The sequence below is a fragment of the Pelophylax lessonae genome (genome assembly GCF_965119305.1).
Source record: "Pelophylax lessonae genome assembly, chromosome: 1".
NCBI lineage: Eukaryota > Metazoa > Chordata > Amphibia > Anura > Ranidae > Pelophylax > Pelophylax lessonae.
In genome coordinates, this window is record NC_138768.1 from 616,494,013 (window position 1) to 616,566,101 (window position 72,089).

General features: G+C 43.4%; 1 protein-coding gene across 1 annotated transcript; it reads left to right on the forward strand.

Moving 5' to 3' along the window:
* Positions 1-2,339: 2,339 nt before the first annotated feature.
* On the forward strand, positions 2,340-48,226 carry LOC309553371 (pregnancy-specific glycoprotein 22-like). The gene is made up of 3 exons (XM_082254535.1): positions 2,340-2,492; positions 9,764-10,111; positions 48,066-48,226. The coding sequence occupies exons 1-3, from the start codon at positions 2,438-2,440 to the stop codon at positions 48,209-48,211; spliced, it is 549 nt and encodes a 182-aa protein (XP_082110661.1). The 5' UTR covers positions 2,340-2,437; the 3' UTR covers positions 48,212-48,226.
* Positions 48,227-72,089: the final 23,863 nt, after the last annotated feature.

A 72,089-nucleotide genomic window follows, 5' to 3' on the forward strand; every position in this document is an offset into this window, starting at 1 on the left:
AAGGTGCCCGAAAAAACTCACAGCGAGCTGCCCCTCACCAGTGAGAAATTAAGGCACCCCTGGGCTGCCACCCCAGGGGCACTTACACTACAGGCTTTTTCAATCTCAGCCCCCGGCCAGACCGAGTGTAGCCTATCCCCACCAGCAGACATCAGAACCTGGACAGCTTAGAGAGAGCTTACCTACCACTGGGGACAGGCCTTTTGCAAGGCCAGATCAAAACCCAGGAGAAAAAGCCCTCCCCTCGCCATCCTGTTTTCCACTAAAAATAACCTTCTTGACCCCTTTACTCTTTCGCCCACAACACTTCACAGAAACTGACCTACTAAAATTCACCAACAGCTTACTAACTGCTAAAACAAATGGCCGTTTCACCATACTTGTAATATTAGACCTTTCTGCTGCCATTAATACAGTTGAACCCCTACACATGATCCGAAAATCAGGCGACAGATTGTCTGTTTTTCTTTGCACGCTAGTCGCATATCAAAAAATAGAAATTTACTAACGTTACGAAAATTCTTGTATGACAGACAGGGTCAGCCCTACCATGGGTCCTGCTTAGTCCATTTGAAAGGGGTAGCAGAGGTGGCTCTTCAATTAGGCAAATTAGGAGGTCGCCTTAGGTCTTGACGCTCAAAGGAGCCTCGTGGGCGCCTAATTTGCCTAATTGAAGAATCCCCTCTGCGCTTCGGAGATTGACCACCTTGCTCACCCACCCAGCCGTCACTTCTCCCTTCTCCAAGCTGGGTGAGGGACTGCATCTCTCAGCTGGGATTGCTGCCCGCACCGCCTGGCCACAGACAGGCTCTGGGGAGGGCAGGTGAGGGAAAGAGGCAGAGCCACAGCCACCGCAGCACCGCTACGGGAACTTAGCCGTTACCTCATCCGCCACCAAAGCAGAAAAAGTTAGCAATCCTTGCTCTAGATCAAGTATAAATAGATTTTAATTATTTAACAATATCAACATCTTCACGTTGTAATATTTTTTAACCGCTTGCCGACCGCTGCAAGTACATATACTGCGGCGGTCAGCCCCTCACAGACAGAGTGACGTATCGGTACGTCACTAGCCTGTGAGGCTCTGGGGAGCGAGCGCGCGCCGCCGCGCTCCCGCGTGGTCACGGACCCCTCCACGCGTGTGACCGGCGGACCCGATGTCCGCCGGTCACTCTGCGATCGTCGGGGGAGAGGGAGAAAGGCAGACGGCTAGTGTAAACAAGCCGCCTGTCATTCTCCCCTGTAGGACCGTTGATCATTGTTCCTACAGCTCAAGCCACAGCCAATCACAGTTAGAATCACGCCCCTAGGGACACACACAGCCCCTCCCTCTCAAATAAAGTTAACCCCTTCACTGCCAGTGTAATTTTACAGTAACAGTGCATATATAGCACTGATTACTGTAGAAATGTCACTGGTAACCCCAAAAGTGTCAAAAATGTCAGTCAAGGGTCTGATCTGTCCGCCCCAATGTCGCAGTACCGCAAAAAAATCGCAGATCGCCGCCATTACGCGTTAAAAAAAAAACAACAAAAATGACAAAAATCTTTCCCTTTGTTAGTAAACACGATAACTTTTGCGCAAACCGATCAAAATACGCTTTTTGCAATTTTTTTTACCAAACATATGTAGCATAAAACAAATTGGCTGAAAATGTTAAAAAATTTTGATTTTTACTTTTTTTTTTTAGGGAATTTCATATAAAAAAATGTGAAAAATATTGTTATTTTTGTTATTTTTTTGTGGGGAAAAAAAGGACAAATTCATTTAGGTACAAATTCATTTAGGTACAGCGTCGCACGACCACGCAATTGTCCGTTAAAATCACGCAGTGCGGAATCGCAAAATACCACCTGGTCTTTTAGCAGCCAAATCCTCCGGGGCTTAAGTGGTTAAAAGCCTTTTGAGCTAGCTATGTTCCACTGTAGGGGTATCATTTCATATGTTTAAATGATTAACCTGAAATGCAACAATAAGTGCTGAAGACATTGTTAAGTAATACATACAGTATAGAAATACATAGATCCTTCCTTAAACAACTAAGAATCCCAGCACGCCAGTGAATAACCAGCCATTTTCCAATGATGGAAGGCCACTGTAAAGTTCCCATTACCTGCTTCATAGGATGTGTGTTTCTACTGGAGGATAAAGCAATAGGTATAAATTGTTATTGTTCTCCTGTATACTTTCAGTTTCAGATGTTATGGAAAATAATTCCAGTCTGCCAAGTTTGTGAATCATGGGCTCCGTAAGTAATGATAGGCGATACAATTAATTACTAGGTATGAAGCTTCCGCCCTAAATTATTTTCTCCTGGCAAAATGTTGTATTCCCATACCATCTTCTTCCTCATTCAGTGTCTCATCTCATCTCATCTACCAGGGACACATCATCTTGTTTTCTTGTGGGGTAGAGAACACCAAACAATTCGTGTGAGATGATCTACAGTAAAGATTTTTTTAGGTGGTGTCACTGGGGATATCTTGCAGCAGGTAAGCAAACCTAATAGTAAAAAGAAAATGTAAGGGGATGGGTAAAGTCATGTACATGGGAGAGTTACTTTATTTCTATAGCAATTGTTTTTTTTTTTTTTTAATTAATTAAAAAAGTTATCTTTTAAGATCATTTTACATAATTTTCCCAGATTTTTTTCCAGGCAAAGAGCAGTTCATAATGGCATATAATACTGCCCTCCTATGATTCTATTAACATTTTTAGCATATTTTATCAGATTAGCCTAATGTTGAAACGCTTAACCCTATTTTTACTTATTACAGGTACTTACAGTATCTCACAAAAGTGAGTACACCCCTCACATTGTTGTAAAAAGTTTATTATATCTTTTCATGTGACAACACTAAAGAAATTACACTTTTCTACAATGTAAAGTAGTGAGTGTACAGCTTGTCACGACGCCCACATAGCTGCCAAGCTTCCATCAGTCAAGGCTCCCTTTCAATAGATGATGGGGTCAAGGGGCCTTCAGTGTTAATTTGCTGTCCCCTCAAAATAACTCAACACACAGCCATTAATGTCTAAACCGCTGGCAAAAACAGTGAGTACACCCCTAAGTGACAATGTCCAAATTGGGCACATTAGCCATTTTCCCTCTCCGGTATCATGTGACTTGTTAGTGTTACAAGGTCTCAGGTGTGAATGGGGAGCAGGTGTGTTACATTTGGTGTTATAGCTCTCACTCTCTCATACTGGTCACTGGATTAACATGGCACCTCATGGCAAAGAACTCTCTGAGGATCTGAAAAAAAGAATTGTTGCTCTACAAAAAGATGGCTAAGGCTATAAGAAGATTGCCAAGACCCTGAAATTGAGATGCAGCACAGTGGTCAGAACCATACAGCAGTTTAACAGGACAGATTCCATTTAGAACAGGCTTTGCCATGGTTGACCAAAGAAGTTAAGTGCACATGCTCAGCGTCATATCCAGAGGTTGTCTTTGGGAAATAGACGTAGGAGTGCTGCCAGCATTGCTGCAGAGGTTGAAGGGGTGGAGGGTCAGCCTGTCAGTGCTCAGACCATACGCCGCACACTGCATCAAATTGGTCTGCATGGCTGTCGTCCCAGAAGGAAGCCTCTTCTAAAGATGGTGCACAAGAAAGCCCACAAACAGTTTGCTGCAGACTAAGGACATAGATTACTGGAACTATGTCCTCTGGTCTGATGAGACCAAGATAAACTTACTGTATTTGGTTCAGATGGTGTCATGCGTGTGTGACGGCAACCAAGGGGGAGGAGTAGAAAGACAAGTGTTTCTTGCCTACAGTTTAGCATGGTGGTGGGAGTGTCATGGTCTGGGGCTGCATGAATGTTGCTGGCACTAGGGAGCTACATAATTAAAACAAAGGTGACCAGCGCTATGGATTAATAAGGTGAATGCAGAAACAGACGGTGTGAGCTGCCAACAACCAAACCCAACAAGCTACAGTTCATTGAGGGAACCATGAATGCCAACATGTACTGTGACATACTGAAGCAGAGCATGATCCCTCCTTTCAGAGACTGGGCTGCAGGGCAGTATTCCAACGTGATAACCCCAAACACACCTCCAAGACGACCACTGCCTTGCTAAAGAAGCTGAGGGTAAAGTTGATGGACTGGCCAAGCATGTCTCCAGACCTAAACCCTATTAAGCATCTGTTGGGCATCCTCAAACGGAAGGTGGAGGAGCACAAGGTCTCTAATATCCACCAGCTCCGTGATGTCGCCATGGAGGAGTAGAAGAGAACTCCAGTGGCAACCTGTGAATCTCTGGTGAACTCCATGCCCAAGAGGGTTAAAGCAATGCTGGAAAATATTGGTGGCCACACAAAATACTGACACTTTGTGCCCAATTTGGACATTATTACTTAGGGGTGTACTCACTTTTCTTGCCAGCAGTTTAGACATTAATGGATGTGTGTTTACACTGTTATACAAGCTGTACATTCACTACTTTACATTGTAGCAAAGTGTCATTTCTTCAGTGTTGTCACATGAAAAGATATAACAAAATATTTACAAAAATGTGAGGGGTGTACTCACTTTTGTGAGATACTGTATATAGTGCCAACAATTTTTACAGCGCTTTCTATATATATTGTACATTCACATCTGTCCCTGCCCCCAAGAGCTTACAATCTAAGGTCATTAACTCATATTCATACATACACATACTTGGGCTAATTTAAACAGGAGCCAATCAATCCACTAACATGTCTTTGAAGTGTGGAAGAAAACCCACGCAGGCACAGGGAGAACATGCAAACTCCATGCAGGTAGTGCCATGGTTGGGATTTAAACCGACGACCCTAATGCTGCCTGGTGGAAGTGCTTCCACTTAGCCACTGTGCTGCCCATTCCTAATGTGACTTTACGATTGTGACAATAGTACTAAAGTGAGACTGTTCCAAAGAGGGGTGCTTACAACTTTAGCATATTGTTTTCTGCAAATTACACCCATTTTCATTTAGTATATAAATTTGAGTTGTCACCACCATCTTAGTCTTCAGTTGCTGTTTATGCTGTGTTGCTTTATTGATCTAAAGGGTGTGCTTGTGCATGGGAAGGGTCAGGGGCAAGCAGGGCAAGCCCTGAGCGTTCCCCAGACATATACTGAATGCTGCTACAGACAGGTATGTGCACTTCTAAGTATGTGCATTTCATACCAGGTTTTGGTCTTCCTAAAGTGACAAATCTCTTGACAAAAGTCAAGTGACAAAAGAGATTGTATCTTTTCATTGACTAAAGTCAAAAACAGACGTTACAACACATTTTCCAACACAAAGCAAATAGCAAAACCTGGGACCATTGGAGCCAACATTTTCTTAGCCTAATACTGATAAAAAATTGCAGAACCCCAGTTTTGCCAAAGGCGGACTTTATTGGAATTAGCATGAGACCGGACACTTCATTCTTATAAAAGTATCAAAAAGCGTTTTATTAGTTCACATAGTAAAAGGAGTATATATTTTAAAGTGGCATTAAAGACAGAACAAAAGCTAAGAACATCTGAAAACCAACGAGGCATAGGATAAAGCCCTAGTACAGTGCTTCCCCTATACCCAGAAGGGTGCGGAAGATTCCACCAAATCCAGAGGACACATGTCCTGTACCAGAACACCTCCACTGATCACAGGTGATGTTGACACGTTTCGCTGTAAGTGGATGGCTGTACCAAAATTCCTCAGACGGATGCGGGGACCAAAGCAGTCTCACCACACCAATATACCCCGCCAAACAGGTGAGATGGAGAGAAGCAAAAAAGAGGGGCAAAAGGATGACGAGTAGGGAGGAGTGCTTCAAATCACAGACTTTTAGGTTCCAATGAGATGCATCAACAGCCTAATAATCTTACCACGTCTTTGCTTTCAGCACCTGAAACTCTCCATTGCAGCTTGTCTCTTCCCCTTCCCGCCCAATCCTTTCCTGCACCCCGGGTTTAAAAGCTTTTTAAATTCAAATTGTTTGATTTTTATTACGCTGTTGGGTATGCTAACTGATGACTTGGATATGTACTTCTACGAAAGACCCACTGCAAATGAACACTGTACTGTTGCTATATGCCTGTTGTATCTTCTTTATGTTTGATGACAACTTGTACTCTTCTTTCTTCCAACAAAACATATTTAAATAAAAAAACGAGTTTGGAAAACACGAATATACATTTAACAACTTGCCGACCGGGCCATAGCTGAATGAGAGCTACAGCGCGGTCGGCTTATTCTGGAAGGGCGTACAATGACGTCCTCCCAGAATTGCGTTCCCGCGTACCCCCTGGGGCGCGCACAAGGAGCAGTCCGTGCTCGCCGGGACTTGGCGCATCACGGATCATGGCAAAGAGCCATGCCACATCCATGCCCATCTGTGCCACATCTGTGCCCACCCATGCCACATCAGTGCTCATCCGTACCACATCAGTCTCATCCGTGCCACATCCATGCCACGTCAGTACTCATCCGTGCCACATCCATGCCATGTCAGTGCTCATCCGTGCCACATCCATGCCACGTCAGTGCTCATCTGTGCCACATCCATGCCACGTCAGTGCTTATCCGTGCCACATCCATTCCATGTCAGTTCTCATCCGTACCACATCAGTGCTAATTTGTGCCACATCCATGCCACGTCAGTGCCCATCCGTGCCACATCAGTGCTCATTCCTGCCACATCCATGCCACGTCAGTGCTCATCCATGCCACATCCGTGCCACGTCAGTGCTCATCCATGCCACATCCATGCCACATGGTGCTCCTCCGTGCCACATGAATGCCACATCCATGCCACATCAGTGCACATCAGTGCTCATCTGTGCCACATCCATGCACGTCAGTGTTCATCTATGCCACATCCATGCCATGTCAGTGCTCCTCCGTGCCACATTCATGCAACATCAGTGCTCATCCATGCCACATCAGTGCTCATCTGTGCCACATCCATGCCATGTCAGTGCTTATCCGTGCCACATCCATTCCCCATCAGTGCTCATCTGTGCCACATCCATGCCATGTCAGTGCTCATCTGTGCCACATCCATGTAACGTCGGTGCTCATCTGTGCCACATCCATGCCACGTCAGTGCTCACCTGTGCCACATCCATTCCACGTCAGTGCTCATCTGTGCCACATCCATGCCATGTTAGTGCTCATCCGTGCCACATCAGTGCTCATTCGTGCCACATCCATGCCACGTCAGTGCTTATCCGTGCCACATCCATTCCATGTCAGTGCTCATCCGTGCCACATCCATGCCACATCAGTGCTCATCTGTGCCACATCCATACCACATCAGTGCTCATCCGTGCCACATCCATGCCACGTCAGTGCTCATCCATGCCACATCAGTGCTCATTTGTGCCACATCAATGCCACGTCAGTGCTCATCCATGCCACATCTGTGCCACCTCAGTGCTCATCCATGCCACATCAGTGCTCATCCGTGCCACATCCATGCCACATTAGTGCTCTTCCGTGCCACATCAGTGCTCATCCGTACCATATCAGTGCTCATCCGTGCCACATCCATGCCACGTCAGTGCTCATCCATGCCACATCCATGCCACATCAGTGCTCATCCATGCCACATCCATGCCACATCTGTGCCACATCAGTGCTCATCCATGCCACATCAGTGCTCATCCGTGCCACATCCATGCCACATCAGTGCTCATCCATGCCACATCTGTGCCACGTCAGTGTTCATCCGTGCCACATTAGTGCTTATCCGTGCTCATTCATGCCACATCAGTGCTCTTCCGTGCCACTACAGTGCTTATCAGTGCCCTACAGTGCCTCCCAAAATTGTAATGGGAAGTCAGGAAATGATGGTGCTCCCTGCATGTTGGGCCTCTGTATTTTGCTATGCTGTGGGAAAGTGTCACACATGTGGTATCGCCATACTCAGAAGTAGTAGCAGAATGTATTTTGGGGTGTAATTTTTGCTATGTACATGCTATGTGTTAGAAATATCTTACAAATCGACAACTTTGTGTAAAAAACAAATGTGTTTTCATTTTCTTTCCACATTTCCAAAAATTTGTGGAAAAAAATGACATGTTCAGAAGGCTTATTATGCCTCCTAGATTATGTGTTGGGGTGTTTGCTTTCCAAAATGGGGTCATTTTGTGGTCATTTCCATTGTCCTGGTGCTCCAGGGACTTCAAAAGTGTGATAGGTTGTCAGGAAATTATATGTGTAATTTATGCTCCTAGAAGTCCTGACGGTGCTACATGGATGTTGGATCTCTGTATGTGTTCAGGCTGTGTGTTTTGGGGTGTAGTTGCAAGTATGCCAATAAACACACAATCAGATTATCGAACGATCTGTCGTCCGTTTTTTGTGACATGCTAGTCTCATGTGGAAAGTGAAGAGGTTACTTTCATACAAAAATTCCCGTACGTCAGAATTCAACTTCAGAAGTGATGTCATGTGTTGAATTGTTTTGTATGTGTTCTTTCATTTCTGACATGCCTAGTCTTGCTCTTACGATTTTTTTTGGACAAAAACTGTACTAATTAAACGAAAATCGGACGTTGTGTTGATGTACGATAAAAATTTTATAGCCTGCACATCCAGTTTTTGTCGTCTGAAAATCCGTAATCGGCTGTCGAAAGCACTATACTAACAATCCGAAAATCGTCAGATCATTCGTCGGACGAAATTTTCCTTCTGATTTTCGTATCCCTTTAGGGCTCTTTCACACAGGCGGGCCGTTCAGATCTGCCTGTCAGTTTTTTTGGCGGATCTTATCGGTCCCCCCATATATCCCTATGGGGCATCGGATGTCAGCGGAGACATGTCCACTGACATCCGATCCGATCTGTCAAATCTGGATGGAAACCCTATTTTCCATCCGTCCAGGGGATCGGATCGGATGGGATCTGATGAGAACGGACCGACGGTCCGTACCCATCCGATTTCCCCATAGAGATGTATGGGGAACTGACAGCTGTGTCTCCGCACACAGCGTGGAGAACAGCTGGCATCTTCCTGCTCAGCGGGGGATCGGCAGATCGATCCCCCGCTGAGATAAACGAGTGTTAAAGGGGCCTTATGGTGTCAAAAAATAAGATAGACCGTCAGTACCTCAGGTGTGATCAATTTTCAATGATTGGCACCATAGCTTGTAGACTCTACAACCTTCACAAAGACCAAAAAATGTATACTTATTTGGGTTATTTTTACTAAAGAAATGTAGCAGTATAAATTTTGGCCAACATATATGAAGACAAATTACTAAATTTGCAAAATTTTAAAACCGAAACGAAGAAAAATGCATTTTTTTTTTTTTACAAAATTTTCGGTCTTTTTTCATTTATAGCGCAAAAAAATATAAAACCCAATGATGATTAAATACCACCAAAAGAAATCTGTTTGTGTGAAAAAAGGACGAACACTTCATATGGGTACAGTGTTGCATGACTGAGTAATTGTCATTCAAAATGTGAGAGCACTGAAAGCTGAAAATTGGTCTGGTTAGGAAGGGGGTTTAAGTGCCCAGTGGGTAAGTGGTTAAAGGGTAATTTCAACAAATGACATGAATGGATCTATGTACTGTATAAAGTTCTGCTTAGTATGTTATTCCTATAAAGATACTGTAAATAAAGTATTTGAGATAAACTATCTTACACTATGGATACAGATAAATGCAGGTTGTTTTCAAACGGGTGTATGATACATTTGAGAAACACAGACCTAGATGGCGAAGTCTTATTTTCATGCTTATAATCAAAACCAATGATATGACTTACATTTTCTCTATTCTTTCCTAGCTATTATATGTGCACAAATAGATACCTGCTGCTCCCTCATCCTAATAGAACCCCCAAATCCAACTGTGGGTGAAAATGTTCTATTGAATGTCGACTATGTAGGCACAATTCTAATGATCAACTGGTACAAAGGGGATGGGACAAGCCAATTACAGTCAATTGTGACACTCAACCCTGGAAGTTATCAACCACCAACTACTGGGAAAATGTTTACAGGACGAGAGAAAGTCATGAAGAACGGATCTTTATTGATATCAGACCTCAGGACCTCAGATGCTGGAAAATTCACTGTCCAACTTTCTATTCCAGGCTCTTTTATACCCGAAACAGTTGAGCTCACTGTGAATGGTAAGCAGACTAAAGTATGAGTGTTGGCTTAGACATGCTTGTATTTTTTTTTTTGGTATTTGCGAAAATCACCTAATACATTTTAAAAAAACTTTTACTCACCATTGCTTGCAGTAGAAAAAGAAATAATGTGCACTGTGGATTGAGCCATATTCACAATTGCCCTGTGCCCAGCTTCTCTACTCGTCATACTGAGCAGCAGCATAGAACATTGTATAATAATTCACAGATGTGAACAGGCAAATACTGTTTGATATATACTGTGCCTTGAAAAAGTATTCACACCCCTCGACATTTTCCACATTTTGTCATGTTACAATCAAAAACGTAAAGGTATTTTATTGGAATTTTATGTGATAGACCCACACAGAGTGGCACATAGTTGCGAAGCAGTGGCGGCCCGTGCATAGGGGGCGCCAGGGCTCCGCCCCCCTACCCCTAAAAAAAAAGAAAAAAAAAAAAAAAGAAAAAAAAACAAAACGAACAAATAAAGTTGTTCAAAAAAAAAAATTGGGTTCGCCGGCCTGAACCCAAGGAACTGGTGGCTGGGGGGGGGGGGGGGGGGGTGGGGTTACGTCCCAGAAGAGGCGCCGATTGGCTGCCTTCTGGGGGGGTAGGGGGGTATCCTGGGCGCAAGTCTTTGCGGTTGGACACCCCCACTTTCTGATATCCTGGCTGTGATTGGTCCAGTCTACAGCCTGGACCAATCATCATCCAGGATATCGCTGACGTCGCAATGGGGGCGGTGCCGGTGCGTGCGTCAGTCACTCACCGTCACCGCCGCTCAGAGAAGAGGAGAGGCCGCCCGCCGGTTCCCGCCGCCGAGACGACGAGGGAGAAGGACCCGCCGCAGAAGAGGAAGAAGCTGAGCCGCGCCGCCGCCAGGTAAGTTTGAACGGAGCAGGCCGCCCGCCGGTTCCCGCCGCCGAGACGAGGGAGAAGGACCCGCCGCAGAAGAGGAAGAAGCTGAGCCGCCCCGCCGCCAGGTAAGTTTGAAGGGAGCACGCACGCTGGCACTCTGCAATCATTGGTGGACAATGCTGTGGCGCTCTGCAATCATTGGGGGACAATGCTGTGGCGCTCTGCAATCATTGGGGGACAAAGCTGTGGCACTCTGCAATCATTGGGGGACAAAGCTGTGGCACTCTGCAATCGTTGGGGGACAAAGCTGTGGCGCTCTGCAATCATTGGGGGACAATGCTGTGGCGCTCTGCAATCATTGGGGGACAATGCTGTGGCGCTCTGCAATCATTGGGGGACAAAGCTGTGGCGCTCTGCAATCATTGGGGGACAAAGCTGCGGCGCTCTGCAATCATTGGGGGACAATGCTGTGGCGCTCTGCAATCATTGGAGGACAATGCTGTGGCGCTCTGCAATCATTGGGGGACAATGCTGTGGCGCTCTGCAATCATTGGGGGACAAAGCTGTGGCGCTCTGCAATCATTGGGGGACAAAGCTGCGGCGCTCTGCAATCATTGGGGGACAATGCTGTGGCGCTCTGCAATCATTGGGGGACAATGCTGTGGCGCTCTGCAATCATTGGGGGACAATGCTGTGGCGCTCTGCAATCATTGGGGGACAAAGCTGTGGCGCTCTGCAATCATTGGGGGACAATGCTGTGGCACTCTGCAATCATTGGGGGACAATGCTGGCGCTCTGGGGGACAATGCTGGCACTCTGCAATCATTGGGGGACAATGCTGGCGCTCTGCAATCATTGGGGGACAATGCTGGCGCTCTGCAATCATTGGGGTACAATGCTGTGGCACTCTGCAATCATTGGGGGGCAATGCTGGCACTCTGCAATCATTGGGGGACAAAGCTGTGGCACTCTGCAATCATTGGGGGACAAAGCTGTGGCACTCTGCAATCACTGGGGGACAATGCTGTGGCGCTCTGCAATCATTGGGGGACAATGCTGTGGCGCTCTGCAATCATTGGGGGACAATGCTGTGGCGCTCTGCAATCATTGGGGACAATGCTGTGGCGCTCTGCAATCATTGGGGGACAATGCTGTGGCGCTCTGCAATCATTGGGGGACAATGCTGTGGCGCTCTGCAATCATTGGGGGACAAAGCTGTGGCGCTCTGCAATCATTGGGGGACAATGCTGTGGCGCTCTGCAATCATTGGGGGACAATGCTGTGGCACTCTGCAATCATTGGGGGACAATGCTGTGGCGCTCTGCAATCATTGGGGGACAAAGCTGTGGCGCTCTGCAATCATTGGGGGACAATGCTGGCACTCTGCAATCATTGGGGGACAATGCTGTTGCACTCTGCAATAATTGGGGGACAAAGCTGTGGCGCTCTGCAATCATTGGGGGACAATGCTGTGGCGCTCTGCAATCATTGGGGGACAATGCTGTGGCACTCTGCAATAATTGGGGGACAAAGCTGTGGCGCTCTGCAATCATTGGGGGACAATGCTGTGGCGCTCTGCAATCATTGGGGGACAATGCTGTGGCGCTCTGCAATCATTGGGGGACAATGCTGTGGCGCTCTGCAATCATTGGGGACAATGCTGTGGCGCTCTGCAGTGATTGGGGACAATGCTGTGGCGCTCTGCATTGAAAGGGGCTCGCACGCTGAACTCTGCATTGATGGGGGCACGGAACAGTTGCATTGAAGGGGGCACGCACGCTGAACTCTGCACAGTGTTTATTGCATTGAAGGGGGCACAGCACAGTTGCATTGAAGGGGGCATGCACGCTGAACTCTGCATTGTGGGGGCACAGCACAGTGTTCATTGCATTGAAGGGGGCACAGTGTTTATTGCATTGAAGGGGGCATAGCACAGTGTTTATTGCATTGAAGGGGGCACAGCACAGTGTTTATTGCATTGAAGGGGGCACAGCACAGTGTTTATTGCATTGAAGGGGGCACAGCACAGTGTTGCATTGAAGGGGGCATGCACGCTGAACTCTGCATTGTTGGGGCACAGCACAGTGTTCATTGCATTGAAGGGGGCATAGCACAGTGTTTATTGCATTGAAGGGGGCACAGCACAGTGTTTATTGCATTGAAGGGGGCACAGCACATTGTTCATTGCATTGAAGGGGGCACAGCACAGTTGCATTGAAGGGGGCATGCACGCTGAACTCTGCATTGTGGGGGCACAGCACAGTGTTTATTGCATTGAAGGGGGCATAGCACAGTGTTTATTGCATTGAAGGGGGCACAGCACAGTGTTTATTGCATTGAAGGGGGCACAGCACATTGTTCATTGCATTGAAGGGGGCACAGCACAGTTGCATTGAAGTTTGTGCTGAACTCTGCATTGTGGGGGCACAGCACAGTGTTTATTGCATTGAAGGGGGCATAGCACAGTGTTTATTGCATTGAAGGGGGCATAGCACAATGTTCATTGCATTGAAGGGGGCACGCACGCTGAACTCTGCATTGAAGGGGGCATATACACTGGTCTCTGCATTGAAAGGGGGCATATACCATCTCCTGTACCATGACATGTGACATGCCTATACCATATCTGTGCCATGCCTATACCATCACCTGTGCCATGCCTGTACCATCACCTATGCCATGCCTATACCATCACCTGTGCCATGCCTGTGCCATCACCTATGCCATGCCTATACCATCACCTGTGCCATGCCTGTACCATGACTTCAAAGTCACGCAATTTTTTACTGCGTTTTTTGACGCGAAGCAATACCTATTACCTTTTTTCTTTTTGCGCCCCCCCAAAAATTTTGAGCACCAGCCGCCACTGTTGCGAAGTGGAAGGAAGATAATGAATGGTTTTCAAAATTCTTTACAAATAAATATCTGAAAAATGTGGTGCGCATTTGTATTCAGCCCCCCTGATTCAAAACTTTGTAGAACCACCTTTTGCTGCAATTACAGCTGCAAGTCTTTTTGGGTTTATTTCTACCAGCTTTACACATCTAGAGAGTGAAATTTTGCCCATTCTTCTTTGGAAAATAGCTTAAGCTCTGTCAGATTGGATGGAGAGTTCTGTGAACAGCAATTTTCAAATCTTGACACAGATTCTCAGTTGGATTTAGGTCTGGACTTTGACTTGCCATTCCAACACATGAATATGCTTTAATCTAAACCATTCCATTGTAGCTATGGCTGTATGTTTAGGGTCGTTGTCCTGCTGGAAGGGGAACCTCTGCCCTAGTCTCAAGGTTTTTCTTCTAAGATTGCCCTGTATTTGACTCCATCTATCTTCCATCAACACTAACCAGCTTCCCTGTCCCTGCTGAAGAAAAGCAGCCCCACAACATGATGCTGCCACCATCATGTTTCACGGCGGGGATAGTGTGTTCAGCGTGGTTTGCAGTGTTAGTTTTCCGCCACATATATTGTTTTGCTTTTAGTCTGAAAAGTTCAATTTTGGCCTCATCTGACCAGAGCACCTTCTTCCACATGATTGCTGTGTCCCCCACATGGCTTCTCGCAAACTGCAAACGGTACTTCTTATGGCTTTCTTTCAACAATGGCTTTCTTCATGCCACTCTTCCATAAAGGCCAGATTTGTGGAGCTCATGAATAATATTTGTCCCGTGGACAGATTCCCCCCCTGCATGTCCTCCAGAGTTACAATGGGCCACTTGGCCGCTTCTCTGATTAATGCTCTCCTTGCCCGGCCTGTCAGTTTAGGTGGACGGCCATATCTTGGTAGGTTTGCAGTTGTGCCATACTTATTCCATTTTCGGATGATGAATTGAACATTGCTCCGTGAGATGTTCAAAGCTGGGGATATTTTTTTTATAATCTAACCCTGCTTCAAACTTCTCCACAACTTTATCCCTGACCTGTCTGGTGTGTTCCATGGCCTTCATGATGCTGTTTGTTCACTAAGGTTCTCCAACAAACCTCTGAGGGCTTCACAGAACAGCTGTATTTATACTGAGATTAAATTACACACGGATGGAGTCTATTTACTAATTAGGTGACTTCTGAAGGCAATTGGTTCCACTAGATGTTAGTTAGAGGTATCAGAGTAAAGGGGGCTGAATACAAATCCACGCCACACTTTTCAGTTATTTATTTGTATAAAATTTTGAAAACCATTTATTATTTTCCTTCCACTTCACAATTATGTACCACTTTGTGTTGGTCTATCACACAAAATCCCAATAAAATACATTTGATGTTTTTGGTTGCAACATGACAAAATGTGGAAAATTACAAGGGGTATGAGTACTTAAACCCCTAAGAATACGGTTTAAGTAAGAGTCAGCAGCTATTAGTAGTTCAATCACAATTTGTAAAGGTTTTATTTAGGCACAGAAAGTTATTAATTACACATTTAACTATAACTTCTAAAAAACAGGAAAGCACATTAGAACAGCACAGTGTGTAGGCAGCCCAACGCAAAGATTCCCAATCAACTTAAAAATATTATATTGTCAATTAACCAGTTTTGTAGCTAAAAAAGGTTGAAGACCCATAGTGAAAAATTTATGTTAACAGCTAATAATCAAAAAAAGTTTGCAGCACTCAAATAAAGTGAAGTGCAAACATATTAAAGTGCATCAATTGCATACATTGTCCCAGTGATGAATTGTGACAAACAATATGATGAATGTCCATTCAAAATTTCAAAAGTTCATAAATTTATCATGGTGCAAATGATGAATCGTGAAAGTTCACACGTGTTGCTGTGTTCACCACCGTATGAGTGAAATGCAAACTCACCAGAGCCAGATGCTGTCTACGTAATAGGACAGCAATAGGGTATTTGACAATAAGCCTTGAGATCAGAAGCGCAGATTCACATTTATTGTTTTTATATGTTAACAGCTGCCTACAAGTTAAAGTGGTTGTAAAACTCAGAAATATGAACAAAACATATCCCTCTAGGAACACTCCCGTGTCACTTTTGTCTGCTGCTTTGTTCCTCTGCTATCAGCATGAGTCCCTTCTGACAAGTTTTCCTGACACCAAGAGAAAAAAAAGGGACAGGGGAGGGACCTCCAGCTGATTACCAGCCTCAGCTTTGTTCCTGTGTGCTGTATGAAGGGGGTGTGTTCCTTCCTCCAATCAGCTGTCAGAGCTCTCCTCACCGAGCTCTGCTAAATGTAATTTCAGCTCTCTGCCCCCCTTTTTTTCTGAACTCCTAGACTAGCTTTATAATTCAGCACTTTGAAAAGATGTAGAGAAGAAATGGCTGCAGATAGACAGGTACAATTTATATTGGAGGATTTGTTTAATTTCTGTGTATCACCTGAGGTCAGTCACTTCACTGGGTATATTTAAGGGTTTACAACCACTTTAAGCTCTTTTAGCACTATTATAAAAATAGAAGTGAGAAATATCAGAGAGAAGGTGAATGTACAACCCACTGGGTTTATACATTGCTCAAAAAAATTAAAGGAACACTTTGAAAACACATCAAATCTAAATGGGGAAAAATATCATGCTGGATATTTATACTGATATGGACTGAGTAATGTGTTAGGAATGAAAGGATGCCACATCATTTGATGGAAATGAAAATTATAAACCTACAGAGGGATGATTTCAAAGACACCCCAAAAATCAAAGTGAAAAAATGATGTAGCAGGCTAGTCCTTTTTGCTGAAATTTTATTGCAGCAACTCAAAATGGTACTCAGTAGTTTGTATGGCCCACGTGCTTGTATGCATAAATGACAACATCGGGGCATGCTCCTAATGAGACGGTGGATGGTGTCCGCTGGTGTTTTCTCCCAGATCTGTACCAGAACATCACTGAGCTCTTGAACAGACTGAGGTGCAACCTGGTGATGTGGAATGGACTAAAACATAATGTCCCAGAGGTGTTGTATTGGATTTAGGTCAGACGAGCGTGGGGCCATTTAATGGTATCAATTCCTTCATCCTCCAGAAACTGACTGCATACTCTTGCCACATGAGGCCAGGCATTGTCGTGCACCAGGAGGAACCCAGGACCCACTGCAACAGCGTTGGGTCTGACAATTGATCCAAGAATTTCATCCCGATACCTAATGGCAGTCAGGGTGCCATTGTCTAACCTGTAGAGAGCTGTGTTTCCCTCCATGAATATACCCCCCCAGACGTTCACTGACCTACCACCAAACCAGTCATGCTGAAGGATGTCACAGGCAGCATAATGTTCTCCACGGCTTCTCCAGACCTTTTCATGACTGTCGCATGTGCTCAGAGTGAATCTCCTCTCATCTGCGAAAAGCACAGGGCACCAGTGGCGGACCTGCCAATTCTGGTGTTCAATGGCAAATGCCAATCAAGCTCCACTGTGCCGGGTAGTGAGCGCAGGGCTGACTAGAGGATGTCTGCCCCTCAGGCCACCCTCATGAAATCTATTTCTGATTGTTTGGTCAGAGACATTCCCACCTGTGGCCTGCTGGAGTTCATTTTGTAGGGCTCTGGCAGTGTTCATCCTGTTCCTCCTTGCACAAAGGAGCAGATATCAGTCCTGCTGATGGGTTAAGGACCTTCCACTGCCCTGTCCAGCTCTCCTAGAGTAACTGCCTGTCTCCTGGAATCTCCTCCATGCTCTTGAGACTGGAGGACACAGGAATCCTTCTGGCAATGGCACATATTGATGTGCCATCCTGGAGGAGTTGGACTGTCTGTGCAACCTCTATAGGGTCCAGGTATCACCTCATGCTACCAGTAGTGACACTGACCCTAACCAAATGCAAAACTAGTGAAAAACAGTCAGAAAAGGTGAGTAGGGGAAAAAAATGTTAGTGGCCTCCACCTCTAAAACCATTCCTGTTTTGGAGGTGGTCTCATTGTTGCCCATCTAGTGCACCTGTTGTTAATTTCATTATTTCCAAAGTAGCTGAAACTGATTAACCTCCCTGGCGGTATGATTCTGTCAGGAATTACATACCAAAAGCGGTACAATTTTTTGCATGGAAATTTGGCGTTATGTATTATAGGCCTACAATTCTTAGTAATTACTGACTTAAACCTGACCAAAACAAGACTCTAGTAGACATCCCAGATGTGATAAATTTGAAACACAAACGCATGAATTATAATCGAATCAATAATACAATTTTATTATATAATATATAATATATATAATAAAATTATATTATTGATTAGATTATAATTCATGCGTTATATATTATATATATATATGTGTGTGTGTATATATATATATATATATATATATATATATATATATATATATATGTAATTAAAATCGAATCAATAATATAATTTTATATATATATATATATATATATATATACGTGTGTATATAGGTATAGATATATATATATATATATATATACAGTGGGTACGGAAAGTATTCAGACCCCCTTCAATTTTTCACTCTTTGTTATATTGCAGCCATTTGCTAAAATCATTTAGGTTCATTCTTCTTCCTCATGAATGTACACATAGCACCCCATACTGACAGAAAAACACAGAATTGTTGACATTGTTGCAGATTTATTAAAAAAGAAAAACTGAAATATCACATGGTCCTAAGTATTCAGACCCTTTGCTGTGACACTCATATATTTAACTCCGGTGCTTTCGATTTCTTCTGATCATCCTTGAGATGGTTCTACACCTTAATTTGAGTCCAGCTGTGTTTGATTATACTGATTGGACTTGATTAGGAAAGCCACACACCTGTCTATATAAGACCTTCCAGATCACAATGCATGTCAGAGCAAATGAGAATCATGAGGTCAAAGGAACTGCCTGAAGAGCTCAGAGACAGAATTGTGGCAAGGCACAGATCTGGCCAAGGTTACAAAAAGATTTCTGCTGCACTTAAGGTTCCTAAGAGCACAGTGGCCTTCATAATCCTCAAATGGAAGACGTTTGGGACGACCAGCACCCTTCCTAGAGCTGGCCGTCCGGCCAAACTGAGCTATCGGGGGAGAAGAGCCTTGGTGAGAGAGGTAAAGAAGAACCCAAAGATCACTGTGGCTGAGCTCCAGAGATGCAGTCAGGAGATGGGAGAAAGTTGTAGAAAGTCAACCATCACTGCAGCCCTCCACCAGTCGGGGCTTTATGGCAGAGTGGCCCGACGGAAGCCTCTCCTCTGAAAGCCCGCATGGAGTTTGCTAAAAAAACACCTGAAGGACTCCAAGATGGTGAGAAATAAGATTCTCTGGTCTGATGAGACCAAAATAGAACTTTTTGGCCTTAATTCTAAGCGGTATGTGTGGAGAAAACCAGGCACTGCTCATCACCTGTCCAATACAGTCCCAACAGTGAAGCATGGTGGTGGCAGCATCATGCTGTGGGGGTGTTTTTCAGCTGCAGGGACAGGACGACTGGTTGCAATCGAGGGAAAGATGAATGCGGCCAAGTACAGGGATATCCTGGACATAAACCTTCTCCAGAGTGCTCTGGACCTCAGACTGGGCCGAAGGTTTACCTTCCAACAAGACAATGACCCTAAGCACACAGCTAAAATAACGAAGGAGTGGCTTCACAACAACTCCGTGACTGTTCTTGAATGGCCCAGCCAGAGCCGTGACTAAAACCCAATTGAGCATCTCTGGAGAGACCTAAAAATGGCTGTCCACCAACGTTTACCATCCAACCTGACAGAACTGGAGAGGATCTGCAAGGAGGAATGGCAGAGGATCCCCAAATCCAGGTGTGAAAGACTTGTTGCATCTTTCCCAAAAAGACTCCTGGCTGTATTAGATCAAAAGGGGGCTTCTACTAAATACTGAGCAAAGGGTCTGAATACTTAGGACCATGTGATATTTCAGTTTTTCTTTTTTAATAAATCTGCAACAATGTCAACAATTCTGTGTTTTTCTGTCAGTATGGGGTGCTATGTGTACATTCATGAGGAAGAAGAATAAACCTAAATGATTTTAGCAAATGGCTGCAATATAACAAAGAGTGAAACATTTAAGGGGGTCTGAATACTTTCCGTACCCACTGTATATATATGTGTGTGTGTGTGCATATATATATATATATATATATATATATACATATATACACATATATACATATATATATATGTATATATATATATATATATATATAAAATGTGTTATATGTTTGTGTTTTGTGCAACGTTTTTTTTTTTTAATTTCCCTCCCTAGTTCCGCTCCCATGCAGCATTGCTGCTGCAGGGAACGGAACTAGGAAGTCATCACACCGACGGAGGACGGACGAGCGGCGGGACTCTCGGCTGGCGGTCACAGCAATGAGAGATCATCGCTGGATCGCCAGGAGAAGGTAAGAGACACCGCTGCGCTCTCTGCACATTCACCCCGAGCGTGACTCGGGGGTAACCGATCCTGCACTAAAAAATCCACCCCGAGTCACGCTCGGGATTACCGCCAGGGGGGTTAACAACCCCCTCTGCTACTTAACTGATCAGATCAATGTCCCAGGAGTTTAATTGACTTGATGCTCTACTCTGATTACAAAGTGTTCCTTTCATTTTTTTTCCAAGCAGTGTATATCAGAATATGCATGTAAATCACCTGAAAACACCAATTATGTTTATTCACATTACAGGACTCTCAATCTGTATGGTCACCCTTATCCCGAACTGTAATACTGACCTTACCCAAGTTGCATCATTTCCTGTCAATCACACCTATAACCAGCTTGTTTCACAATTATAATAGGACATATGATGAATAACCTGGGGTACACTATTACACAGAATATATACAGTATATACTGTATATGCCACCTAAGCCAGGGTGAATTATAAGGTATCTGGTGTGCATTGGGTTTATAGTGACACTAAACTCTGGTTTAAAAAGAAAAAATATATTCAAGTGTGTATCCTTAAAGCAGTATTAATCCCATAATCAAACATTATTACATGTATTTTATTGCAGCTTACTAGTTCTTAGATGCGATAGCTGTAGTAGTTTCCTTTTATCAGGTTTATTTCTTCTATTTTCATCTGGTGATCCAACCAGTAAATCTGTTGTTTTTCAACAGAGCAAAGCTATCTTTCAGTTACAGGGATAAGAGGGTGCTTAAAATGATCAGCTTTTATTTATTCATGTAAAACCTTTATCCCAAAAGTTTGTTTTAACTGATTATAAAGTATTAGCTAGAGTTCAGCTTCAATTTGTTAGTGTGTATAAATCTGCTAGTACTTCTAACACTCCCCTCCCCTCAGACTGACAATGCTGCTGTCCACATTTGTACTCCTTCATCCAGAATGGTGTCTGTATAATACAGGAGGAGTGTTACTGGCCAGATCACAAGGTGAAAACAGAGGTATAAAAGCCTAAGGGTCCTTTCACACGGCCGCTCCGTGTGTCCGCAAATCATCCTATTTTTTTGCGGATGATTTGCGGACATAATGTAGGTGAATGGCACTGCTGGTGTCAGTGGAATACCATCCGCTGACATCCGATTTTCCTCCTTTCAGTTCTGTTCCGTTTTTTCGAATGGAACAGAACCCTATTTTTTCATCCGTGTAAAAAACGGAAAGGAAGGAAAATCGGATGTCAGCGGTATCATCCGCTGACATCCGCAATGCCATATACTTACATTATGTCCGCATATCATCCGCAAACGGATGGGATGATATGCGGGCACATGGAGCGGATGACACAAATGTCATCCGCTCCGTGAAAAAAAAAAAAAAAAGTCCCGCAGCGGACTAAAGCAGCGGAGCGGCCGTGTGAAAGGACCCTAAAGAGGGAAAATTAATGCAGGCACTACAATGATTGCTAAGCATCAACATGTTACATTTTTGGTTTCGAGTTTAATACTGCTTTAAAGGAGAACTATATGAAAAACGTTATTTTTTTCCTTTTAGATAGCGTAAAGGAGGGTTATAACCCCTGTCAGTTTATATTTTGCCATCTGTGCCCCATTGGGGAGATTTCCCTTCACTTCCTGTCCCATAGCCAAAAGTGAGAGGAAACCCCTGCAAATTAAGGTACTCCCTTAGAGATCCCAAGGTCAGCAGAGGATTTCCACTCTTACTTTTCTGGGGACAATCTCAAATGTGTTATTTTCTTTTACATTCACTTTCAATGATAATGGTAAACAGGACAACTAGAGAGAGTAAGAGTCGATTCACACTGCCGCGACTTGTCAGGCGACTTGTCAGCCTGACAAGTCGCGCTCCCTCGCGGTCCATTGACTGCTACAGGACCCGTTCTAATAGGAGCGACACAAGTCACTCCGACTTAGAAAAAGGGTCCTGTACTACTTCGGGGCGACCTCGGAGCGACTTGCATAGACTTCCATTATGTGTCCATGCAAGTCGCTCTGAAGTCGTGGTGCATGGGAATGCACAAGTTGCCCCCGAAGTGGTACAGAGTCGTGCCGCCCCAGTGTGAACCCACTCTAAATCTCTGTAAAGGGGCAAGCAATAAAGACAGCAATAAAAACCTGATAGAATTTCTAACCCCTCTCTACTCTATCCAAAACTAAAAAACTATTTTGCCTTTAGTTGTAATTTAACTTAAAAAGTATCTTCGTTTGCGCTCAGCCTCATCCAAATCTCTAAATTCCTTAGTTCTTGCTGCTGTGTACCAGCTTCCCATTAGAGGGTGGCTACGTCCATTCTCCATGATCCCACTGTATGTAGGAAGGTAGGTCGCCCTCTCTTGCTTGCTCCCAAGATGGACTATGGGCTATGAACTATGGGCTGTGGGATGTGTAGTGTGTATAGAGCAGTGCATGTGAACACTACTAATGTGCACTGCTCATTCCAAGCAAATGTAAATACAAGGGGAAAGGAAAGCTTCAGGGGCTTACATGAAGACATTAAAACAAGACAGAAAAACACAGTAGGAAATTATTTAGGCTAGGTTCACATCTGTTTGGGTGGTGCCACTGCAGGACCCGCACAAATACTGGCAGCTGCAACCACCCACACAGAGAAATGCGGGACCAGTGGGCGGGTGCCATTAATCCTAATGGCATGCCTCCTGCACTGGAAATCGCACCTGTACTGGTAACCTAGGTTCCCGTGCAGGCTGTAATTTAAAAAATAGTGCAGGGACTTCTTTCCTGCGTGTCTTGAGCTCTCGTACCCTTGAAAACTATGGCCCACATGCAACAGGTGTGAACTTAGCCTAAATAAAGAGGATACCGGATCATTAAGTATTGGATGTATATCATGTATATGAGTTCTTTTTGGAGAATTAGGATATTGTTTAGTGCCACTTTAGGATATGGACACATCCTTGAGGAATGTGCAGCAAACTCTTCCAGGACAGGTGCTTAAATGAAAAAATGGTGTCCCATTTTCTGTGAACTAGAGTGATACATTGCAGTATGTACACCAATACATGTAGCACCATGCATCCCAATACACACAGCATTAAGTACCCCAATACACTCAGCACAGGCACCCATGACATATATTGGTGCATACTAGAAGTCTCATTTGTGGCTCAGTGGTAAGCAGGGAGATCTTAAGCTCAGCAGTCTAACACATACAGTGAGGAAAAAAAGTATTTGATCCCCTGCAGACTTTGTACGTTTGTCCACTGAAAAAGAAATGATCAGTCTATAGTTTTAATGGTAGGTTTATTTTAACAGTGAGAGACAGACTAACAACACAAAAATCCAGAAAACACAATTCAAAAAAAGTTATGTCCCTTTAGCAGATAAACAACTCCAAAGCATAATGTTTCCACCTGAATTTTTGACAGTGGGGATGGTGTACTTAGGGTCATAGGCAGCATTCCTCTTGCTTCAAACACAGCTAGTTGAGTTGATGCCTAAGAGCTTGATTTTGGTCTCATCTGATCACAACAGTTTCTCCTCTGAATCATTCAGATGTTCTTTAGCAAACTTCAGATGGGCCTGTACTTGTGCTTTCTTGAGCAGGGGGACATTGAGGGCACTACAGGATTTCAGTCCTTCAGGGGGTAGTGTGTTACCAATTTTTTTCTTGCTGACTATGGTCTCAGCTGCCTTGAGATCATTGACAAGATTTTCCCATGTATTTCTGGGCTGATTCCTCACCATTCTCATGATCATTGAATCTCCACGAGGTGAGAACTTGCATGGAGCACCAGCCCGAGGAAGATTGACAGATATATTTTGTGTTTATTCCGTTTGCGAATAATTGCACCAACTGTTGTCACCCTCTTAGCAAGCTGCTTGGCGATAGTCTTGTTGCCCATTCCAGATTTGTGTAGGTCTACAATCTTGTCCCTGACATCCTTGGACAACTGTTTGGCATTGGCCATGGTGGAGAGACTGGAATCTGATTGATTGCTTCTGTGGACAGGTGTATTTTATACAGGTAACAAGCTGAGATTAGGAGCACTCCCTTTAGGAGAGTGCTCCTAATCTCAGCTCATTACCTGTATAGAAGACACCTGGGAGCCAGAACTCTTGCTGACTGATAGGAGATCAAATACTTATTTCACTCATTAAAATGCAAATCAATTTATAACTATTTTTGAAATGCGTTTTTCTGTTTTTTTTTTCTGTGTCTTACTGTTAAAAAAAAAACTACCAATAAAATTATAGACTGATCATTTCATTTGTCAATGGGCAAACGTACAAAATCAGCAGGGGATCAAATACTTTTTTCCCTCACTATATACTGAGGCTGTCCATGTTGTTAGTCGCTCACACACATAAACAGCAATATGATAGGGAAACAATCCCTTTTATCCTGATCCCAATTACTTATTTTACACACTTGTATGTAGCAGAAATGCCCTTTGAAAGCAATACATGAAAAAACACCATGTAATCTTGCAGATCAGCTTTTTTTTAATCTTTTTTTTATTTTAGAAAAAAAAAAAGAATATACAGAGAACTAAGTGGCCCCAACTATACAGCGGTACTTGTAGATCAGCCTTTTCACAAAATTATATTGGCTTTTGTTGGGTTCTACAGTATAGGCCAATGTATGAGTGAATAAGATGTATTTTAGAGAATTCCACTCTTTAAAGAATAATTCTGGGCATGGGCTGTATTATACATAGTTACAGTGGTCTGGCTTTGCCCAATGTAACTATGTATATGCCATACCTGGACGATCCCCCCCTGGAAGCTGGAAATCACTGATGTAGACAACACTGCTTCAATGATCTCTACTTGCTTCCCAGTCCTGCGCCAAACAGCTGCACTCTGATTATGGAACACAGGAGGTCGGCTGCTCAGCACGGGCACCATTCAGAGAATGCTTTATGTTTTCTGAATGGATGCAAAGCATGTTCTCTGATTGGATGAGGTGGAGAGCATGACATCACCACTCCCCCTAATCCAATCAGACAACATGTTGCATTAATGCAAAACATGCAAAGCATTCTCTAAATGGAACCTGTGCTGAGGGGTGACCTCCTGTATTCACAATGCATAAGGCCAGCCACTCTGCATGGGAACCAAAAGCAAATGGAGATCACTGGAATAGCCGTGTCTAATTCAATGATTCTCAGCTTTCAGGGCATCAGCCAGGTATAGTATATACATAGTTACATTACTCCAAGCTGGATCAATGTGACTATGTATAATACAGCCATGCCTGGAATTATTGTTTATTTCTTGTAGGTACTTCTGAGTAAACTCAAGATTCTGTGGAGGCAAAGAATGACCTATCACGTGCAAGGAAAATAAAAATCAGCATTTTTTTCTTGAATGTAATTGGACACTGGAAGTCAGTTGAGTTTCACCTCATTCACTAAGTTCTGGGAGAAATTTCAACGAAAAGTGCAAATTTCCTTGCAGAGTGAACAGTCTATTTTCTATTGTAATAGTAATACTTTTCTTTCTTAATTTATTCTTAACAGCCAAAGGAACACTTCCTCCTGTCACTGCTTCTGAACCCAAAGGTAAGTTTCATAAAGTGCAATTAATATAGTGCACAGTGTTGACAAGCAGAGATGTATAGTAACTAAGTAGAATTACTTCACTACTGTACTTAACCACTTAGGCCCCGGAAGATTTTACCCCCTTCCTGACCAGGGGGTTTTTTGCGATTTTTTTACTGCGTGACTTTAACGGACAATTGCGCGGACGTGCGATGCTGTACCTAAACGAATTTGACGTCCTTCTTTTCCCACAAACAGAGCTTTCTTTTGGTGGTATTTGATCACCTGTGCGATTTTTTGATCATGCGCTATGAACAAAAAAATAGCGTAAATTTTGCTTCACTTTTTTTATATGAAATTCCCCCCCCAAAAAAATGTAAACATTTTCGGCCAATTTGTTTTATGCTACATATGTTTGGTAAAAAAAAAAAAATCGCAAAAAGCGTATTTTGATTGGTTTGCGCAAAAGTTATCGCGTTTACTAACAAAAGGAAAGATTTTTGTCATTTTTGGTGTTTTTTTTTTTAACGAGTAATGGCGGCGATCTGCGATTTTTTTTGCGGTACTGCGACATTGCGGCGGACAGATCGGACCCTTGACTGACATTTTTGACACTTTTGGGGGTACCAGTGACATTACTGCAGTAATCAGTGCTATACATATGCACTGTTACTGCAAAAATGACACTGGCAGGGAAGGGGTTAACTTTATTGGAGAGGGAGGGGTTAAGTGCAGACTTGTATAAAGTACTCAAAATTTCTACTTGAGTAAAAGTACAAGTGCTCGATCAAAAAGTGACTTGAGTAGAAGTGGAAGTGCTCGCAGAAAAAGTTACTTAAGTAGAAGTACTAAAGTATTCAACATTTTTTTTACTTAAGTATTGCAAGTAGTTTTTTAAAAAAAATGCTACTTAAGTACTAAAAGTAAAAAGTACCAGTAGTTTTGAAAAAAAATTTCTACTCAAGTACTGAAAGTAGAAGTACAAGTACTGTGTTATGTATTTATTAAAGAAAGAAGTCAAAAGTTTGAACATCATATTGTTTTTTATTATTTCAAATGATTTATTGAAATGATTAACCTAAAGGACAATCACAATTCCTTAGGCTGTAACTTTTTGTAAACAAAAAACAGATAAAGTATGTCCCTCCCTTCCCCTTTTAAAGCATCCACCTTTTAAAGCCAGGGGTGGTCTCCTTCCTGAGCTTCCTCACTCTCACAGCCAGGCAGATCACTTGAAGTTGAAGGGCCAGGGGTGGAACGTGGTGTTTTTGGTTCGTCCATCTTTTCAGCTGATCAAAAGGCAGAACAGGAGCATGCGCAGTCTTCTTAATCGCGGTTTGATTTGATTTGCTCAATTGATGATGATGTGCCAGGCCAGCTTCATCAAACCTACAACGCTTAAAGTGAAAAATGCATCAAAAACTACTAACAAAGTGGCTGTGCTAAAAATGCTAATAAAGTGGATGCAATTATATATATATATTCTTCTTGTATTCAAAATCATCGCCCACGGTATCAAAAATAAAGTGACATGTCTGTGCTAAATGCAATTCAAATTATTCCCACAATGTAAATTTAATTCATATAAAATATATATGACAATACCACAATAAAAGAAGTTGTGATTGTGAATAAGTTAGGTGCAAGTTTAAGTGTGTAAACTAAACTTTATAACGAAAAGTCCATAACTGAATTCCAGTGTGCAATCTAAGAAGTGCTTGTCACTTGCTGTCAGATGCTTCCACCTTTCTTCTGTGATCTGCTCAAGTAAAGTGGTGGACTGGATAGCCTCTCTCTCTGCCTCTCACCTTAGTAGCACTGGCACTGCACTGGTTCAAAAAGCTGTCTATATTATTTTCATTATAAGAACTTGTCAGAACATGCTTCCACCACCTGTCCTTCACACTAGTAGTGCTCATTTACTTTGCTCAAGTCAAGTGCCACTGCCAGTGGTCACTGCAGTGCAGGGACAGCCGCACAGGCAGAGGCAGGCCGCAGGAAGCACAGGCACCACCACAACACAACACTTATGGTCCATGGACCATGGATGGTCGGATAATCATCATAGCCGTCAGTCTCACTCTTCTTGGTTCAAAAAAGCCACCCATGACCCGTGTGTTTATAATATATTAATATTTTATATTGATTATTTGATTCTCAAATGGCACATTTGCCATGGCAAGGATTAGGCCCTCTCCACGGCCCACCTCATAGAGAAGAAGATGAGATAACGAAGAAAATGCTCCGAGTCCTACTCCTGCGTCCCGCCACCCGCGTCACAACTCCTCTCAGTAAGGGGTGTCTAAGGGGTGGAGTCTGAGTGACACACAACATGTTTAGAGGCGGAGACCTCGAGTGGGAAGACGGCAGCACAGCTCCTCCAGTGCGCTCTTAACTTGATGATCATGACAGTGATTCCGCGGGCCGCGGCGCGAGCGAGGCTGTGGGATTGATTGAATTGAGTTGTGCTGCCTACTGCTACACGCTACCTACTACTACTACTAAATTGTGAGTCAGTATATTTTATTTCATTTTTATATATAAAAGCGGTATTGTTGAGCACTACTAGCCACTAGATCTCCTGGCTATCACTTTGTCACATGTTGGGGAATCACAGCAGCTCGGCTGCAAAAGTGGCGGGTGTCCCCGTCATCCTGCCAGGGCCACCAAGAAGTTCATCACCTAATCTTAAGTTATTAATATTTTATGAGGAGAGGACCTATGAGATTGAGAATTGAAATAATTAAATATATATGGCTTTTTGAACCAGTGCAGTCAGTGCCAGTGCCACAGTGCCACCCAGACGCTATCCACCAGTGCCACATTAAGTGTGTTGGTCGGTCACTCGAGCACTGAAGGAGGTGGAAGCATCTGACAAGTGAAGTGACACTTTAGATTTGCACACTGAAATTAATTTATGGACTTTTCGTTATAGATAGGTTTACACACTTCAACTTGTTGCACGCACCTGACCTAACTTATTTCATAACTTATTTTATTGTGATTTATTGTCATATTTTATATGAATTGAATTTACTGTTACATTGTGGGAATAATTATTTTCACTGCATTTAGGCTTTAGCACATTCATGTCACTTTATTTTTGATACTGTGTGGAGTGTGGGCAAGGCACTGGGGGCAACGATGATATTATATCGATTGCACAGGCACTTTATTTGCACAGCCAAGTTGTGTTTGATAGTAGTTTCTTGATGCACTTTAAGCGCTGTAGCACAATTTATTTGTTTGTTTCATATTTTCTTTTTATTGGAAAGATTTGGTATAGCAGCTTTTATTATACACAGCCTTTATTTTCGTATGCGCTGATTTACAAATGACATTATACACATTTTTTTTAGCTTTATGCAACCTGCCATCTACTGTTCTGGCAGTGGTCATTTTTTTAAAAGTAACGAGTAACGATGCAGCACAAAAAAAAATATCGGAGTAGAAGTATCGAAATCATTGAAAAAATGTAGTGAAGTAAAAGTAGAAGTAGGAGAAAAAAATTCTACTCTAGGAAAGTACAGATACCGCATTTCGGTACTTAAGTACAGTACTTAAGTAGTTCTACTATACATCTCTGGTTAAGTGTGTTTCTAACTGTAGTGGGACAGGTCTACTATTGTAAAAACAGAGATCAACGGTTCTACATAGTAGAACCGTCTGATCTCCATTTTACACAGGGGAGAATGACAGGCGGCATGTTTACATAAGCCGCCCGCCTTTCTCCCGCTCTACCGACGATCGTAGTGTGACCGGCGGACATCGGGTCCGCCGGTCACACGCCCGCACTCCTCTATGAACGAGCCGAGGCGGGCGCGCGCTCGCCCGCTATTGGCTCAAAACCCGGTGACAGGCTAGCGACGTAGATCTACGTCACTCTGCCTGGCCGGGGCTGACTGCCGCAGTTAATATACTGTGCGCAGTCGGCAAGCGGTTAAGTACTGAAAGGCGGTATCTGTACTTTCCTAGAGTAGAATTTTTTTCTCCTACTTCCACTTTTACTTCACTACATTTTTTCAATGATTTCAATACTTCTACTCCGATATTTTTTTTTTGTGCTTCATAGTTACTCGTTACAATTATAAAAGTTACCACTGCCAGAACAGTAGATGGCAGGTTTCATGAAGCTCAAAACATGTGTATTATCAGCGCATACAGAAAAAAAAGCTACTGTATGTATAAATAAAAGCTGCATTTGAAATAATAAAAAACAATATGATGTTCAAACTTTTGACTTCTTTCTTTAATAAATACATAACACAGTACTTGTACTTTTACTTTCAGTACTTGAGTAGCAATTTTTTTTTCAAAACTACTGGTACTTTTACTTTCAGTACTTGAGTAGCAAAATTTAAAAAAAAACTACTTGCAATACTTAAGTACAAAAAATGTTGAATACTTTAGTACTTCTACTCAAGTCACTTTTTGATCGAGCACTTCCACTTCTACTCAAGTCACTTTTTGATCGAGCACTTGTACTTTTACTCAAGTATGGGTTTTGAGTACTTTATACAACTCTGTTGACAAGCGAAGGTATGTAAACCAAATTAGGGAAACATAAATCCAATAACCAACAAACAGTGCAACACTATTCTTAAATAAATACACAGTGCAAAACATATTCCATAAACTTTATATGATCATCTTCAGTCATGTTCTTTAAAATTCAAACACATATCATACCAAACAATAAACATTAAACAATAAACATTATATTTGAATCAAACACATTTAAATTGTGAAAATGATGAAAAATCAAGTGTACACATAACACAAATGTAAATTCCCACAGTCCAACAGAGTCCAACATAAGCTGTTCCACCCAGCAATCTTCAAAAGAACAAACTTCCTAAAATTATATCCTGTCGCCGACAGGTGTCCCCTTTTTCCACCCCAAACACTCACACCTGATTTAAAAACTCGATTTTTGTGCTCCTGTTCCCCCCACCATAGAGTGCCCACCATAGCAAGCCAGAAGGTGCCAGACACTGTAGGGACGCAACGCGCCAAGGAGTGGAGTTTTTCTGATGCTTGTCCAGCACCTTCTGGCTAACAATCTCTGCAGGGAAGGGCAGTCTTGCTTCCTCAAAAGTGAAGCAGGAGACCAGGGTGAATGGAAATAATTTGCATTGTTATGCTGCATATTGAGACCATTTTCTGTTAGTGTGACTTGTGCGCTGAACCGTCCAAGATTTGAACATGTATGGCCAGCCTTAGGGACCTTAGGGAGTAAGCTCCTTGAGGTCAGAGACTGAGTGAATGTACAATATATACAGTGTTGCCAACCCCCCGGAGGGAAATTTACTGGCAGAACCTCCAAAATTTACGGACGGCACCAATTTTTTACTGGCACTGCAAAAATGTACATAACATAGCCGTTTTCAGTGCTAAACCGTGCAAATATGAATAATTAAGCTATAAACATGTAGATAGTGCTATTAGCAATGTGTTTAAGTTAAACAAAAGTCATAAACCATATTTCTCCATTTACATGAAGGTCAGATTAATGTAACCCAGCCAGCACAGGTTTCCCCCATATATCAGAGTGTGCAGGATTCCCCTTTACAGTGTAACTCTGACGTAAAGAGGAATGCTGCAGATCATGATTTAAGGGGGACTCTGATGTAATCGGGTGCTCTGCTGACCAGAAACCACCTTATATCAGAGTCCACTGCACTCTACTTTACATCAGAGTTCCCACTTACATCAGGGTCTGCAGCATTGCCCTTTACATCAGAGCTCCCTTTTACATCAGGGTCCACAGAGTTCCCCCTTGCACTGTAAGGGGAGAATCCTGCAGACTCTGATGTAGAAAAGAATATCAGGAACTCTGATGTGGGGGGGGGAGGGGGAATCTGGTGACCAGAGACCCCCTTCTGCAGATTAATTACACTAAGGTAAGGGGAAAGGGATTCCCTGCTATAAAGGGGGAAACCTTTATCTTAGTTCCCCCTTACATTATTATATTCACCCAGCCCTTACATCAGTGACCCCCCGTTAGACTGACCTGGCTGCGCTGTCACTTACCTGAGGGTGGTCAGAGGCTGCGGACATCATACAGGAGGTGGTTAGAGGCTGTGGACATGATACCAGAGGTGGTCAGAGGATGCGGACATGGTACAGGAGGTATTCAGAGGCTGCAGACACCCCCATTCCCCCCAACAGTAGTGTCCTAATCTGCCCTCCTTCACCCTCCACATCAGTGTCCACCTCTGCCACCCTTTACATCACCCTGCCACAGCAGAGTCCTCCTCTGCCCACCTTCATATACCCTCTACAGCACTGTCCTTCTCTGCCCCCCACTTCAGCCCCCACAACACTGTCCTTCTCTGCCCCCACAGCACTGTCCTTCTCTGCCCCCTGCCTTTAGCCCCCCACAGCACTGTCGTCCTCTGCCCCCTGCCTTTGACCCCCACAGCACAGTGTCCTTATCTGCCTCCACAGCACTGTCCATTTCTGCCCACACAGCACTGTCCTTCTCTGCCCCCATAGCACAGTGTCCTTCTCTGCCCCCTGCCTTTAGCCCCCATAGCACAGTGCCCTTCTCTGCCCCCTGCCTTTAGCCCCCATAGCACAGTGTCCTTCTCTGTCCCCTGCATTTAGCCCCCATAGCACAGTGTCCTTCTCTGTCCCCTGCATTTAGCCCCCATAGCACAGTGTCCTTCTCTGTCCCCTGCCTTTAGCCCCCATAGCACAGTGTCCTTCTCTGTCCCCTGCCTTTAGCCCCCATAGCACAGTGCCCTTCTTTGTCTCCTGCATTTAGCCCGCACAGCACTGAACACTGTCCTTCTCTTGCCCTGCCTTAGTTTAGCCCCCAAAGCACTGTCCTTTTCTGCCCCCAATTCAGCCCCTTCAATACTGTCCTCTGTCCCCGGGACCCCAGCCAGTCCTCACATGAGTCTCCTCTTCTTCTTCTACTGGCCGCAGCCCGCAGCGCCAACAAGACAGTGTCACTGTCTTTTAAAAATGGCGCCAGCCGTCGCCAGTTCGTCACTGCGCATGCGTCCAGCCGGAAATAGGCGAGCTTTTCCGAGCCCGACAGGCTTCAGAACGGCGCATACACAGTTGCGTGGCGGCCCCGTTCGGACATCTTTATTACGGGCGCCGCTGCCCGTAACGGGCATTTACGGGCAGCCCGAAAATGGGCTAAAATTCACGGGCTGCCCGTAAATCTACGGGCGGTTGGCAACACTGAATATATATGTAAAGTGCTGTGTAAATTGATGGTGCTATTTAAGTACCTGTAATTCATAAGGGCTCTGTGGGACAACAACCTTTGAGCAGTAATCCTTGGACAAATGTAGCAGGCCAATAAAGACCTCTTTACAGTGTGTTTGACATGTAGCTTGTGTTTGATTGCTGTAGGAAAGACCAGGTAGATAAATTGGAGGACCACTTGAAGGCAGTATTGATTTGTAAGTTAAAAACTTCCATAACCTAAAAAAGGGTATCCATGTACGGAAAATTGCGAGAATCTGGCTTGCTTCGATGTTTGCACAAAAAAAAAGTGACTGTGTGCAACCCCTCACCTACAGTAAATTAATGGGCAGGCTGAATGTACCAAGTTAATTAATTAATCGACTTGGCTACAACTTGGGTACAACCAGCCTGCCGCATTCTCTTACGACTATCGTGTAGCCAAGTGAAGTAGTAGCATACGGTATAATTTAGGCTGAAGTACTGTTTCTTTAAGACTGGTGATCAGTATGGGTTCTCCTGTGAGAGCGGTGCGTTGAATTATGGGAGATGTCGTTCTAAGAAGGATAAAGACTATGCAGGATGGGCTTGATTGGACTATACTCCCAGGGAGCAGAGGGATCCGCAGAGGATTGTGGGAGAGAAGATAAATAGGGGGCAGAGTCGGATGTACGCTCTCTTGCTTCGGGGAACCTCGTGGAGAGCGGAGGGTCTGGAAGAGGAGGAGGAGAGCAGAGCAAACGGAGGCTGAGGCCTGTGTGAGAGAGCGCATCTAAGAGGTGGCGGAAGTCACAGAGAGGGAAGTGACTAGCCCGGTGCAGAGGCCTGCTGGACAGAAGCAGCGGAGAGTTTGGTGAGAGAGACCTGACTATTGTGAGAGCAGAAAGAGCAAGAGAGCCTGTGACGCAGTACAAAGACAAAGAGAACCCTGAATAACTAAGACGGTTGCCATGGGACACTGCTGAGCTGTTGCAGTGCATGGTGAACCAGAGAACTGCAAGTATATGTAAAGTGGTTTATACTGATCATATCTCAAGCAGAACTTGGATTTAAAAATACCCCTTTCCCTGTGGATTACAAATTTCATTTATGTGAATGACCAGAGCTCAAGCTGCCGGCGAAGAATTGCAAGGCCTTGCTAGAAAGAGACTCTAGTAATTCATAGCCAAAGGGTGCCCCTATAGGTGATAGAGTGCACTCTTTCAGTTGCTAGATTAAAGGTTAAAAGGTATTTCATTAAGACATACATATATGCATACAGGGCAGCTGTTAGAAATCACGGGGCCCCGTACAGTCTATCTGATGGGGCCCCCAAAAGCCCGCCCCTTACCCCACCCATGACCCCGCCCACCTGCCTTAAAAAATGCAGCTTTGTCTTCCAGGGATAGTTATCTTCGAAACAAAGTCGGAAGCTGACGGTCAGGCCCCCCTGATAAGTAACTCTACAGGAGGCCCGATGGTACCCCCTTTATTGGCAGCCCTGGGTGGACCCAATCAGACCCTCAATTTACCTCTATGGAGCAGCGGATGTAAACCTACTTGTGTCTGTTTAAACTTGCCTACCTCTGATCTGGTCCGATAAAAAAACCCTAAGGGGGTCTGTCCTGCTCCATCTAGGTGGTCGGGTGTAAATAGACAATGGAGTCCATTTACACCCCACTGCCCATAGAGTAGAGTGGGCTCTGTCCATGTCTGCTCTGCATAAACTGAGTGGACATGGACCTGTCATCTGCCCACTCTGCTCTGATCAGTAGAGAGATCCTCCGCTGAACAAAGCGGAGTCCATCCAATGTGATAGGGGCCTAACGCAGGCCATAGATAATGCGATTTTATTTCCTGCAACCATAGTCAGGAGAAAACAATGATTCTGCCACCTGGTCCCCTTTAGGAGAACACAATGATTACTTGCTAGCTGCTAGCAATAATTGCATGTGAAATCTGACAGGCTGGTTGTATGCAAGTCTATCAAGTGGATCAACTTGCCTGTCCATAGATGGTTTGAATCTCGGCTGGTTCCTGCTGAACCTGCCGGGATTCGAACCATATATGGCCGGCTGGACCATTTTGGTCTTTCATTAAGCATTGTTGTCATGGATAAATGGATCTCTCTTCTTTCTTTCTTTTGTTTGTATTTGTCTGAGCTGCGCCTCGGTGCACTGCCCTGTTTTGCAAGTTTTGTTTTACCACTTACTAAGTCCCGGTTCACATTATTGCGGCTGCGGAGATCGCATGTAATTTGGAGCGCACTGCTCCTTCATTACATGCGATCTCCTGTGCGGATGCGAGTTCAGCCATACACTTTGTATGGCTGAATTTGCACTGTATCCGCACCAAACTCGCACATGACCCTTTTTTTCAGCCGCATCAGGATTGGGTCACACAGCGGTTCACACTTGTGCGATCCGATCCTGTGCGTACTGTCAGATCGCACTGCGATATGCGATCCAACTGGGGGTGTCGTTAACATTTAATTGACACCCCCTGCGTATCGCATATGGCAGTGTGAACTGCCTCTTGTGCGGATGCGATGCGGGAACAGGCTGCATATTCGCAGCCTTCCCGCATCGCACAAATGTGAACCGAGCCTGAGTGTTTGTTGTTGCTGCAATGTCTACAAAAGTTTAATAAACATACCCTTTAAAAAAAATATATATATATATATGCATTTCACTGTTCTTTCTTCAATGATGATCTTCATTATCATCATGATAATCACACAGTACAGGCTCTGTGGCTCAAAGCACCTGTACTGTGTGAGTGTGACTGTCATCATGATGATAATGATCACCATATTTGGCTGCTCCCTGCTATATAAATATATATAATATAATATGATATAATATAATATATATATTAAAATAGGCAATAAACCAGGGTATGGGGAAAGGTGTGTGCTGTGTCATGTCATGAGACTGTACCTTTCCTGTGTGACTTATGCCAGATCCCTCTGTGTCTGCACTGCTGGACAAGCTGCTGAGTGGAGATCACACAAGGACTCATCTGTGTGCCTGCCCTGCACGGATCGTTTCCAGTTCCAGGCTCCAACTAGCTGCCCCTAGCCTGCCAGCACTCTTCTGCCTGATTCCCTCAGCACTTACTGGCTAAAGAAGTCAGGCAATGTGCAGGCCAGCAGCGGGGACTTACAGAGCCGGGACTTCCACATTACAAGAAAGTGTGTGCAAGTCCGTGGGGACGCCCGAAATTAAAAAAAATAGTCCCCAGAGGCTGCAGCGATCTCTCTGCTCTAGAGGGGAACAGATGGGGCCCCCCCTCAGCCCAGCAGGGAATATGAATACCCAGGACTCTGGCAGGGAACAGTATATTATGTACACTAACTGACTGTACACAGTCACATTCTGCATGAAGTCTGAAGCTGCCGGCCGGGCCCCCCTGATAAGTGACAGGGCCAGGGCCCCCTACAGAAGGACCGGTGGTCCCCCCCTATCAGCGGCCCTGTATGCATATGCGTATATATTCAGCTGAGTTATTAAGATCTATCTGTTCAATACAGTCAGTGTAGACCAGATTGTCTGATAGTCACTCTCACAAATCTTTAAAGAAAGCTTCATAATATATATTAGGATATAACTCTAATTTGACATTTTTTTATATCTATATGCATTCTGGTATATTGTTGTTACTGGATTTTGGGTCTTGGGCTTCATATCTGCTTTTTGGGTCCTGGAGACTCAAAATCTCATTGTACCTTCTGATTATCATTCCAGTTTTGTTGAAAGTATATTTGTCTATTTTACCATTTGAATCAGTAAACTAATATACTGATACTCAAGTGTCATTGTTATCTTTGAGTTAACATGTCAGAACCAGTAGTGCCTAGCGGGACGGAGGTAGATCAGGGTCAAGGGAGTGTGGAGGAAATGAACATACTCAGCAGCCCCCGTGGGGGTCGTGCTACAATCGCTAGTAGCTGCTATAGCCGCTAGAGATAATCACTGTCTTTTCCTCCGCCTGACTCCCCGCCGGGAGAAGACAATTGCTGATTCCCCTGTCAGCACAGTTTGTGTTGATGGGGGGAATCTTGGTTGCAGGAAAGAAATTTGCACCGTGTATGGCTGGCCTAACTCACATTCATATACTAGGGCCAATTTAGATAGGATCTGTTCAACCTACCAGCATGTCTTTGGAGTGTGGGAGGAAACCGGAGTACCTGGAGGAAACCCTTGCAGGCACAGGGAGAACATGAAAACTCCAGGCAGGTAGTGTCTTTTAAAGGGAGAGGGGCGGAAACAAGGGGAGAAAAGCAGATATTTAGGGAGAAGTCTTTAGGGGTAATATGTAGTTGTAATTCTCCCACTGTGGCCTTGCAGGTATATCTTTGCATATATGTAGTCATTCTACAACATGATATTTTCAGCAGTCTTGATATACAGAAAACAATGGGTCAGTTCAGTCAACACTCATGAGGTTGGTCTGATTCCCTCACTGCCTTGGCATAATGTCCTTGACCTAACAAAAGCCCTTTATCTCCCTCTATTGGGAAAGAACCCTCTAGTTAGATAACAGGAACTTAATTTACACACTAAGGGCATTTTTTTATAGAGAGATAATGAAATCCGTTTGTTTCAAACTGAAATCTGGGCTAAATAAATATTGTCTAAACACAAGAGCCATGTATATTGTTAAAGTAGAACTATAGGCCATACTTCTTTTTTTTAATTTTGGATAGAGCATGGGAGGGTTATAACGCCCATCAGATCTTTTTTTTTTTTCCATTTGTCCTCCATTACAGAGATTTTTCTTCACTTCCTGTTCCAAAGCCAGACAGGAAGTGAGCGGAAATCCCTGCAAATTAGGGGAATCCCTTGGGGACCCCCAGGTCATCAGAACTGTATCCCCATTTGAAGATTTCCCCTCTATTACTTTTCTGGGAAATACCCAAAATTTGGGATTTTCCTTTACTTTCACTTTCAATGAAAATGGTAAACAGGACAAATAGAGAGGGTGAATCTCCTGTATTGGGGCACAGACAGCAATAAAAACTGACAAGCGTTCAAATCCCTCTCCACTCTATCCAAAACTAAAAAAAAAGTTTGCCTTTAGTTATACTTTAGCCTAGTACACACTAGTAGTTTGTTTTCAACCCAATAGGGCTGAATGAAAAAAACTGACAGCACCGGAGGAGCCAATGTACCAACTGTCTGATGTTAGTAGAGCGATCTCCCCTGCTGTTCTCCTGTTTTCTGACAGAGGGACGGTCCCCCTCCAGAACACTCTGGTCAGTGTTCTCAGCCATTGGCTGAAAGCGCTGATCGGGAGTCAGTCAGCAGACCTTCTTTTGGTCATGACCCTTGGACAGAAGCCGGCCGAACTGAATGTTGGACGGTTTCTATGGAAGTGGCCAAAGCCGCCCTAGCTTACCACACACTGATTGAAATTCAGTAGGTTCTATTGAAGGAACACACTGGAAAACTTTAATCAGTTATCAGCTACAGCCACTGATCAATATATTCTGACATCAGAATGAATCAAAGAATCCTCAGCACAATCACTGGAGGGGAGAGAGAGAATTGTGCTTAATAACTTAATCCAAAAAATAAACTTGTATTTATCAATCTATGAAAAAAACAATATAAAACAAAATATAAAAAATAAATCAGATTAATAATAGAGCGAAAATTAGCCCATTAGGTTTAATATAAGGTATTGGGGTACCTCATCCCTAGTCAAATTCGAAAAGATAGCAAGATGTGGGGCAAGGGTTGGGATTTTTAGGGTACCGTTATATAACCAATAAGAGAGATGTATCTACAAAACATCTAAAAAGTGTATAATTTTATTAATCACATAGAGTCAAAAAGAATAGGGGTACAAATACAAGACATTACTGTTACAAGATAATATGAAACATCATCATGGTAACAACATAATTGATAAAATATCATCAGAGATAATTTCCTTGAAATTGTGGACAGGACTAGTCAGAGGTCACGGTCAGTCTGGAGGTGCCAGGACTGGTTTGTGTCCCTCTAATCGGTCCGATTTCCACTACCCGACATGTTTCGCGGTGTATACCGCTTCTTCAGGGGTACAAGGGGTGTAACTTGATAAAAAGCCACTAAAAAATGACAAAGATAGATACACAGTTATCATACATTGTTGTAGACAAACGTTCATACATATACATGTTCGTTTTGCTGTTTCGAATATCAGTGTATGTCAAGTATGGAGCAATAGGCGATAAGCCCCTCCAACTTCTGACACAAGTACGTCATTTATTCGATCACATGGTAGACATCTTACTTACATGAGTATACAGGAAGGATAATCTACACTGGCATGTAGGCCAAGGCATATATATGATACTCCCAGTGGTGGGACTGATGGTTCATAGCAAACGGAGCATAGGCGTCGGTCGTCAAATACTGTCCCCCGGGCGGGCAAGGATGACCAAAAGGCAGAAAAGCCTAGACAGTGGAAGATATAGAGAATGCTGGTATATAAAATATTGTATTCGTTAAGAGGCTGCAGAAATATATACTGCAGACTATATTGATCACATTGTTCAAATCATTGAATATACGTAAAGATTGGTATTGAGAAATCTATAAATGTATATTGAAGCGCTTCCGATCTTCAAAAGGGGATGCTCACTAAAATGACATCAATAGAAGTCTATGAAAGTGATAACCTACCAAACTCTATGCCAGGGCTTGTGTGATGGTCAGACGATGGAGAAGGGGTGGAAAGAACATAAGATCAGAGGAGCACAGAAATGATATCGCACATCAAGCGAGACATCAGATTTAAATCTCCGGATCAACTGGTACCGCTCTGTAATATATTCAAAAAGGAGGAAAATAGCAAATGAACAAAAGGCTTGGGCAGGCTAGTTCTGACCATGCTATGAATCCATATATAGTCACAAAATGCTATGTATATTGGATTCGGATGTATATCCTTAATAGTAATGCAAGTACAGCTTGCTGCCCATACATTAATCTCCAAGGGGGAGGGTCCGTAGCTATATTTAAAGTATAGAGGATAAGGGATTCGTAGGTAGTGAAAAGGCTGAAGCGTTATTACCGTTTAGTGATCCATGTGTCGAAGCTCCATCGTCTGCACACCAGCTGGCGTACCGTTCCTGTCTTAAATGGATCATCAACTCCGCCGTCACACGCAGGCGACGCGCGTCTCGGTGACGTCACGGAGTCAGATGTACAACTGCGCACGCGCGTCGGTAGACGCGGCGCGCAGCTGTCAAAGACACACAGGACCGCCCCTCAATTGGTTGCCATGCAACCTGGGACGCCGAAAGTAACACTGATCGGATGCAGATGGAATGGCGTATAGGAAGCGGATTCCTCCGTGTAGACAAAGGGACTGGATGCTCAATATACACACCAAGAGCCTCTGTACATCTCTTGCCCGCCCGTGGGACATCACAGACAACCGATATGGCCAGCGCCGATTGGTCCACACTACCAGTGGGAGATCAGATGCCTAAATTGGGATACATACCAATGTGTACATTGTTATATATATATATACAAGGTTATTTGCAAATACCAATACAAGAATGTTAGTTTTCCATTTATTGAAACATTGTGTAGCCACCCACAATGTAATAGCAAAAACACATATATTAATTACAGACAGCCAATAGCCGCCTGTCTATGGAGGTTACTCACAACAGAAAAAATGGTTATGGCCGACAAAGTAAATACCCTGAGAGGTTGGTGTGTAAGAACAAACCATGAAGGGAAGAAAAAAAGGGGGGTAGGGAGGGAAAGACACAATAAAGGGGCAACAGGAGTACCATAAAGAAGCTACCAGAGTAAGAAAATAGTGGTTTGGATCCATCAGAAAGGGACAAAAAATAGGTCCTATGCAGTACAATTTATAAAAAGGCTTTAAAAGTATGCGTTTCATTGAGACCCGGGGGGTCGAGAGCATTGAGTCTCTCGATCCAGAGGGTCTCAGCCTGTAAGATCCGTTTGTCCCAGTCGCCCCCTCTTGGGTCGGGGTGTATGACTTCAAGGACTTGAAATGATACCACAGTATTGTTAAATTTATGGTGCAGGCCTATATGTCTGGTCACTGGTGTTAAAATTTTACCATTACCTGAACAGTAAATGTGATCTCGTATCCGGAGACCAAATTCACGGATAGTTTTGCCTACATAAAAGGCTTTGCATTTGCATGTCATTAAATAAATGACGCCTTGCGTAGTGCAGTCAATGTGTGTCCGTAATCTGTGTCTATCCCCATTGGGGAGAAAGGTGATGGGGCCCTCCTGAACCCAAGGGCATCGAGCGCAACTCCCACATCTATATGTGCCTTTAGGGCCAATTATGGTTGTTTGTTTGGTCTCTCTGTAGTGACTAGAGGTTAGACGATCTCTTATTGAGGTTGCCCGTCTATATACTAGTTCCGGTCGATCTTTAACATATTTAGATAGTATGATCTGTTAATAGGTGCCAGTGTTTATTGACAATCGTTCTGAATTGTGTGGAATTATCAGAAAATGTAGTGATTAATCTTACCGTGGACGCTTCTTTTTTCGTTTTGTGTTTATATAGTAGGTCAGTTCTAGATTGGCTTTTTACCCTGTTATATGCTTTTCTTAGTGTGGTTTTTGAGTACCCACGTATTGATAAGCGTCTCTGCAATTTATCTGCTTCAGATTAATAATAGAACCAAGAATAAATAGACTAGTTTAGTGTCAGTACTGCTGCCCTCACCTCCTGTGTTCCCACAAGTGTCAGCAATGGATAAATATATCCAATCCGTAATGCGCAGTACTTTACAAATATTGTGAACTGAAAATTATATCATATGACAAAAGCAAGACCAACATTAAAATAATAGTCCAGTGTGTCCATATATTCCTACAGACGTTAACATTCGTGGTGCTGTGTTATTTCTAAAGGTGCCAAATAATTTTTTTCCGACTCTCCACTGTGTTTAAAGTTCTCCAAATCCTTCTTTCACCACTTGTCCATATCCGTTCACCAGCATTCATATGCTCTCACCTTATATTCTGACCTAATAATAGGTCTAATGCGCTTGTCCCTATAAGTGGGCTCTTCCATGCCATGGCTGTTATTCCTTTCTCCAGCATTCAGATGTTCCTCAGTCCATCTCCATCCTCGGCAATCCACCCAAGGTTGAACTAGATGGTAGGATATAGTTAGAAATAAAACAAATATTGGAAAACAACCTCCTCTTTGTTGCTGTCCCCCACAGAAAATCCTCCTCCGTGGTCAATCGCTGCAAGGCTGAGCAACACCCAAAGTTATCGAATCTATTTCATCAGGATTTCTTCATCCTCTATTACACCCATTACTTATTACAGGCCATGGCAGGTGTGGCATAGGAGACCCCACTTAAAGGGGCAAGTGCATGAGACCTATTATTGGGTCAGACTATAAGGTGAGAGCATATGGATGCTGGTGAACGGATATGCACAAGTGGTGAAAGAACGAATTGGAGAAATATAAACACAGTGGAGAGCTGGAAAAAATATTTGTCAAATTTGTAAATAAACAGCATCACAAATGTTCCCGTCTGTAAGAACAGGGTTTCGGTTAGAAATCACGGGGCCCCATGCAGCCTACCTGACAAGGCCCCCACCCCCTGAGCCAAAGTGACTGAGGACCTAGTTTTATCAGCCATTTCTCTGCAGCCTCCTGCAAGCTTCCTGCTCATTCACAAACTGAAACATAGTAAACACAGTTTACTGTTCTTCAGTGATGAATTAAAACAGGAGTGATTGGTTCCAATCGCTCACTGTGTTCATTCCGGAAAGAAAGGGGCCAGTAAATTACATATTTACCAGCCCCTTCCCCACTTTCTATCCTGAAACATCCCCCTGTGTGCTCGCAGCAGCTGCTGGTGGGAGAGGAGGGAAGCCAAAAGCACTTTGGGGAAAAGGGGCACACAAGGGGGCCTGGACAGCCGATGGAAGGGCATGTACTAGGACCAATCCCCCTGCAGTGCATCAGAGGGAGAAAAAGGAGAAGAATATGAAAGCACTGCAGGGGGAGGCAGAAGATGTATGGTGTCTGCAATAAAAGAGTTCAGCCGGCCCTCCTGCTCAGCAGGTGCCTGGGCCCCCTTTTGAACTGATGGTGCCTGGGCCAAGTACAGGAGGGCTGGCTGCACTGCCTTTCAGCGGCCCTGTGTAGGAATATATAGACACGCTGGATTCTTTAATGTTGGTCTTGCTAAAATATTGGCTTGTCATATGATATCATTTTCAGTTCACAATGTTTGTAAAGTACTGAGTGGCACTGATTTGATATATTTATACGTATTCTGACAGCAAAGGGAACCAGTTTCAGAATACAATGTCCCAGTGGAGGGATTCCTCTATCCCCCTAATTTGCCTGAATGGAAGAATCTGTCTTTTTTTTTTTTTTCAATTCTGCTTGCTGACTGAATTAAAAAACTAACAGTGTATGGACACCTTTCCTTAATTCTTGGTGTCTTTTTTGTATTTCTTTTGTCTATAAACTTTTATGTTTTTCAATACAAAAATACAATGTGTAAATAAACATTTATAAATTGTAAATGAACATCTCTCAGAAAATTTTTGGTATAAAACCATTGTCCATTTAAATTCTTAACCGGTTGCCGACCGCCGCAAGTACATATACTGCGGCGGTCAGCCCCGGCCAGGCAACGTCGGTACGTCACTAGCCTGTCACTAGCTTGTGAGCCAATAGCGGACGAGCTCGCGCCCCCGGAGGCGTGCTCCCGCCCCAGCTCGTTCCCTAACAAGTCCGTGCGTGTAACCGGCGGACCCGATGTCCGCCGGTCACTCGCGATTGTCCACCGTGAAGAGAGAAAGGCAGGCGGCTAATGTAAACAAAGCCGCCTGTCATTCTTCCCTGTGTAAAAATGGAGATCATACGGTTCTACTATGTAGGACCGTTGATCTCTGTTCTTACACCAGTAGCCACATCCCTGCACAGTTAGAAACACGCCCCTAGGGACACACTTGACCCCTCCTTCCCCAATAAAGTTAACCCCTTCCCTCCCAGTGTCATTTTTACAGTAACAGTGCATATGTATAGCACTGATTACTGTAGTAATGTCACTGGTACCCCCAAAAGTGTCAAAAATGTCAGTCAAGGGTCCGATCTGTCCGCCGCAATGTCGCAGTCCCGCAAAAAAAATCAGGAATCGCCACCATTACTCATTAAAAAAAAAACAACAAAAATGACAAAAATCTTTCCCTTAGTTAGTAAACGCAATAACTTTTGCGCAAACCAATCAAAATACGCTTATTGTGATTTTTTTTACCAAGCATATGTAGCAGAAAACAAATTGGCCAAAAATGTTAAAAAATTTAGAAAAATATTGTTATTTTTGCAAAATTGTCGCTCTTTTTTTGTTTATAGCGCATGATCAAAAAATCGCACAGGTGATCAAATACCACCAAAAGAAAGCTCTGTTTGTGGGAAAAAAAGGATGTCAAATTAATTTGAGTACAGCGTTGCACGACCGCGCAATTGTCCGTTAAAGTCACGCAGTGCCGAATCGCAAAAAAGGGCCTTGTCAGGAAGGGGGTAAAATCTTCCGGGGCTTAAGTGGTTAACTATGTAGTCATTTGATAGAACTGTAATATAACACAGAGTATCAAAGATTATAAAAACAAAAATATAAAATAATACAAAAATAAAGTATTGGGCAGCATTTTACATCTAAACATCAAGTGAAGCTTTGTATGTAAACCATGGATCCCATTTTAAATCATATAGATGCTTAGTATTGTTAATGGTATGGTGTAAATATTCCATATGCTTTATTTCTTCTATTCTGTTAAGGACTTGTGAGAATGGCACAAAGTTATCTTTCCAGTGCTAAGCTATTGTCCAGTGTGCCGCAACACAAATTGTGTGAATTAGTTGGCTTTTTTGTATTTCTTACAGAGCTGTGCAGTTGTCAATCATGAAATAGCTTCTTCACTTTGCCTCTGACCAGGAATTTCCTGTAACAAAGACTAAACTGTGCAAGTTTAGAAGATATTTACAGTACCTATATAAAGGCTTACCTATAGGTAAAAGTTATAAGAGTGGTTTTACAAGCACTTTAACCACTTTTCGACTGCCCGCCGCAGTTACACTGCGGCAGGCAGCCGCTCCTGCTCAAACCACCATAGGTATATGTCGGTCGCACGCAGGCAGCTAGGGGGCAAGTGCGCACCGCCGGTTGCGTGCTCCCGCCCATGCTCGTCAGTGGGGAAGCTGATGCACGGGGCAGGCGGCTCCGATTGCTGTCTGATACCCATGACCATTCCCCGCTGAGAGAGAAGAATGGTCAGCTGTAGTAAACACAGCCGACCGTTCTTCTCCCTGGAATAATCACAGAGCCCCTGTGATCCTTCTATATAGGATCACAGGTCTCTATGATCATTTCACAAACCACGCCCCTCCCACAGTTATAAACACGCCCCTAGATACACATTTAACCCCTTGATCACCCACACTGTTAACCCCTTCCCTGTCAGTGTTATTATTACAGTAACAGTGTATATTTTTTGCACTGATTACTGTAGTAATGTCACTGGTCCCCCCAAAAGTGTCAAAAATGTCAGTCAGGGGTCAGATCTGTCCATCCCAATCTCGCAGTCCCGCATAAAATCGCAGATCGCCGCCATTACTAGTAAAAAGAAAAAAAATACGATAGAAATGACAAAAATCTTTCCCGTAGTTAGTAGACACAATAACTTTTGCGCAAACCAATCAAAATACGCTTATTGCGATTTTTTTTTTACCAAAAATAAGTAGCAGAAAACAAATTGGCCTAAAATGTTAAAAAAAATAAATAGATTTGATTTTAAATTTTTTTTTTTGGGGGGATGTTATATAGCAGAATGTGAAAAATACAGTTTTTTTTTTCAGAATTGTCGCTCTTTTTTTTGTTTATAGTGCAAAAAATAAAAAATCGCACAGGTGATCAAATACCACCAAAAGAAAGCTCTATTTGTGGGAAAAAAGGACGTCAATTTTATTTAGATACAGCATCGCACGTCAGCACAATTGTCTGTTAAAGTAACGCAGTGCCGTATGGCAAAATATGGCCTGGTCATTAAGGGGGCAAATCCTTCCGGTCCAGAAGTGGTTAAGGATTATAATTCAATGAAAGTTGTACCCAGGGTTCTGCTTTAAATAACAAAGAAATCCTTTCTATACATTCTGCCACTTATTGTGCCCTATTTTCAATGATTACATTACAGCATTACATTACCCGGGTAACATGGCTCTCTGTTTATATTGTCACTTAATAATTTGAGATTTGAATGTATCAAGCTCTGACCATTACTCAGCTGTATGTCATTCTTTATGATAATTGATGGGTGGAGTACTTTAAAACTGGAAAATCCATATGTTACAGGAAGGAGTGTTGCTATGTGTATAATGTGGGTGAATAGGAAATTGATGTGATTCTGGGTGGCAATGTTGTCCAACAGGCTTTGGAATTCACTGGGAAAATCCCTAAAATTGGGGGTTTGAGAGCACATTTACATTTATTTATGCATTGCGGAAATATTATTTGCCTTGCTGCAATATGCTGCCATTCACTTTGAGGCAGTTCACATGGGTTGCAGAGTGTTGCAATCCACAATGGTGAATTGCATTGAAAACTATTTTTCATGTCTAATTTTTGGGACATTTTGATACATTGAAAAAATGTTTCATGTCTATGTTTTGGGACATTTTGTTGCATTGAAAAAAATGTTTCCTGTCTATTTTATGGGACATTTTGGTGCATTCTGTTATTTTCAATGGACTGCCTTAACACAATACACATTCAGGCACAACACAAATGTAACTGAGCTCTTAATGTTATTTTCATTATGTTTAATTTTTGAAAAACTTTTACTAGTTTTACTCCAGTTCTAAACCCGGCCAGAGACGTTTCGAATCTTGGGCAGTTCAGCATGGACCAGCCAAGATTCAAACAATCTATGGGCAGGCTGATTGTACCCAAGTCAGTCCATCAATCGACTTGTTGGAATTTTAGGATGCGATTTTTGCCAGCAGATATAGCCGCTAGCAATAATCAATGTGTTCTCCCATCAGGGATAGCTCCTTGCCAAGAGAACACAATAGCTCCTCGGGAGCGATTCCCCCATCAACAAAGACTGTGTTGATGGGGGAATCGACAGATTTCCTTTCCTGCAACAGCAGAATGCTGTGAATCTACTATACAGGGAGGTTGGTCTCAACACTGTGCTGCACCCAAAGAGAAGAAAGGGGAAGATGGCTTATTATGTGTACGCTGGCGTTCCACGCCTGAGTGACTGCTACAGTAGGCTTCCTCTTGAATGTGGCAGTGTGTGCCAAAGAGTTCTGTTAGTACGTGTGATGTCTATTTTCATGGCCCTCTTTGCAAGCATCAGTAAAGTGCCGAAAATATATTTGGTGTGCGGACATTCCTTTTTTTCTTGAATATAAAGGCCTATGGCCAGATAAGTTGTGGGCAGGCCTGTGGACAGGAGTTGGGCACAATATGGCAAAGGCTTTTATCTACCAGCAGTGGGTTGTTGTCCTATCTAAGAAGAAGTGGGCAGGGACTTGCATATTTTGGCGCCTGACCAATTAGAAGTCCCCTTACATGTATGCCAGCAGTGAGTGCCTCCAGTACACAGACCTTTCTCCCATAGTTTGAGTTGGACACCCATTACTACCTGCAGGTTCATACCTCTTGTTTTAGCAATAAAGTGTATCCACTTTAGCATCTGTCCTCCTTCTGCTTTCAATACTTTGCTGTGTCAGTAAACTCCATTAATTGCTGCTTGCACACTGATGTATTACAATACAAGCCTTATTACATTGCTCAATACACAACCCAGAAAGCTAACACTGTCCTACTACATACCATTCTTTGAGTTCTTACATTGTATAATGTGTGCTGGAAAGTCTATCCTTTATGTTCATAAAAGTATTGCTCAACTCATTCAATTTGGCAGTAATTAAAAGTGTTTTCTATAGGAAATACCCGTCCATCCAGTATGAGGTTGATTGTTATCCACAGAGCTAATCTATCATCACTGCACTTGTAAATAGCCCAACCTTCTTTTTTTTGCAGCCAATGTCAATCAAGTTGTGATAGGTGCTGTGATCGGATCAGTAACTGCAATATTTCTGGTTGTGGCTGCTGTAACAGTTTACTGTAAAAAGTATCGCAAACCATCGCAAGCACCAATTGAGAAACCATCTCTGGGTAAGCATTGACTCAAACTTTGGGGAAAAAATTGAATAATAGTCATGCACTTTCAGAATAACAAGAATGGCTGAACAGCTGCTAACTGCCCCTCCTTTTGAGCTAAATTTCTCTGTCTCTCTTTCCTCCTCAGTTATCCCTTTTTTTTGTCTGATATATAGTCCTCCAATGGACATATAAAAAAAATGTCCATTGCCTACACACTTTTTGATCACAGATGTCTTTATTATCTAAGAATGTTTGGTGGTATGCTACAGTACAGTGGAACATAAACTGGTCTATAGCAAAGTCACGTGAGCTGACTTTTAAGTTCAAAGGTCCTTCAATTCATACAAATAATATTTAATTGCAGGAAAAGTTTGTGGAAGGGGAGTTATAGCCCTATTAACGTAAGAAGTATAATGGCACCTTCCCCCATGTATGAAAAATGTGCAAAAAACGGAAAAGGGCATAGAACGGCCCACCAAAGTCAGCAGAACTATGCCCCTAAAAGGGGGATTTAAATGTGCCTCTAAGAATTATCTACATATGCATATATTTGTAAGCATCACATGCAAGGGATATATAAAAAATAAAAATTTTATTTGTGTATACAATAAAAAAACAGTTGCACATCAATACATCCACAGAAATCAACAGAGTAGATAAATTTGTACAATATTATTGAGTATAAAGAAAATTGCTGGAACTACGCGTTTCGCAGTAGGCGCTTCCTCAGGGTCCAGCATTTGGTGTGTACCATTAGGAAATGTATAAATTTTTAGATATCCTAATTTGATGATCTAAGTAGATGATGTAGATGATACTTGTTTAGTTTAAAATCAGATACGGCGGGGGGTAAGCCATAGATCCGGGAAGTCCTTTTAAGTGAACGTATTTAAAGTGACATGTGCAATAGAAGGTAGCCAAGTGAATAGGGATAATATTGATTAATAAGGAACCCACAACATCGCTCATAGGAGGTAGGCAGTGCCTGGTGATACATGCAACAATGTGTATATATGGGTCTGTTATATGGGTCCATATATAATGTGAAAAATATTGTTTTTTTTTCAGATTTGTTGATCTTTTTTTGTTTATAGTGCAAAAAATAAAAATCGCACAGGAGATCAAATACCACCAAAAGAAAGCTCTATTTGTGGGAAAAAAGGACATGAATTTTATTTGGGTACAGCATCGCACGACCGCTCAATTGTCTGTTAAAATAACGCAGTGTTGAATTGCAAAAAATGGCCTGGTCAATAAGGGGGGAAATCTTCCTGTCCAAAAGTGGTTAAGCTTTCACAAAAAAACCTGGAAGCTGATTGGTTTCTATGCAGAGCTGCACAAGATTTTGCACTCTCCAGTTTAAGTAAATACACCCCAGTGAGTCACTGATCTATACAGATATAAGGATTTTTTACTTTTTTATTTTTTTTATAAAACTCATCTACTCATGCTTGTTCTGGAGCAGTGACTATAAAATATTGAAGCCAGACACAACCAGGCAACAATCTTTTTCAGAAAGCCTGTAATTGCAGTCTCAGAATTTCTCTCATGAGTCTGACCGGTATGAAATTAAAGTTTATTTTAACCCAATCACTGAAATATCATATAAAATCTAACATGTCATTTTCAATCATTTTAACACCCAAATTTGAGCAGAAAAAAAGATCCCCACTGGCCACAGCCCCACTGCAAGGAATCTTTCTTTATTTGTCAGAGTTAGGTGGGGTACGCGCTAGCAGAAAATCTGCCGAAAATTTCCGTCCGTGGTAAAATCATACAATTTTTGGCTAGTGTGTACACAACTTTTAGCAGCCAATGTTGACATTGTCGATGAAAAAAAATAAAGGGACAAACACCAAAATTTTTATGGTCCGTCCCCAGGACGACCAATTTTCGTTTAATGTGTATGCAGTACGTCTGCGAAAAATCGGATATGAAAGACCGCGCATGATCTGAAGTTGCTGACGTCCCGAAAAAAAATAAAAAATTGGATGAGAAATTTCGTGAACATTATGCACTGTCACCTAAAAACGGTTATGACCACTGAGCATGAGAGAGAACAATCGGAGGATATTTCGTCCGATTCTCGTCAAGTGTGTACAAGCCTTTAGGCTTTAAATCTGCAGCTTTCATCAAAAGTACAGTGTGCTGGTTAGCCTGCTAAAAGGATCTTTATGTTCCTGTCTCTGAACTGTGCTTTTGCAATTGTCACACAGGCTGGAGACTACATTACACAGGCTTGATTCATAGATAGAGAGATAGATATGCAAAGAAGGTGTAAACAAGTATTTTATCTAAAATAAATGCGTGCTTTAGCAATTTAATGAGATTTTAACATTTACATCTACTTTAATATGGGAAAAAAGGAGATTATGGAGAACAGGTAAACAGTGATGTGCCTAAAAGTAGTTGTAAACTTTGGATGCCTTTTATAAAGCCTAGTACACACCAGTCCTTTTTTTTCGTTCAACCCAACAGAGCTGAACAAAAAACAACTGACAGCTCTAGAGGAGCAGCTGTATTAACCATGGAATGTTAGTACAGCGATCCCCCATGCTGCTATTGTGTTTTCTGACAGTGGGACGCCCCTCCCCCCCGCTGCCAGAACACTTCTCAGGCTGAGAGCACTGATCAGAAGCCGATCAGCAGACCTTTTTCGGTCATGCCCCATCGAAAGAAGTCAGCGGTTTGTCTGACTTCTGTCTGACCGGCTGCAGTACACTCGGGCCAAATGTCGGCCGTTTTCTATTAAACCGGCTATTGCCACCCAACATTCGGCCTGTGTGTACTAGACTTGAGTATAGCTTTAAAAGTTTTAGAAAGCAATACACCTGCCTATGGTGTGCCCTGGACCTCTGTGAGCAGACAAGGCTAATGGCTTGGATATTTTACATCTGACCATATTTTAAAATCCTATAGTGAGTGCTTCTAAAATGGCTTATGACCGTTTTGGCCATATTCAACTAAAGTGTCAATACAGATGTTATTCTATATTACTAGAAGGATTACAGCAGAAATGTTATAGTTGAAATGTGATACCCTTTATTTACTAACTCAAATTATGAAAATTGAAGCTTTCGACACTTCCCATTAGGTTTTCTTGTTGGCATTACAAAATGGCTTGACAAATAAACGTAACCCCTTGGCACCGGGACCTCCCGATCCTTTAAGGGGTTTCAGATGCTGGGAGGCAGGGCGGGGTTTCTCATCATGTGATCGCCTTGATTGGCTGTTACATGACTGGTAAGCTCCTGGCAACTGTGTCAGCAGTGTACAGGGCGCACACTCTCAACACAGTGCTGTTTATCTTTAGGGACGCATATATGCGGCCTTTCAGCGTTAAGGCTCACCCGCCGAGAGACCGCATATATGCGTACGGCCGTTGGGAAGGAATTAAAGCAAAGTTAGCTAACCTCACTAAGCCTGCGGTCACACCGAGTACGATTTAAAGTAGTGCAATTTAAAGTCTGACTTCAATACTACTTCAGCGCTACTTCTGTGAGATTTGTAACAATTTTATATGACATCAGTGCTACTTTATGAGAGGGTCTGTCCATGTAACAGGGGAGAAACAGTGATGTTATATACCAAATTTAAAATTGCAAAGGGTTAATCTTTCACTTCTTTCAGGTTCAATTAGTGCTGATAAGGACACAGGCAGGATTTGCAGCACTATTTACATTATAGTCTATGGCAGTGAAAGGCCCCCTTTCACACACGGAGTCCGTTCAGATCCGCCTGTCAGTTTTTTGGGCGGATCTTAACGGATGCCCCATGCATCTCTATGGGCATCGGATGTCAGTGGAGACATGTCCTCTGACATCCGATCCGTCAAAACTGGACCCTATTTTCCATCCGTCTGGTGGATCGGATCGGATGAGAACGGACAAACGGTCCGTTCCCATCCGATTCCCCCACAGAGAAGAATGGGGGATCGAAAAACGGAGTCCGTGTGTGTAAGGGGCCAAATTGTGCTGAAGTCCTGAAAAAGTAATACATAAACTACTTCTCAAATCGTACTACATGAAATCGTATCTAGTAAGACACTGCCATAGAAATACATTGGATGCTACTTCAGGTACGATTTGTAAGTCATACGCCTGAAGTCGTACTGGTGTGACCGGGGGGCTTAAGCTCTAAATTTTCTACACTAATTGATGGCTAACAGGATACAACACTCTGAGATGTATTTACTAAAACTGAAGATTGCAAACAGCTTTGTAAGAAGTTGATTGGCTTCCATGCACAGCTGCACCAGATTTTTCACTCTCCAGTTTTAGTAAATCAACCCTTCTACTACAGAAGGATTGCAAGTAGTCACAAAAGTGTAACATGAAATAAGTAGCTGTACTTTTCCTCTTCTTTCTAGATAAAGTCTCTAAGCCACAGTTCAATGAAGACAGAGGATTGCCATCTATTCCACCCCGCACTTACCAGGTAATTTATTTGGATTTAAAAGAAGACTGTTAGCTTTTTTAGGCATAAAAGTGAATATAATAGATATACATTAGTTATGTTCTGAACTGCTTATGCTTTTCTCTATCATAATGCTTTTTTTGCTCAGATTGTATTGCCTGATATATAACTTTGCACCAGAGGAAGAACTGACAAATCTGTATATGGAATACTTTCATGAAAATAAAGAGGAGCATTTATGTAAAATGTGAATGTACCTGAAGGATTACTTCCATGTAAACTTTACAATAATAGCAAAAAATCATAAGCTGATCTCCGGGCAAGTAGGTAAGGTACTTGTAACTGTTCTACCTGCCGTGATTTGCAATTCTGTTTAGCCAGTCTTGCGATACAAGCACCCCTGCTAAGTAACATTTTCAGGCCCTGGACCTCTTTCAAGACTAAGCTAAAGTACACTTGTCAGCACTATAATTTTACTGAACAATCTCCAGGCCTACTGTTCTCTTTCAAATGCTGCTTTTCACACCTTAGATTCAGTTTGTGCAGACAGTATGGTCACCTGCTGACTTGGCAACATCCACAGGCAAATTAACTCTTCAACACAGAAGCTGAATCCAACACAATTTTCTACAGATAAATGCAGTACAGATGTTTTTCTAGTTTTTTTTAAAGCAGTGTTAAACCCCAAACCAAAAATGTAATATTTTGCAGCTTACCAAGCATTATATGTGGGGGCTGCATTCATTTTCATTTTTTTTTTTTATTAGGGTTTTTTTCCCCTCTCTTTTCATTTGGTGATCTGACTAGTAACACAATTCCTGTATTCACTCTGGATGAAGGAGCACAGGGACACCTTCGGACAGGAGTGTTGTCAGTTAGGGGGAGGGGAGTGTTACATGTACTAGCAGATTTATATACACTATGAAACTGAAGAAAAACTCCAACTCACTTCAATTACACAGCAGTTATAGCAACAGGTTTATTTCTTTTGAGATAAAGATTTTCCATAAATTAATAAATCTGGTCATTGTAAGCACCCCTGTCAGTGGTAGCTAGTCTCAACACTCTGATACATTTGCAGGTGAGCTTGTTCTGTTGAAAAACAACAGACTTACTGGTAGGATTATCAGGTGAAAATAAAGGAAATAAAGCCAAAAAAAGAAAATGAATGCAGCTATCTTATGTAAGAATTGGTAAGCTGCAATATAATAAATGTTTCCTTTTGGGATTAATGCTGCTTTAAAGTGTAAGAAGACAAGTACTTTCCTAAGCCCTGTATCTGCAAAGAATTATACTGACTGAGGGAACATGGAAGAAACAGGGAGGGTCTAGCTAGGACTGAACTAACTAGCCCTAAAGGTTTTGTAAAGGCAGTAAGGTTTTTTATCCTAATGCATTCTATGCATTAAGATAAAAAGCCTCCTGTGTATAGCAGCCTCCCCAGGACCCCCTAATACTTACTTGTGCCCCCTCTCTGTCCAGCGATGTCCACAAGTTCCTCAGGTGTCCGGGACTCTCCCTCCTGATTGGGTGAGATACAGCCACAGTGCCAGTGGCGCCTGCAGCTGTCAATCAAAGTCAGTGAGCCAATCAGGAAATAGAGGGGGTGGGGCCGAAAGGACAGCTCCGTGTCTGAATGGATACATGGAGCTGCAGCTCGACTTGGGTGCCCCCATAGAAAGCTGATTGCTGTGGGGGCACTCAATAGGAGGGAGGGGCCAGGAGCAGCAAGGAGGGACCAGAGAAGAGGGGAATCCCGGGTGCTCTGTGCAAAACCAACTACACAGAGGAGGTAAGTATAACATGTTTGTTTTTTTAAAAACAAGACTTTACAATTACTTAAGCAGGAGGGTAGGACAGGGTGAGATACCAAAACACACAAGTAAACAAGTTGCAATGACCCAAAACCACCACTAGATATCAGCATGCATTAAACTATAATAACCTTATACAGTTCAATACAACACAGAAATAATATATATGTGTGACAAAACACCTACAAAGCTGAAACCAGTATGTGCTTTCACATCTCTGCATACTTTCTACAATACCCTCAGTGTCTGGAATCCAAGGAGCTATAGCAAGCACATTTCAACACATCCTCGTAGTGTCAAGTCCCACCTTTTCCTTTTGCCCCATCACTATGTTGAATGGACTTATTAGTCAGTACAAATAAGTGCTTAGATGCTTCCTATGAGTCTTCATGACAACGGAATGCAGGTGACACTTCTTTTCTTCTTCTTTTTTTAATTTTAATAATTCCATGATTTGAAAATTGCCATGATTCAGAGTTACATAAGGAAGAAGAAGAAATCATAATTGGCAAAGTAACAGGTCAGAGTCATTACCATGTGACAAATAATATGAGCATAAGTCCGCCATACGGTACAGAGAACATCACCATATCCACATCCCATGTACCTGACAGAATATATGACCACAGTGGCAAAGCCCCGCAAGACATGTAACCCCAGAGAGAAAAGTCCTCTCACTGGGCCAGCCAGGGCTGCCAAACCCTATCAAATTTCCATAGACAATTCCTGTTAATATAAGTCAGATTATACATTAAAAGAACCTAATCAATAGCTTTCTCCCATGAAAACACGGATGGGGGTAAGGTGCATTCCAGGATAATTTCTTTAAGTAATAAAAAAAATTATAAAAAAAATAGGAGATCAACAGTTCAATACACTGTGGCCTCTGTGCATCATTCTGAATACCAACCAGTGCTATTTCTGGGAAGTTTGGAAGGGCCAACTGAAGACGGAGTTTGACAACTTCAAAAACCTCTACCCAAAATTGTGATACCTTTGAGCAACTTCAGAACAGAACTTCAGAACATGTGGTAATATGTGCCCAACCTGGGGCAGTCCGGAGAACTTTCAGGGTATATCTTGTGCCATCTCTGAGGAGTGAAGTACACTCTATGTAGAAATTTCACCTGTACCAGCTTATCCCTAGAGGAGATCATCAATGTGAAGCTTTCTTCAATATAATCCTCCCAGCCCTCTCTGTCTAAGGAAAGAGTATCAGCTTTCCAGGCCTCCGAGAGAGCTTCCATTTTAGGGGAGTCTACACAGAGTAAAGCTAGAGGAAAGAGGTTAAGGCAGGGAATGCTGTGCTAGAAGGACCTCGATGGGATCAGTGGCCAGTCGAGGGGATACAGGAAATTGGGACTGAGCTGCATGCCGTAGCTGGAAGTATCGGAAATAAATCCATTGTAGGGAGCTCCCCATATAAACCTACACAGCTATTAACTACCTTAAAGAAGGAACAGGAGACCCAGATGGGGCAACTATGGGGAGGAAAATAATTTTAAGAATGTTAATACCTCCTAGCAGGTTCAGTGGTAGGTTATCCCATGAGGCACACTTCTCCCGATGCGGAGCTTGCAACGGATGTAAATTTACCTCCCTGGCGGTCTGATTATGTCAGAATTTTTGTGCTAAAAGTGGCACATTGTTTTGCATGGAAATATGTTGTTTTATATTTTAGGCCTGTAATTCTTAGGAATAACCCACTTAAATCTGTCCAAATAAGAGTCTAGTAGACATCCCGGGTATGATAAAGTTTGAAATTATAATATAATAATAATACATTTTATTCAATAATATAATCAAACCAAAAACACAAATGTGTACAAACAAGGGGTGCAATATTACTAGTCACTGTAATAAAGGTTTAGTAAACCTCTCGGGTATGAAATATTTTGAAAGTCCAACGTCACAATCGGGACAATAGAATCTGGTTTCTTTTCCTTTTTTCCTTCCACTGTCATCTCTCTTTGAGCAACAAACCACGCATATCCTTGTAAGTGCTGACTTTTTCTCAGTTGGTGGGATGTAGTCCATGAAGTGACGACTAGTCAGGCGTTCCGGGTTGACAACGCCAACAGCACAATGTCCAGATCTGTTCACAGCCATTGATGGTGTTTGGTGACTCAGAAAGATTTGTTCGGCAACTTTCCAAATAAAGTCCGCATGAATCACAGGCTTGTCACTCTTTTTTTTTTTTGAGGAGAATGTAGGCATTTCACAAGCATTGCTCATGAAGTTATCGTAAGATCTTTTTATACTGTTTTTTTTTTTGCTGCTTCCTCATAGCTGGGTAGAATGTCATTGCTTGGTCGGCACCTTCCATGGTGTTGTTGTAGTCTATCACTACTTGTGGCTTCATGACTTCTTTCCCACCTTTCGTGCATATCATAACAGTGGAGGTGTTATGCACTGTACTCATTAGGCACACATCTTTTTTGTCCCTCCATCACAGTGCCATCATTTTGCCTTTCTGCCAGGCAACCATTTCTCCTGACTTGAGCTTCTTTTTTGCCAAACATTAGCGGCATGTCGCGCTGGTTAGCCCTTATGGTTCCATAGGCATCAGTTTTGTTGTGCAGTAGAACCTCATAAAGTTTAGGAGATGTATAAAAGTTGTCCAACGTTACACAATAGCCCTGATTTAGCAATGGCTCAATTAGTGAAAGAACAGAAGATGTTACCATTCCATAATTACTGTATTTTTCATCAAATTTTGTTCCTTTTCCTGTGTATATCACTGAATTCCAAATGTAGCCAGTTGACGATTCACATAGCATGTAGGATTTTACGCCAAATCGTGCCCTCTTTGATGCAATGTATTGCACCCAGCTGAGCCTTCCCTTGTAGGCCATTAGACTTTCATCTATGTTGATGTCTCTTTCTGGCACATAGCTCCGTTTGAAATTCTGAAGAATCATTTGATATAGTTCCCAAATTGTTTTTAGTTTTGGTGGCGAATAAGTAGTTTCATCAAATTCTTCATTATTTTCAAAGTGGAGATATTTCATTATGATGGAAAATCTGTATTCTGACATGACTGTGCCAAAGAATGGAGTGGCAAGTAATGTATTGGTTGTCCACTACCACTTCTGCAGGGGTTTCCCCACCACTCCCTGAAGAATTATTAGGCCCAGAAATTTCCAAATGTCATCTTTGGTCACTGGTTCCCACTTTCTGCATCTTACAAACCTCTGATGCGTAGCGCATTGTTGCTCTTTGTACCTGTTGGTCTTAGTAACTATTTTTTTTAAAGAACCTCATCGGTCAAAAATATTTGTAGGAGTCGCCAAAAAAAAAAAAAAAATTGTAGGTATGCCAAGGGGTTGTCATGGTCAACATCAACTTTCATACCAGGTGCTCCTGTAAATGGGAATCTTGGGGACGCTGCCTGATCCGTACCGCAGTCAATAGAGCACCAAGTCCGCACATCGCTGAGCTCAGTCTCAGAATCGTCGCTGTCATCACTTTCTGTACCAGATGACGAATTTTCCCACAAATCGCTATCGCACACTTCTTCAAGTAACTCAGTTTCGCTGTTGCTGCTTTCCAGTTCATCTAAAAAGCGCTTTTGAGCAAAAAGAATGCTTTTTGGACGCTATGGTTGTTCTCAATTTTCCAGGCACAAAGAACTGGAAAAGCACAGGCAGGGCACTGGAAAAGTCACCAGGTGAAATCCTGAGGGGAAATGGCTTGATACAGTGTAATCCGTTAGGATAACAACTTTGTATCGTGTCATTTGTTTTATTTACTTTTTTGAAATTGCCGCCGGTTCTACCCTCCTGGGTCGCGACGCTCGCAGGGAAGGGAACTGGAAGACAGGTGGCGGCATCTGGCGAGCACACAGCGGGAGGACAGCGGGAGGATGGCTGGAGGACGGCTGGGGAGGACGGTGGGGGATCGCAGGGGCAGGTGAGTTTTATTGTGGGGTAATCCCAAGTGTGGCTCGGGGTTAGCGCTTTTGGTACTCTATATTAACCCCGAGCCACACTCGAGAATACCACTAGGGAGGTTAAGATCACAAAAGTCCCATAGATCCAGCTTTACCTGAAAGCCCAGGTACTTGAGTAGTAGTACCAGTAGTGTCCACTGCAGTCTCCCGCACCCTGGCATCCAGAGAGAAAAGATGCGACTTCGCCCACTTTATACGAAGGGCGGTAAAGCAACCAAACTCATTAAAAATTTCAGGGAGGAGTTGGCATTGTGAAGATAGACAAGAACATCATCAGTGTAGAGAAATTTTTTTTCCTCCAGAGGGTCCACCAACAACCCCTCAACAAGTCAGGAGCTCCGAATCCAGATGGCCAGGGGTTCTAATGCTAGGGGAAAAATAGAAGGAGACAGCAGACACCCCTGCCTAGTATTCCTCTACAGCAGAAAAGGCTCAGAGAGCCAGCCATTAGTATAAATACAGGCAATAGGTGCTCAGTACAGCATACCCAACCATTGAAGAAACTTAGGCCCAAAGCCAAATCTGCACATCACCTCCCAGAGATAGTCCCACTCCACAGAGTTAAAAGAACCTTCTCGACATATAGAAAGGCGATGACTCTTTGTCCACCATTACAATGTGTAGCAGATAGGTTGAGCAAAAGTCGCCGAAGATTGATGTCAGTGCCCTTTCCAGGTATGAAGCCAGTCTGGTCAAACTGAATAATGTCCTCAAGGACCTTAGATAAGCGGTTGGCCAGAATTTTAGCCAGAATCTTGGCGTCTGCATTATTAAAAGAAATAGGCCTATAGGATGCACAGCCCTTAGGATCCTTACCTGGCTTGGGCACTAACACAATGACGGTCTCTGACATAGACTCTAGGAGTGAGCCCAGGGAGAAGAATTAAGCAAACAGGGAGGTGAGCCTAAATGCAAGCAGTTCATGATACAGGGAATACAATTCTACAGGGATTCCATCTGCCCCTGGGGCCTTACAGGATTGGAGTTGAGCTAGGGCTTCCTGAACATCTTCTAGGGTAATATCCCAGTTGAGACTGGCACTTGAGTCAGGGTCGAGCGTGGGAAAGTGAATCCAGTCAAGATAGTTACAGAGTTCAAAGTATGTATATTCCACTCAGGAGGAAAAGAGGGATTGATAATGTTGAAGGAATCTATGATTAATACCGTATGAAGACTGCAACAGTTCCCCATCTGTACCCTTAATCCCACTAATATGAGTGGCAGAAAATTGACCCCCTAGCCAGCCAGCAGCCTGCCATTTTTATTGCCATATTCAAATACCCTCTGGGCAGTAGAAACAATATGGCTACCCCCCCCCCCCATCCCGCAAAATCCACAGAGCGTGGAAATACATAGATCCCAAAACAGGCCGAGGGCAACAAAATCCGGAAAGCATGGGATCAGATGTGCAGTAGCCAGCAACCCCCCCCCCCCCCCATAAATCCTCACTGGGGGTAAAGGAATCTGCAAAAGTCCCATAAAGAGATTCTGGGGTAACATTAGGTAACAATACAGCCTTCACCTGGGTAAAAACAGGGGCACAAACTTGGAGGTCAGTTACTAACAGGAAAAATGGTGTCCACAAAGGTTGGAGGTAATATCAGTGGAACAGTCATTCAGTATAGTGAGGGTAGAAACATTCCCCCAAAAAGCAATCCCAACTGCTCGGACCTGAGGCGGCCCCAATTAATATTCAACATAGTGAAACATAACAGTGATGGGGACCTAGGAGCAGCCATCCATCAAGAACAGTAAAGTAAGAGGCACAACAGATATCACCCACATGTGTCTTCAGCCCTGCGATGCAGGGATTCCAAGCAGGCTGCAACATCTTTTGGGGTGGTAAAGAAACAAACTGTCTTGCTGTCTACCACATGAAGTTTAGCCAGGAAAAGGATGCTGTATTTGATACCCTTGCTTCTCAAAGTAGCCTTGACTGAATCATTGGACTTGTGGAGCTTCTGTTTCTGCACAGAATAATCCAGTAACAGCATGAGATGGCCATTGAAGTAAGTAAGCTCTCGTGGCCGCCCACACAATCTCGTCCCAATCTCTGAAGTTTAATAGCTGCAGGATGAAGGTGTGCAGGGGGGCTGCCTGTGGGCCAGGCTGCGGTGGCATATGATGGGCCCTCTCCACAGTGAAGTAGGGCAAGAGCTGGGCAGCAGATCGTAGGAGTTCCTCCACAAACACCTTGGGGTTCTTACCCCCCACTCCTTCAGGTAGCCCACTAATGCGAAGGTTGTTCCTATTGCATCGGTTCTCGGAGTCCTCAGCACGATGTTCAAGCACCTTTACCGTGGACAGTAGGGTGTGGATCGCCACTGTATGCTCTTTTCCTCATTGGCTCACTGGCTATGATTGACTGTAGTGGGAGCCAATGGCTCCCGCTGCTGTCTTAGCCAATGAGGAGGAAGAGAGCTGCTGCTCTCGTGCACATCACTGGATCAAATTGGGGCTCAGGTAAGTATTAGGGGGGCTTGGGGGGATGCTGCACACAGAGGGCTTTTTACCTTCATGCCTATAATGCATGAAGGTAAAAAACCTTGAGCCTTTACAACCACTTTAATAGATGCTCTAGTTTAGAAAAGCAATATACAAAAAGCTGAAAGATCTGGAAACTGCATATTCTCAGAATAGGTGGAACCAAATGTTCCTTTGAATCATTTTCCAAACTTCTACATCCCTGAAGCCCAACTTGCAGGCTGAGAGTAACATGCAGCCATTTGGCTCTTGGCCCCCCAACAGTCAGTAGCAGTAGTGGGAGTATTTTAAATAGGGGCTGTACAAGTAGTGATCTCCTTTAGCATGTCTCCAGTCTCCAATCACACCATTGACACATCCACGGTCTCTGACTATTTTCTCTAGTAAGTCTTAAGTCTCTGACAGTCCTCTGTAGCATATCATATATTGGATATTATGTGTGGCCCTTTGGTGAAGTCTGGGGATGCAGTTGATGCCCCCTATGCCTTCTAAGTTGACAATCACTGCCCAACATCCTAAATATTCCAGGATTTCCGAAGACATCTGCTACAAGGATCAGTGGGTTGCGTCTCTCCTACTCAAGCTGTGCTTTATCTATCAAAAAAGACTTAATGATGTCATAAATAACATAAATTTTAGTCTCATCTGAACACCTTGAAGATTCTGAGGCCACATGGAAAAAGGTGTTATGGCCAGATGAGACTAAAATTTAATTTTTTGGCCTCAAGTCCAAATGATATGTCTGGTTTAGAAATCCAATACCAGTTCACCATCCAAATACCACCATTCCTACAGTAAAGCATTGAGGTGGTAATATCCTGTTATGGGGGTGTTCCTCTGCAGCAGGGACTGGAGCACCTGTCAGGAAAAATGGATGGGTCAAAATACCATTACATTCTTGAGGAAAATCTGCTGCCCTCTGCCAGAAAGTTGTTAATGGGAAGAAGGTTTACCTTCCAACATGACAATGACCCAAAGCACACAGCAAAAATGACCACACAGTGATTGAAGGAGAAAAAGGGCCAATGTGCTCGCATGGCCTAGTCAGAGCCCAGACTTAAACCCCTTTGAAAACTTGGAGAATGACTTGAAGACTGCAGTCCACAAACGGTCATCATCCATTTTAACTGCACTTGAGCAGTTCTGCAAAGAAGAGTGGGCAAATATTCCAAAGTCTGGATTTGCAAAGTTAGTAGATACATATTCAAACAGACTAAAGGCTGTAGTTAAAGCAAAATGCGGTCCAATAAAATACTGACATAAGGGGGTGATCTTTTTTCCAACTCTGTGATTCTGTAATTAATTTTTTTTTCTAACATGTTAGTTTTACATCTTTAATTTGGATTTGATAAGTTGCACTGGTAAATACAGCTGGATAAAACAAAAACTGTGTCTGTCTTCATTTCAGGCAGCACTAAAATGTACTTATTTTAAAGGGGGGTGATTCTTTTCTATAGCCATTGTATATACAGTATATCATCACCTGAATCCTTTATTAACACTGCAGTGATGCCATTGTATGTACTATATTGTATGTATTCCTAGAATAAAACCCTGCAAAGGTTCTCATTCTGGAAAGATGCTAGGATCAGTTAGCCAAGGTTTATAAGGGCCAGGTTTATAGTAATATATGCAACATTTACTTGAAAATCACACATAATGCACATATCAAGGATCACAGCAGGACTAAAGTATATAATTTCGATTCAGAATCAACACATTCTGTAATGCAGAAAACATGGCATGTGTCTTAAGAACAATGTTGTGATTAAGTACAGTACCTTTATTTTACTTTTTTTTGTAGAATGAAGGAAGAATCAATGAAGAACATCCATATGAAGTAAGCATCTGTTTTTGTATCAGTAACTTTTAGCTCAACACTATCCAAAAAAAAAAAACATTTTTAGTTGTGATTAAGAAAGCTTCACAAATAATCCTTAAGAGATTTGAACACATAAATGCACTCAGAGATTGCTTCTGTACCCAGCCCCAAGCAAAGACTTGCAGACAAAAGGGAAACCTTTAATTGGTTGCGCTGGTGGCAGGGGCTCAATAGAGTACAAAATGAACCCCACAGATATCCATTAAATACATATTCTTTATTCATAAAATCCAAAAAACATGTCCATCAGGCCATCTAATATGATCCATATTGCATCTATAAAAATAAAATAATTATAACAATGGTGTGCATATTCCTTATCATGGGTTGTATTTGACCCCATCTCAAAGAGTAATTTTGGTGCCATTAACCCAGAATAAAAGTCCAAAACCCAGATAAGAGTGGATGAAGGTAAGTGTGTAGGAGTAACTCACCTCTCAGATCCCCTTCAACTCATTCACCATACTGCCGTTCTACATTCTTGCTATTTTCTTTTACAGGTTCTATCTTCCTATGCTTCTTCTTTCCTTTTTTAATGTGGCGCTCCAGGCAAAAATCATGATCCCAGGATCTAAATCATATGTATATATCCTTCATTATTCCTATAGATACTACCAGGTTAACACTCTGTTCACTGAAACGTTTGCAATTGTACTTAAAAAAATCTTGATGTTGTGCTACCTTAGTCACCTCTTCTTCTCTAGACTGTGATTAGACAATAAGATATAAAAGTGGAATAACCACTACCTGCGCAAATTGGAGGAATAGTACTGTGCTCTAGGCTAAAGGTATAGTTGCAGGTTATAAAGACAGAAAGTCCTAGATTATATACAATTCCAAAGAACTGATTGTCAAATGGTCCAATCGCTCCCTTGGCAAACCACGCTATGTTTAAATAGTGCCAAATAAATACATATAATCAAGCAGCAATTAATATATAAGATCGTAAAAATTCATAAAATGGTGTACATCTAATATAAATTTTAGCAAACCATGATTACTAAATATAGCAAAATATGCATAAACAAAAGTGTTTCAATAATGCTAGAAAGTGCAGTATGATAATAAAATGATAATTGAATATTACAATATATGCAACGATTAAGTGCTAAATAGTGCTAAAGGTGCAATATTAATAAATAAATGAATACATAATGTCTATTGGGCTACCGCAGTTACAAATTAGTGCAGATAAATTGAATTATTTACTTATTTATTTATTTATTTATTTATTACTGTACAAAGTGAAGAAACTGTCCTTAACTGTGCATGTGGTTCACATGTGAAGAATTGTGTATCGCTCTTCAGAGGGACTTCCGCATTAAAGTGATCAAATCCACCACCAACAGAAAAACTCACTTACCAGAGGTAAGTGTATGACTCTTGAATATCTCCATCAAAGATGTAAACCACATCAAACATTCCATCGAAATGTCTTCCAGTAAAGATGAATGGGGATCGAATATACTTCGGCGATGGCGGCGATGTGTGTATATAAGGAATTGGAATTGACGTATCCAGCCACATGACCCCTGATGACGTCAGACGCCTCTGACAAAACGCATTGGGTTATGGGCTAATGTGATACGTCACTTCTGCCTGTTGGAAAGCAGGTGGATCGCAGTCGGCGTCCCCGCATATCCTGAAGAGCCAGAAATGATTTCATGCTTGTAAGTCGTTTTGATCTTTAAAATATTTAATAAAAAGACAGTATTATGCTATGGAAGCCTCTCTTTTTTATCTTTCTTGGATATGTACCCTTGAGATAATGTGATGGAGATCTGATTACCCTCCTACCTAGCATGACGTGTGGAAATTACCTTTGATGTGCGTTACATCTTTTATGGAGATATTTACGAGTCATACACTTACCTCTGGTAAGTGAGTTTTATGTTGGTGGTGGATTTGATCACTTTAATGTGGAAGTCCCTCTGAAGAGCAAACCACAATTCTTCACGTCTGAACCACGTGCACAATCAAGGATAATTTCTTCACTTTGCACAGTGAACATTTAATTTATTTGCACTCATTTGGAACTGCGGTAGTCCAGCAGACATTATTTATTCATTTATATATTAATATTGCACCTTTAGCACTATTTAAACGTTATTATTGCATATATTGTAATATTCAATCATCATTTCATTATCATACTGCACTTTCTAGCATTATTTAACACTTTTGTTTATGCATATTTTGCTATATTTAGTAATCATGGTTTACCAAAATTTATTTTATATGTACACCATTTTATGAATTTTTCACGAGCTTATACTGTATATTAATTGCTGCTTGATTATATGTATTTATTGGCACTGTTCACTTTAAACATAGCGCTGTTTGCCAAGGGAGCGATTGGATCATTTGATAATCGGTTCTTTGGAATTGTATATGTGATTAGACAATGAAGAAGTAGGAGCACATTTATGAAGTTCGCCATGTGCTCTCCTCCTATGGACGTGTTCAGTGTGAGGCTTACAAGAACTGAGAAAAACAATAGAGCCCTGATGTAACGCTCCTGCGTTTTATGTATGGTGTGGATTTTCAGCTGCAGAAATATTCCACTTCAGTAGTCATGTAGAGAAACGCTGAGACACCATTCCCAACTCTCAATGACTCATCATGTGTGGAGGATCTCAATTCAGCAAGTAAATACACACACTCAATAAGATGTTTCCTAGAGTGGCTTATGTATATAGTAACACAGTGATGATAGGCTGAAGAGACAGGTTGGGTAGAGATGGTAGATGACAGACACTTGAAAGGAAATGTTCTTGAAAGTAAGATAGTAGCAGATGAGATGCAGATAGGTTTAGCAATCATGTATGGTAGCAGATGACAGAGTAGCAGGTGGACATACAAGAGAGATCAACCCAGTGCAAGAACAGGTGGTAGTAGGCTCAAGAGCTAGCAATCTTAGATAATGCAGATGTAGTAATAGTCCTTAGTATGCAGAGCTAGATAGTGTAAGCTTTAGTATGAAAGTTATAGAGGTTTCCCCTACGGGGTACTTATCACTAATAGCAATGTATCAGAGGAGAGGTTCGGCAAGAGCGGATGATCCGGTAGCGGGATACAGGGATCAGCGCAGCGTGGTTCCGACAGCGAGGTAAGCTTGCAAGCATGAGAGCTTTAAGACAGGTTATGTCAGGGATCCTCTGCTATACACAGGCGCACTGATGCCGCAAACCGGCAAACGCCTATACGCATGCGTGTACGAAGAGGTGCCTTGAATAGCTAGAGGCTACCCTCAGTATAGCTAGAGGCTACCTCAGTGTGGTTTGAGGCTACCTCCGTATAGCTCTAGGCTACCAAATTGGCCTATTTAAACACAGCTGTCACTACAGGAAGTTGCTGTGTTATCTTCAGCTCTCCCTTGTGATCCGTGTTCCTGTGTACCTGTTGTTCCTGATTATTTGACCCGGCTTCCTCTTGTCTTTGCTACTTGCTGCCCGCCCTGACCTTTGGCTCATCTGACTACTCTCTTGGTTAACCCTTGTCTGCTTCTCTGCTTCTGGACCAGAACCTGCGCTCTGCCTGGCTGGGTGATCCTGGGGACCGCGACCTGGTGCTAGCTTGCAGCGTAGTCCAACCCCACCATTAGGGGCCCTGGTGAAAACCAGCTAACACTTAGACTCCGCACCTCAGGTGAACCTGTGTCCTTATCAGAGTACTTACCTTGGTGTCCATACGGCATCCAGCTCTGCTACCACGGCCTTCTCATCAGGTGAGAGTTCTCTCTATTAGTCAGGCTCCACCTGCCTTCCTGACAGTATAACACAGCCATGACCGAGCCTGCACGAGGGATCTCTCCGATGGATGAGATATGTCAGCATCTGGCGACTGTTACTCAGGCCGTGAAATCCCTTCAAGTGGTGTATACCCAGTTGGAAGGACGTGTGCAGTTCCTGGTCTCTTCTGCTGACCCTACCGCAGATCCAGCTTCTTCATCCGCCACACCTCCCACAGGGACCACGCCAGGACCCACGGTGGTCATGTTGCCCCCGGAACCGAGAGTCCCTACACCAGAAAGATTCGGTGGAGACCGCAGCAAGTTCCGTGCATTCCGCAATGCATGCAAATTATATTTTTCCTTACAACCCCGGACCTTCTCGCTGGAAGCCACCAAAGTGGGTTTCATCATCTCCCTCCTTCAGGGAGAACCCCAGGCTTGGGCCCATCGTCTGTTAGAAGAACGCAGCATGCAGCTTGACTCCCTGTCGTCCTTTCTTAATGCGATGGCCCAGCTCTACGATGACCCACAGCGGACCTCCACCGCGGAAACCGCACTCCACATGCTCCAACAAGGCCGAAGAGCTGTGGAGAACTACGTAACCGACTTCAGGCGGTGGAGCGCAGATACCTACTGGAACGATGCGGCCTTACGTCACCAGTTCCGTCTTGGTCTTTCAGAGGGGCTGAAAGATGAGCTGGCCCGTGTGGGTGTACCAGAGACTTTGGAGGAATTAATCGCACTGGCGATCCAGATTGATCGTCGGCTCCGCGAACGCAGAGCGGAGCGATATACCCAGCAGTCTCGCCCAGTCTGGATGTTGCCCCGAGTACCCACTCCCAGACGTCCTTTTCCCACCAGTCTCATCCCTACAGATCCTGCTCCTGCTACACCGGTACCGGACACCTCGGAACCCATGGAGCTTGGACTCATGCGACCTTCCCTGACAGCAGAAGAACGTCTTCGCCGGAGACAGAACAATCTGTGTCTGTACTGTGGGGAGCCCGGTCACTATGTACGCTCCTGTCCTGCAAAGCTGCATAAGTGCTTCTCCATCTCGCCCTCAAGCTATCCGGCACCCTCTTCCAGCACTACTCACCTGGCTCTGTCTGTTCTTTTTCAGCTTCCGGAAGGTATGGTTCCAGTCACCGCAATAATTGACTCTGGAGCATGCAGCTGCTTTATTGACTTGTCATTTGCAGCACAACAGCACATTCCCCTTCGACCCAAGTCACAAGGACTCTCCGTATTTTTGGCAGATGGTTCATGCATCAAGTCTGGATTGGTGACCCAAGAAACCCCTCCTTTACCCGTAACTGCTGTTGGAAATCACAAGGAGCTCCTGAGCTTGGACGCCATTGCTTCCCCCCTATTTCCAGTCATTTTGGGGCTGCCTTGGCTTCAGGCACATAACCCATCGATCAACTGGGCCTCCGGAGACATCCAATTTCAGTCTTCCTACTGCCAGAACCACTGCTTGCCGATGCCCCTCAGTTCCCCCAGTATCTTGCTATGCACAGACTCTGATAAAGAGACACGGTCTCTCGTACCTGAACCCTACCACGAGTACCTGGATGTTTTTAGCAAACAAGGGGCTGAAACTCTCCCCCCCCACCGTCCCTATGATTGCCCGATTGAGTTACTTCCAGGAGCTGAGATTCCCTTCGGTCGGATCTTCCCTCTATCAGAACGTGAGTTGGGAACCCTTAAAGAGTACGTAGAAGAAAACCTGAAGAGAGGGTTCATCCGCCCATCCACCTCCCCAGCAGGGGCAGGAATCTTCTTTGTAGAGAAGAAGGACCATTCTCTTCGGCCCTGTGTTGACTACCGGGAACTGAACAAGATAACAGTTAAAAATCGTTACCCCCTTCCACTGATCCCCGAACTTTTTCAAAGACTGAGGTCCGCTTCTCTGTTTACTAAGCTGGACCTGAGGGGAGCCTACAATTTGGTCCGCATTCGTGAAGGGGACGAGTGGAAAACGGCCTTCCGTACCAGGTTTGGCCATTACGAATATCTGGTGATGCCTTTCGGCCTTTGTAATGCCCCGGCGACTTTTCAACATTTTGTCAACGACATTTTCAGAGATTATCTAGATGTCTTTGTAATTGTTTACCTGGACGACATCCTAGTCTTTTCTGCTTCCCTGGACCAACACCGGGAACACGTCAAGAAGGTCCTCCACCGTCTTCGGCAACATAGGCTATACGCCAAACCAATAAAATGTGAGTTCGAACAACGGAGTATTCAGTTTTTGGGACTCATAATTTCTTCCACAGGCATCAAGATGGACCCACAAAAGGTCTCTGCCATCCTGGACTGGCCAGCACCCTCAGACAAAAAGGGGGTACAACGTTTTATTGGTTTTGCCAATTTCTATAGGAGGTTTATTAAAGGATTCTCCGCCATCATTGCTCCTATTACGCAGCTAACCAAGCAGAACAATCGTTTCTGTTGGACCTCTGAGGCACAGGTCGCCTTCAGTACTTTGAAGGGACTATTCACCACCGCACCAATCCTGAGCCACCCTGATCCCACTTTGCCCTATCTACTTGAAGTGGATGCCTCAGAAACGGCTGTAGGTGCGGTCATTTCCCAACGTCAGGGTCTTAAAGATTTAGTCCACCCTGTGGCTTTTTTCTCCCGCAAGCTTTCACCAGCAGAGAAAAATTATGATGTGGGTGATCGGGAGCTGTTGGCCATCAAGGCCGCCCTGGAGGAATGGAGGTATCTATTAGAAGGAGCAGCACACCCTATCCTGATCTATACAGATCATAAAAACCTTGAATATTTAAGGACAGCCAAGCGCCTGAAGCCACGCCAAGCTCGTTGGGCATTATTTTTCTCCCGATTTTGTTTCCACATTACGTATCGGCCTGGATCAAAGAACGTTAAGCCTGATGCGCTCTCCCGGATGTTTGACGACCCTAAGGAGACTTCAGCGCCAGACACCATCCTATCCCCAAACCACTTTCTGCTGCTTCAACCTGACCTGCTGTCCCTTATGCAACAAGCCTCGAGGGATGTCCCCTGCCTCCCTGGAATTACATCTTCCCGAGATGGACTATTATGGCGGGGTAACAAGATTTTTGTCCCTGAAAGCACTCGAGTGATGATCCTGGGCCTGTGCCATGACCACCCTTTGGCGGGTCACTTTGGGGTTCACAAGACTCTGGACCTGATACAACGCACGTTCTGGTGGCCTGATTTAGAAAGGGACTGTAAACAGTATGTAGGAGCATGCCCCATCTGTAACCGGAGCAAGACGGTTAGAAGCAAGGCCTGGGGGTTACTCAGACCACTGCCAGTCCCAGATAGGCCATGGAAAATGATTTCCATGGATTTCATTGTTGAACTCCCTCCGTCTGAAGGTTGCTCTGTCATTTATGTAGTGGTTGACCGTCTATCAAAGATGGCTCACTTTCTGCCACTAAAGAACACCCCCTCCGCCTCAGAGACTGCTCAAATATTTATCAAGGAGATAATCAGGCTTCACGGGATCCCAGCGGACATCGTTTCCGATAGAGGGGTCCAATTCACCTCCCGGTTCTGGAGATCCCTGTGTGAAACCCTAAAGATCAAGCTATCCATGTCATCAGCATACCACCCTCAGACAAATGGACAAACAGAGAGGACAAATCAAACTCTCGAACAGTATATTCGGTGCTTTACCACGTTTGTCCAGGATAACTGGGTGTCATTATTACCTTTAGCGGAATTTGCCTATAACAACGCCAAACACTCAGCCACAGGTCAGTCACCATTCTTTGCCAACTACGGCTTCCATCCATCATTTTTCCCTTGTGTTGTCTCTGAGTCCACAGTCCCTGCAGCTCGGAGTGTCGCTGAATTCCTCAATCTCAACAGCAAACTGCTACAGGAAGCAATGGTCAAGGCGCAGGCAGCTAACAAGGTGATCTTCGACAAGAAGAGGAAAGGTGAACTGATCCTCCAACCGGGGGACAAGGTTTGGCTATCAACAAATAACCTCCGCTTGGCCTGCCCCTCGAAAAAATTGGCACCCAAATTTATTGGGCCATTTGCAGTAAAGAGGAAACTTAACGAGGTATCCTACGAACTGATCTTGCCAGAGTCACTTAAAATCCACCCTGTATTTCACGCTTCACTGTTGAAGCCTGCCTTACCTGACCCCTTTCCGGGTAGGGATTCTAGGCCTCCTGACCCTGTGGTGATTGACGGTGATGAGGAATTCGAGGTGGAAGCTATCTTGGACTGCAGAAGGAGGAGGAACCAAATACAATTCCTGGTTAAATGGAAGGGCTATGGCCCAGAGGAGAATTCCTGGGAGCCCGAACAGGATGTCCATGCCCAGGAATTAATTCGGGATTTTTTCCGCAGCCATCCTCAGAAAAGGAATCTTTTGGGCACCCGGAGGTTGCCCATAAGGAGGGGGCAATGTCAGGGATCCTCTGCTATACACAGGCGCACTGATGCCGCAAACCGGCAAACGCCTATACGCATGCGTGTACGAAGAGGTGCCTTGAATAGCTAGAGGCTACCCTCAGTATAGCTAGAGGCTACCTCAGTGTGGTTTGAGGCTACCTCCGTATAGCTCTAGGCTACCAAATTGGCCTATTTAAACACAGCTGTCACTACAGGAAGTTGCTGTGTTATCTTCAGCTCTCCCTTGTGATCCGTGTTCCTGTGTACCTGTTGTTCCTGATTATTTGACCCGGCTTCCTCTTGTCTTTGCTACTTGCTGCCCGCCCTGACCTTTGGCTCATCTGACTACTCTCTTGGTTAACCCTTGTCTGCTTCTCTGCTTCTGGACCAGAACCTGCGCTCTGCCTGGCTGGGTGATCCTGGGGACCGCGACCTGGTGCTAGCTTGCAGCGTAGTCCAACCCCACCATTAGGGGCCCTGGTGAAAACCAGCTAACACTTAGACTCCGCACCTCAGGTGAACCTGTGTCCTTATCAGAGTACTTACCTTGGTGTCCATACGGCATCCAGCTCTGCTACCACGGCCTTCTCATCAGGTGAGAGTTCTCTCTATTAGTCAGGCTCCACCTGCCTTCCTGACAGGTTAGCATCAAGGCACAAAGCAGTTTGAACGAACACATGTGAGTGAGAGCCGGCGATCTAAATAGCCATCAGTCCGGCGCTCAGTGATGACAGCATCAGTCTTAAAGGTGTATGCGCACCTTACCAAAAGAGAATGGTGGGGCGCATACACTTATGAAAGAGTAATTAGGGTACCCAAAGGTACCAGAACATTACACCTGACTGGTTCAGAGTGCTGCCACTTCTTTTCCCAGTAGAGCTGTACCCTGCAGGACAGAATCAGGTACAAATGCTAGTTGTTTATGTAGCAGTGCTAGAATTATTGTGTTTTTTATTTGGATCACAGTCTGGGCCATGTCTAAAATAAGAGTTTATAAGAGGGATTGGTTTCTCCCTAGGAGTGCCGAACTGGATTATGGGGGATGTAGTTTGGATGGAGGGCGAGGACCGTGAGATGGATGGCTGACTGGACCACACTCTTAGGGAGCTTAGGGGATCCACAGAGGATTATGGGATTAGGTATATACTGGGGGCGTGGTCGGAATGCACGCTCTCTTGCTTCGGGGACTCGTGGAGTGTGGATCACAGAAGGAGAG

What these genes read in the sequence shown, in the direction of transcription:
- LOC309553371 (XM_082254535.1), top strand. Translation starts at nt 2,438, where the DNA reads ATGATCTACAGTAAAGATTTTTTTAGGTGGTGTCACTGGGGATATCTT. An exon ending in CTGGGGATATCTTGCAGCAG is followed by an intron (nt 2,493 to 9,763) that starts GTAAGCAAACCT and finishes ATTCTTTCCTAG; the next exon opens with CTATTATATGTGCACAAATA. An exon ending in AGTTGAGCTCACTGTGAATG is followed by an intron (nt 10,112 to 48,065) that starts GTAAGCAGACTA and finishes TTTTTTTTGCAG; the next exon opens with CCAATGTCAATCAAGTTGTG.